Here is a 72,089-nt window from a genome sequence, read left to right as displayed (position 1 = left end):
CATCTTCGCCTTATTCCTTCTATTATTCGGTCCATGAATGAACGCTCTGTAGGAAGAACGATCTTGTGCAAGTCTAGACGGGCTCACCAGGGTCTTCCCTGCTGTTTTCTTGATAGTATCAAGCCATCGAGTTGCTGAATTTCCTTGTTCCTTATTTTCTTCCGACCATGATGTTTTTCTCCAGTGATTGCCTTCTTCATATGATGTGTTCAAAGTAGACAAGTCGTAGCTTGGTGATTCTTGCTTCGAGAGACATGTCTGACTTGATTTGTTCAAAAATTGATTTGTTTATTCTTCTTGCCATCCAAGGTATTGATAAACTACTTCTCCAGCACCAACTTTCGAAGTATTAATAACAGTCATGTAAATGGCGCTTAGCACTGCCTTACGCCATGTCAGCAGGACTACTGCTCATCAAGAGTGGTATTAAATCCTGGTCCAATGTGAAATTACGTGACGTGGAAGAGTGGATGCAATGATGTTCTGCTACATGGGAAGGGTGACCTTGGTTAATATAAAGATGGGAAGTGGGTTGACATGTCATGTAATCTTCGAGGCACATCCTGGACAATGTGGAGCATTATGGGAATTAATGAAACCCTATTGTCTGGGTCTAAGTAATAGAAAGTAGCAAACTTCTTGTAGGGTCAGCTGATTCCATTTTTAGAGGGTAGAAAGATAGATGGGAAGGGTTCTCACATGACAAGGGCTAGTATAGATCACCAGCTTTGTGTTTGCCAATCTGGCTCTTACTCCCACAGCCTTTTGGTCTGAGTTTTGGAACCTGTCCTGTTTCGTAGACCCTATATTCTCACTACGCAAAAACCAGTCAAGGCTGTGGCGGTCCGGTCAATAGGAATGTATTGTTTCACCCATTGAGATTGACTCAGCATGACATCAGAGCAACTATTTGACTATTCATCATTGTCATGTGGCAATTTACCGACCAATCATGGAGAAGTGAACGGCATTGTGACTCAACTAAAAAATAGCAAAAACTGCCCTTCTATGGAGAAAAGTTGCATTTCCTCCACTTTTACATGTAGAAAAGTAATATTACAAGTCGCTAAATTATAAGGGGCACCTATTACGTCCCCCAGGCCTCCAAAAATGATGTTAAGTCTGTGAACTCCTAGATGGTAGTTACTTTGCACTCTTACACAACTCTTATTTTCATCCTCGGCATTTACTAAGTATTTTGGACTAGCCCTGGGGGACTAGTCATCATTTTCTCCGAGGATGACTATAAGAGTTGTGTAGGTGTACCAAGGGACTACCATCTAGTTGTTCAAAGATTTGATTGGGCTGTAAATGGTTTTCGGGCGGATTGTAAACTTTTGGGTACCCAGACAGGTTCCCTTTAATGGGAAATGTGTTGTAAGGAAGCATCTGATATTATTTCTACTGAGTAATGTCTACGTAACAAGTATCTTCAGATAATGGACGGTGTTGGAATCAGTTACTCAGGATGGAGGAAATGTTTGTGTCAGTGCCCGGCTTAAGGGAAAACATTGATTGCAGAGAAGTAAATGGATGTTTACATGATATAAACATCATCCCGGAGGGACGGAATCAGCAACATTTCTATTACTGCACCTCTTAGCTCATCCGCAGTAAGGGCTGATCTGACTATGTCATGCAATGGCGGAGATATTTTTGAACCTTGTTAACAAGTGGATTGTTTTCAACATATATTTAGGACAAACTTTAATAAGAACATGGCGTAGATGAGTAAATTAGCAGGCGGACACCTATGGTGAAATTAAATGATCACCCATCTTTGCATAACTCGATAGTACAAGCAACTATATGAAACTTTGTAATATATCTTATCAGAGAAATCTGCTTCTTTCTCCACTTATGAGCCACTTCGTTCCCTCTTTATTGCCTCCTTATTAGACCATCCGCTCAAATCGGCCTTTGTTAAGATAAAAGAGACTGCCAGCTCACTGAGAGATCAGATTACAGCTGTCTATTAAAATCTATAGACAAGGGAAAAGAAAGAAGGAGAAGAGAGAGGAAGACACACCGAGATCATGCGGCATATTTCTGGTGTTTTGCCTCACCACCGTGCAGGTTTCACAGCTACACAGCTCAGTACTGCTGTATAATGTCCTCTATGTGGCTGCAACTTCTGTCTGATAGAGAGAATGAAGTGCAGGAATCCCTCATGTCTGTGTGTGCATCGTATATAACATGTCATAGAAGACAAATATACCCACTAGCTCAGAAGCAACTCAAAATTGGAGATATAGCCAGCAGAGGAAAAAACTGGTGAAAAATACAAGAAACAAATCATGTAATAAACAGAAATAGTAACAGCTTCTTCTGAAACGTCACCTGATACTAAAGGTACACTTTATCTTTAAAACCCCTCACTGACATCGGACGGGATTGTATGTCCCCTGCTTTGATGCAGGGCTCCGGCGGTAAGCCCACCTCAACGCCGGGACATGTCAGCTGTTTTGAACAGCTGACATGTGCGCGCAATACCCGCGGGTGGAATCACGATCCGCTCGCAGCTATTAACTAGTTAAATGCCGCTGTCAAACGCTGTCAAACAGTAGCATTTACCATGCGCTTCCGGCCATCCGGCCGTAAATACGCTCACCGGTGGCCCCGTCACATGATCTGGGGTCATCGGTGCATCATCATGACAATCAGTGGTCTCCATGAGACCTCTATGGTTGTTGAGGCCGGATTGCTGTGAGCGCCACCCTGTTGAAAAGCGATAAAGGTTGCACCATTAGTTACCAAGAATGACTACTCTAGAACAATGAAAATGCATTACTGCCATAGAAAATAGGAAAAAAGCGCTATATAATGTACACATGAAATATTTATCTGCAAAAATTGCTATGAAAAAAGGAAGGTACTTCGCGCATAAATTGGCCAATTGCCACGTCAAGGGGTTCTTCGTAATTGGGTCCCTGTCCTGTTTTGTCACCTCTCCTGGGCAAAAAAGCCTACAATTTATGGGTCAGGAGTGGACCAGCTAACTACGGTACTTAAAATCACCTGTGGCTATTGGGAGTGGGAGTGCACATGTCCAAAAAGGCTTAGTACAAATAAAGAACAAGACCGGTGCCACCCTGTTGTCGGCCCTCATAGCAAGTCTGCAATTCAGCTACATAGAGGCGATATGACCATCCCCTCTATGTAGCAGAGCTGATCAAGTTGTGGCAGCTTCTAACCTCCCATAGAGACTATTGAAGCATGCCAAAATTAAAAAAAGAATGTTTTTAAAAATTTGAAACAAAAAACATAAAAGTTCAAATCACTCCCCTTCGCCCCATGCAAAATAAAAAAATAAAAATAAAATCAAACGTACACATATTTGGTATCGCCGCATTCAGAATCGCCCGATCTATCAATAAAAATAAGGACTAACCTGATCGCTAAATGATGTAACGAGAAAAAAAATCAAAACACCAGAATTACGTTATTTTGGTCGCCTCGGCATTGCATTAAAATGAAATAATGGGCAATCAAAATATCGTATCTGCACAACAATGGTATAATTAAAAACGTCAGCTTGGCACGCGAAAAATAAGCCCTCACCCAACTTGAGATCACAAAAAATGGAGACGCTACAGGTATTGGAAAATGGCACAATTTTTTTTTTTTTTTTTAGCAAAGTTTGGAATTTTTTTTCACCACTTAGATAAAAAAGAACCTAGACATGTTTGGTGTCTGTGAACTCGTAAGCACCTGGAGAATCATAATGGCCGGTCAGTTTAAGCATTTAGTGAACCTAGCAAAAAAACAAGGAAAAAACAAGTGGGGGATTGCACTTTTTTTTCCATGTGAGTATGTGCAAGTTTTGTGTGAGGCAACTTTTGCATGTGTTGCAACTTTTGTGCATATGGCAATTTTTCCGCGTGTGCAAGTTTTGCGTGTGGCGAGTTTTCCATGAGGTGAGTTTTGCACTTGTGGCGAGTTTTGCGTGAGCCTAATTTTTGCATGTGGCGAGTTTTGCGCATGGCGAGTTTTGAGCGGCGACTTTTGTGTTTCGACTTTTATTTGGCGAGGTTGGTGTATGTGTGGTGAAATGTGTGCTGAGGGTGGTATATGTGTTCAAGCACGTGGTAGTGTGTGGCCCATTTTGTTCACAGGTCCTGCGCGCCTGTGCGAGAAGGACCTGCCGTGATGTCACGGTCATGTGACCGTGACGTCATCACAGGTCCTGCGCGCCTGCGCGAGAAGGACCTGCCATGATGTCACGGTCAGGTGACCGCGACTTCATCACAGGTCCTGCGCGCCTGCGCGAGAAGGACCTGCCATAACGTCACGGTCATGTGACCGCGACGTCATCACAGGTCCTGCGCTCATAGTCATACCAACCCTGGGACCGGAAGCTGCCGCGTGCACCGTACACAGGAGCCAGGACTAAGGTGAGTATATGTTTATTTTTTATTTTATGTCACTGGCCATACTACATTACTGGGCAATATACTACGTGGCTGACCAATATACTACATACTACGTGGCTGGGCAATATACTACATTGCTGGGAAATATACTACGTGGCTGGGCAATATACTACATGAATGGGCAATATACTACGTAGCTGACCAATATACTACATACTATATGACTGGGCAATATACTACGTGGCTGGGCAATATACTACATGACTGGGCAATATACTACGTAGCTGACCAATATACTACATACTACGAGGCTGTGCAATATACTACGTTACTGGGCAATATACTACGTGACTGGGCAATATACTACGTGGACATGCATATTCTAGAATACTCGATGCGTTAGAATCGGGCCACCATCTAGGAGATAGTAAATATCTGTGGTTAGTTATAGCACCTCACTTCTCTTATTTTCCCATCATGCCTCTCATTTTCCCAATCACATCTTTCATTTTCCCCCTCACATCTCTCATTTTCTCCCTCACACCTCTCATTTTCTCCCTCACTCCTCTCATTTTCTCCCTCACTCCTCTCATTCCCCACTAACACTTGTCATTTCGACCTCACATCTGTCATTTTCCGATCACTGCACTATTTTCCCTCACTCCTCTCATTTTGCACTCACACCTTTTCATTTTCACCTCACACCTCTCATTTTCACCTCAGTATATACATGTTTGTCATCTCCCTTTCTCCCTTATATATAGTATACACCTGTATGTCATCTCCTGTATATAGTATATACCTGTATGTCATCTCCCCTGTATATAGTATGTACCTGCTGTGTGTCGTCTCCCCTGTATATAGTATATACCTGTATGTCATCTCCTTCTATATATAGTATATACCTGTATGTCATCTCCTTCTATATATAGTATATACCTGTATGTCATCTCCTCCTGTATATAGTATATACCTGTGTGTCATCTCCCCTGTATATAGTATATATCTGTGTGTCAACTCCTCCTGTATATAGTATATACCTGTATGTCATCTCACCTGTATATAGTATATACCTGCTGTGTGTCATCTCCCCTGTATATAGTATATACCTGTATGTCATCATCTCCTATATATAGTATATACCTGTATGTCATCTCCTTCTATATATAGTATATACCTGTATGTCATCTCCTCCTGTATATAGTATATACCTGTGTGTCATCTCCCCTGTATATAGTATATATCTGTGTGTAATCTCCTCCTGTATATAGTATATACCTGTATGTCATCTTCTATATATAACATATACCTGTATGTCATCTCTCCTGTATATAGTATATATATGTGTGTCATCTCCCCTGTATATAGTATATACCTGTGTGTCATCTCCTCCTGTATTAGACCTCGTTCACACGTTATTTGCTCAGTATTTTTACCTCAGTATTTTTAAGCTGAATTGGCAGCCTGATAAATCCCCAGCCAACAGGAAGCCCTCCCCCTGGCAGTATATATTAGCTCACACATACACATAATAGACAGGTTATGTGACTGACAGCTGCCGTATTTCCTATATGGTACATTTGTTGCTCTTGTAGTTTGTCTAATTATTAATCAGATTTTTGTTTTTGAAGGATAATACCAGACTTGTGTGTGTTTTAGGGCGAGTTTCGTTTGTCAAGTTGTGTGTGTTGAGTTGCGTGTGGCGACATGCATGTAGCGACTTTTGTGAGATGAGTTTTGTGTGGGGACATGCGTGTAGCAACTTTTTGTGTGTCGAGTTGCATGTGACAGGTTAGTGTAGCAAGTTGTGTGCAGCAAGTTTTGCGCATGCCAAGTTTTGCGTGTGGCGAGTTTTATGTGTGGTGCCTTTTGAGTATGTGCAAGTTTTGTGTGAGGCAACTTTTGCATGTGTTGCAACTTTTGTGCATGTGGCAATTTTTCCGCGTGTGCAAGTTTTGTGTGTGGCGAGTTTTCCATGAGGTGAGTTTTGCACTTGTGGCGAGTTTTGCGTGAGCCTAGTTTTTGCATGTGGCGAGTTTTGCGCGTGGCGAGTTTTGAACGGTGACTTTTGTGTTTTGACTTTTATGTGGCGACGTTGGTGTATGTGTGGTGAAATGTGTTGTGAGGGTAATATGTGTTCAAGCACGTGGTAGTGTGTGGCGCATTTTGTGTGTGTTCATATCTCCGTGTGTGGTGAGTATCCCATGTCGGGGCTCCACCTTAGCAACTGTACGGTATATACTCTTTGGCGCCATCGCTCTAATTCTTTAAGTCCCCTTTGTTCACATGTGGCAGCTGTCAATTTGCCTCCAACACTTTTCCTTTCACTTTTCCCCATTATGTAGATAGGGGCAAAATTGTTTGGTGAATTGGAAAGCGCGGGGTTAAAATTTCACCTCACAACATAGCCTATGACGCTCTCGGGGTCCAGACGTGTGACTGTGCAAAATTTTGTGGCTGTAGCTGCGACGGTGTAGATGGCAATCCCAGACATACACACACACATACATACACACACACACACACACACACACACACACACACACATTCAGCTTTATATATTAGATGTAGAGTCTGAATCCATCTGTTGCCATTAATATCCAATGCCCAACAGGAAATTAGATTCTTAAATTAGGACCAGTGTGAAATTTGCAATTTTTTCACATAAATACCGATATAAAACGTAAAATGAATTATGTATTTTTTTAATAAATGCATTTTAAATAAAAACTTGATTTAAACAATAGATCTTCTGATGACACATTGAGAAAGCCTCATCCTGCCACCTGCTGGTAGAATTGTTCATTCCAGTTTCTTTAGACTATAAAACATTCCTGCAAAAAGATTAAAAAGGAGATAATGATCTAATCCCAGGCTGAAGCCTCAACCTCCTGGATAAATCCCCCAATGTTTTCCCCATCGAGATCTGAAGTGGAGAATGATCAGTAAGTGACATTTCTACATTTATCCACATCAAGAGGTGAAGAAACGATTTGTATCTGCAGCAAATGAACGTTCCGTTGTGTAAACAGAAGCGCCGGAATGATAAATGTGCGCGGAAAACATGTCTGGATCTGCCTACGAGATGCTCCGCTCTTCACACACCATTGCTAACCCGTGATGTGCGCTTCACACGTATATATCACAAACTCGGCAGTCTGAAATCCAGCCAACACTACGCATTTCAGGTCACCGCACTGCTCCTACTACAGTACACGGGGACATGGTGTTCCTATGTATGCTCTTCACTCAGCAGCCTATGGCGCCATCTCAAAAGCAATCTCATTATAAATAAGGGGCCCAGGCAGCTCTCTGGCACGGCCGGGATGTCATTCACTTAAATCAGAAATTCAGATACTAGGGTAAACCTGTTTAATTACACCACTTTTCCTTGTTATAACTAGAGTCTGATGGGCCTCATTGCAAAATTTGGACCTGGGCTTCCACCTGCATGTTGGTTGGACTTATGGGCCCTTGTAGTGTTCTCCCCCCATGTAATAATGACCCCGTCCTGACGACTTCCTGTAACAGTGTCCCCCATCCGAGGCACCTTCCAGTAATAATATCCTCATCCTGACCCCTTCCAATAATAATGCCTCCCATCCTGGTATAATGTTCCCATTCTAGTATAATGCCCCCATTCTTGTATAATTATCAAATTCTGGTATAATGTCCCCATTCTGGTATAATGCCCACATTTTTGTATAACTATCCCATTCTGGTATAATGTTCCCATTCTGGTATAATGCCCCCATTTTTGTATAATTATCCCATTCTGGTATAATGTTACCATTCTGGTATAATGCCCCCATTCTTGTATAATTATCCCATTCTGGTATAATGTTACCATTCTAGTATAATACCCCCATTCTTGTATAATTATTCCATTCTGGTATAATGTCCCCATTCTGGTATAATGCCCCCATTTTTGTATAATGATCCCATTCTGGTATAATGCCCCCATTCTTGTATAATTATCCCATTCTGGTATAATGTTACCATTCTAGTATAATACCCCCATTCTTGTATAATTATTCCATTCTGGTATAATGTCCCCATTCTGGTATAATGCCCCCATTTTTGTATAATTATCCCATTCTGGTATAATGTTCCCATTTTGATATAATGTCCCCATCCTGGTATAATGTTCCCATTCTGGTTTAATGTCCCCAATACTGGCTGGTGTAATGTCCCCCATACTGGTACAATGCACCCATCCTGGTATCATGCACCCATCCTGGTATAATGTCCCCCAATTTGGTATAATGTATCCCATTCTGGTATAAAGTCCCTATTCTAGTATAATGTCCCCATCCTGGTATAATGCCCCCATCCTGGTATAATGCCCCCATCCTGATACAATGGGCCCATCTTGGTATAATGTCCCCATCATGATTTAATGGCCCCATCTTGGTATAATGTCCCCATCATGATATAATGTCCCCATCCTGCTATAATGTCCCCATCCTGCTATAATGTCCCCATCCTGGTATAATGCCCCCATTTTGGTATAATGTCCCCATCCTGCTATAATGTCCCCATTCTGGTATAATGTACCCATTTTGGTATAATGTCTAAATTGTGATATAATGTCCCCATTTTGGTATAATGTCCCAATCCTGGTATACAGTCTCCATTCTGGTATAATGTCTCCTTCCTGGTATACAGGACAGCTTCATCTTCTGTACTGCCATGCAAAGGGCGTCACTGGCAAGCTGACGTCTGCTGCTGGCCTCTGAATGACTGGCAGCGAGTGTTTCAGGGCAGGAAGCCGGAAGGTCGCTGAGCCTCAATACATTTCTGCTGAGTGGGCATCCAAGGACACACATCCAGGTGAATTGACGTCCTTGGGTCCCCTTTCCACAAGTTTAGGTTACACCCTCTGCGGTCGCAATCATTACATCAAGGAATTGCATAATGTTGCGTCCAACTTTCCAACCAATTATATTAATTTATCTCAATATAAATTCAATACATGCAAGTAAACCCTGGACACAGTGCAAATCACATCACAACTACTAGGTGGCCACATATAGCATAAACATCTCCCAACAGAGTAACTAAAAAAATTTTTTTTCACAATTAGTCATCCCATGCCATTTATCTTGGGATATGTGTAAAACTAAGGAAGTAAATAAAGGCACAGATGATTGGCCTCGGGGAGACCAAAACATCCAACACCGCGGAGACACCATCACGTGTTTCTCAACGCAGTGATTCCAGAACACTGCCCCCATCCCTTATGGGAAATATGCAGATGCATGTAAAGAAGCTGCGGAGACACCATCACGTGTTTCTCGACGCAAGCAGTGAATAGCCAGGCCTTTCCCCGGGAAGGAACAACCACGGGAAGGGCAGCATCCTATGAAGGAAAGCCACCTATGCCAAGCATGGTATCCATCCACAGACAGCTGTTTCGGGGTTTTTGCCCCTCATCAGTGTGGAGTAGGAATCTGGCTATTAGGAGCAGTGCCTAGTAAATAGGCAATAAAGGCACAGATGATTGGCCTCGGGGAGACCAAAACATCCAACACCGCGGAGACACCATCACGTGTTTCTCAACGCAGTGATTCCAGAACACTGCCCCCATCCCTTATGGGAAATATGCAGATGCATGTAAAGAAGCTGCGGAGACACCATCACGTGTTTCTCGACGCAAGCAGTGAATAGCCAGGCCTTTCCCCGGGAAGGAACAACCACGGGAAGGGCAGCATCCTATGAAGGAAAGCCACCTATGCCAAGCATGGTATCCATCCACAGACAGCTGTTTCGGGGTTTTTGCCCCTCATCAGTGTGGAGTAGGAATCTGGCTATTAGGAGCAGTGCCTAGTAAATAGGCAATAAAGGCACAGATGATTGGCCTCGGGGAGACCAAAACATCCAACACCGCGGAGACACCATCACGTGTTTCTCAACGCAGTGATTCCAGAACACTGCCCCCATCCCTTATGGGAAATATGCAGATGCATGTAAAGAAGCTGCGGAGACACCATCACGTGTTTCTCGACGCAAACAGTGAATAGCCAGGGCTTTCCCCGGGAAGGAACAACCACGGGAAGGGCAGCATCCTATGAAGGAGCAGTGCCTAGGCCAATCATCTGTGCCTTTATTGCCTATTTACTAGGCACTGCTCCTAATAGCCAGATTCCTACTCCACACTGATGAGGGGCAAAAACCCCGAAACAGCTGTCTGTGGATGGATACCATGCTTGGCATAGGTGGCTTTCCTTCATAGGATGCTGCCCTTCCCGTGGTTGTTCCTTCCCGGGGAAAGCCCTGGCTATTCACTGTTTGCGTCGAGAAACACGTGATGGTGTCTCCGCAGCTTCTTTACATGCATCTGCATATTTCCCATAAGGGATGGGGGCAGTGTTCTGGAATCACTGCGTTGAGAAACACGTGATGGTGTCTCCGCGGTGTTGGATGTTTTGGTCTCCCCGAGGCCAATCATCTGTGCCTTTATTGCCTATTTACTAGGCACTGCTCCTAATAGCCAGATTCCTACTCCACACTGATGAGGGGCAAAAACCCCGAAACAGCTGTCTGTGGATGGATACCATGCTTGGCATAGGTGGCTTTCCTTCATAGGATGCTGCCCTTCCCGTGGTTGTTCCTTCCCGGGGAAAGGCCTGGCTATTCACTGCTTGCGTCGAGAAACACGTGATGGTGTCTCCGCAGCTTCTTTACATGCATCTGCATATTTCCCATAAGGGATGGGGGCAGTGTTCTGGAATCACTGCGTTGAGAAACACGTGATGGTGTCTCCGCGGTGTTGGATGTTTTGGTCTCCCCGAGGCCAATCATCTGTGCCTTTATTGCCTATTTACTAGGCACTGCTCCTAATAGCCAGATTCCTACTCCACACTGATGAGGGGCAAAAACCCCGAAACAGCTGTCTGTGGATGGATACCATGCTTGGCATAGGTGGCTTTCCTTCATAGGATGCTGCCCTTCCCGTGGTTGTTCCTTCCCGGGGAAAGGCCTGGCTATTCACTGCTTGCGTCGAGAAACACGTGATGGTGTCTCCGCAGCTTCTTTACATGCATCTGCATATTTCCCATAAGGGATGGGGGCAGTGTTCTGGAATCACTGCGTTGAGAAACACGTGATGGTGTCTCCGCGGTGTTGGATGTTTTGGTCTCCCCGAGGCCAATCATCTGTGCCTTTATTGCCTATTTGCTAGGCACTGCTCCTAATAGCCAGATTCCTACTCCACACTGATGAGGGGCAAAAACCCCGAAACAGCTGTCTGTGGATGGATACCATGCTTGGCATAGGTGGCTTTCCTTCATAGGATGCTGCCCTTCCCGTGGTTGTTCCTTCCCGGGGAAAGGCCTGGCTATTCACTGCTTGCGTCGAGAAACACGTGATGGTGTCTCTGCAGCTTCTTTACATGTAAAACTAAGGAAGGACACATCTATATCCAGCTGTTACTTTATATTTCTTCAATTAAACTTGGTTCATCTAAGGAACATGATATAAGCCTCCTCCAAAAAGGCTGCATCCGATGCTCATAGACTAATGGTAAAACGCCAATGGAAATTCCAACGAGACCACCCTAAATAATGGGTCAACATAAAAAGGAAAAGAAAAGATTACATTCTTTACTTGAAACCTTGTAATAGTTCATAGGTGGGAGGTCAAGAACAAATTACAACTTCCCAGTTGCAAAATCAAAGCCAACCAGGACTGGGCCCCTTCTTTTCAGGGCCTCTCTGATACATTTGGTAATGAAAATATCTGCCTAAATCAGATCGGTGTCTTTTTGATGGAGCTTGGAGTTTAGAGTTTGTCCTTGTGCAGCCACCTAAGGGCAGCTACTGGGAGAAAATGAACTTTATATCTCCCGGGACCCGCCGGCTTTCAGTTATAGAGGAGTGGCTACTGTTGGATCTTCAAGGTGTATTTTTTTATGAAGCAAAATTGGAAATAACCTCAAGAGACAGAATTTGGTGAAGTGCTCTGGATCCGATAAAGCACTTTAAGGCTTATTTGATCTTGCTGCCAGATCCCCTTTACAGTGAAGGAAAAGCCTAGTGATGACTCCAGGTTAATAAGAAGGATGGCGGCACTGAGTACATGGCTGGCCAGTACAATGACTGATAACACCTCTATATACAGTAGATAACACAGGATCCACCATTCACAATAGGTGATGTCACAGCTCACCTCCTCCTCCTGTACAATGACTGATAACACCTCTATATACAGTAGATAACACAGGATCCACCATTCACAATAGCTGATGTCACAGCACATCTCCTCCTCCTGAATAAATAACTGATAACACCTCTATTTACAGTAGATAAAGGATCCACCATTCACAATAGGTGATGTCACAGCTCATCACCTCCTCCTCCTGTACAATGACTGCTAACATCTCTATATACAGTAGATAACACAGGATCTACCATTCACAATAGGTGATATCACAGCTCACCTCCTCCTCCTGTACAATGACTGATAACACCTCTATACACAGTAGATAACACAGGATCTACCATTCACAATAGGTGATATCACAGCTCACCTCCTCCGCCTGTAAAATGACTGATAGCACCTCTATATACAGTAGATAACACAGGATCCACCATTCACAATAGGTGATGTCACAGCTCACCTCCTCCTCCTGTACAATGACTGATAACACCTCTATACACAGTAGATAACACAGGAGCCACCATTCACAATATATTATGTCACAGCTCACCTCATCCTCCTGTACAATGACTGATATCACCTCTATATACAGTAGATAACACAGGATCTATCATTCACAATAGGTGATGTCACAGCTCACCTCCTCCTCCTGTACAAGGACTGATAGCACCTCTATATACAGTAGATAACACAGGAGCCACCATTCACAATAGGTGATGTCACAGCTCTCCTCCTCCTCCTGTATAATGACTGATAACACCTCTATATATAGTAGATAACACAGGACCCACCATTCACAATAGGTGATGTCACAGCTCACCTCCTCCTCCTGTACAATGACTGATAACACCTCTATACACAGTAGATAACACAGGATCCACCATCCACAATAGGTGATGTCACAGCTCACCTCCTCCTCCTGTACAATGACTGATAACACCTCTATATACAGTAGATAACACAGGAGCCACCATTCACAATATGTGATGTCACAGCTCACCTCATCCTCCTGTACAATGACTGATAACACCTCTATATACAGTAGATAACACAGGAGCCACCATTCACAATATGTGATGTCACAGCTCACCTCATCCTCCTGTACAATGACTGATAACACCTCTATATACAGTAGATAACACAGGAGCCACCATTCACAATATGTGATGTCACAGCTCACCTCATCCTCCTGTACAATGACTGATATCACCTCTTTATACAGTAGATAACACAGGATCTACCATTCACAATAGGTGATGTCACAGCTCACCTCCTCCTCCTGTACAAGGACTGATAACACCTCTATACACAGTAGATAACACAGGAGCCACCATTCACAATATGTTATGTCACAGCTCACCTCATCCTCCTGTACAATGACTGATATCACCTCTATATACAGTAGATAACACAGGATCTACCATTCACAATAGGTGATGTCACAGCTCACCTCCTCCTCCTGTACAGGGACTGATAGCACCTCTATATACAGTAGATAACACAGGAGCCACCATTCACAATAGGTGATGTCACAGCTCTCCTCCTCCTCCTGTATAATGACTGATAACACCTCTATATACAGTAGATAACACAGGAGCCACCATTCACAATAGGTGATGTCACAGCTCTCCTCCTCCTCCTGTATAATGACTGATAACACCTCTAGGTATAGTAGATAACACAGGATCCACCATTCACAATAGGTGATGTCACAGCTCACCTCCTCCTCCTGTACAATGACTGATAACACCTCTATACACAGTAGATAACACAGGATCCACCATTCACAATAGGTGATGTCACAGCTCACCTCCTCTTCCTCCTGTACAATGACTGATAACACCTCTATATACAGTAGATAACACAGAATCCACCTTTCATTATATGTGATGTCACAGCTCACCTCCTCCTCTCATATTGACTGATTTTGTCCAGAATAGAGCATGCTCAGATGATGCATGTATAGAAACAAATAGGGTATTAGACTGTCTATTGCTGCTAATGTATATGTCAAAAACAAGAAGCAGGAGTCTAATAATTGGCCTAGTATTAGTGTAAAAACTGCACAATTGTTTTTAAATATTTTAATTGGAGGTGATCGAGCACTAAGTGTGAGAATATTAAAAAAAATACTTTAAAAAAAAAAAACTATGAATTTAGCATAAAAAGTAGATTTAAACAACGGGTCATTATGTAAAGAACTTACACAGACAGGAAAAGAGTGAACGCGAAGGCTATAAAGAGTCGCAGACGTCCTCATACACAGGCGCTGCTCCTTCCATCCCCTCCCCCACACGAGACTCGTTTTTGGATTGGAGGCATCTTCATATTTTGAATTTTGATTGTGTTTTTGAACTACGGTTTTATTCATTTGTTATAAATAAACTTATACTTTTGAACTGAACATTCTGTGGCCTGCCTAATGTTTGGGGGGGGGCTCTTGTGGGGAATCATTAGTATTGAATGTGTTCTTTGAAAATTGGTTAATGGACTAATATGTATAAGCTGCTCCTTACATATTGTAATGTATGTTTTTTGGAAGCTTTTAATTAACCTCTGTTTTTGGACAATATTAGATCATAAATTCTGCTGAAGCTTTAGGAGCATTAAAAATTAATGAAAATGCATAATATTCCAGTTTTATTGAATATTCATGAATTGTGGTCAGACCAACCTCATTTACATTATTGCCAAGACTTTTCTTATTTCTTATGCCTTCTCGCCCTCTGCTGGCTACTGTAGATTATAGCAATGTAAAATGTTCCTATTGAGTACATACATTTCCTTTAAAATCGCCCCTAGATGATATTTTAAGGCATTAGTCAATGGCCAAGTGGTAATGATGACCTTAAGGCAGAAAGCTGCTTTGGAGACCCATCCGCATCCTCAAATGTCGCCCACGCATTTGAATAAGTGATGCTTCATTTCAGCAGTTTCCTCCTTAAAAGTCCCACCGATAGATCCAAGCCAAGTACATACTCGTAGGGTGATCTACTATATGATATTGGGTTGTCTAATCTGATCCATCCCTCATCTGTGAAATACTAGCTTGATATACTTGTACATTTTCTCTAAAGCCTCGTAAACAAGCAATGTAAATCACCACCAAAAAAATGGGGGCATCTCGATTTTTTTTTTCCTGTAGGGCCTCCTGTTAAGGTGCCCTCTGATAATACACAGTTTAACTCATTCCTTTGAGTTCTCCACAGTCTTCAGACACTCATTATCTTCTTTGACCCCTCTGAACATCTAGACTGAACCGAAGGATTCATTTTTGCTTCTTCATGAGTGTTATACATTTTTGTTTTATGGAGAACTATAATGTATATCTGATGTGGGCATTGATGAACTTTTATTTTTACGAAGTTCAACCAAATCCTTATAAAAACATATTAAGATATCCTTCATTACATGGACAGAGAGCAACAGAAGTCTTCAAAGTCTCTGATGGAAGTTCTAGATTAAAGAGTCAAATATAAATCTCACACATACATTACCAACATGTGGTTGGTCTATACATTTTTTGGTGTATCCCTCCATTTTTGGTTGGACATCCATTCTTTGATTGCTCCATCCCTTCTATGGATGGTCCATTCATTCTTTGGTTGGTCCATTCATTCTTCGGTTGGTCCATTCATTCTATAGTTGGTCCATTCATTCTTTGCTTGGTCCATTCATTCTATGGTTGGTCCATTTATTCTATGCTTGGTCCATTCAGTCTTTGATTGGTCCATTCATTCTTTGGTTGGACCAAGCATTCCTTGGTTGGTCCATCCATTCTTTCCTTCTGTCTTCCCTATAAACGTCTTGTTGGCCAGCTTGGATTTGGGGGTCTACTAATGATATCTTGAGCCTGCAATTTTGGTCTTCGAGTGGGCAGTGCTGGTCTATTATTACCAGGAAAGAATGACCGTCTAGATGTAGAAGGAAGAGATGGTGCACTAGGTAAGACCCGTGTAAACAGGTGGTGAGTTGAGGTACTTGGGATATCCGGAGGTGGTGGTAATGGTCGGTTTCTAATCCAGTCTACCTCCTCTTCATCGACAATGTTGTCAGCGCATGCACCCCATACATTTGAGGCAGCGTTCTGCTGGCACAAGATAACGTCATGGTTATAAAGTCACCTTGGAACAGACAAACATGGAGAGTCTTCTAGGAGGTCAGACAACACGAGAAAGCACTGCAGAGACGACAAGACAGACAGAGATAGCCATACAACCGACTGGAGCCACAGGGTTCTTTACTCACATCATGGTTTGGCTGGGCTGAGGTGCTCGTCGGATTTGTTGTCTACAACACAATAAAATACAAGGAAAGAAGCAGAGATGAGCTTTATAAGAAAGACAGGCAAACATTTATGTATTTTCTTATCTAGGAAAACCCAAAATTGACCATGTTCATGTTCACTGAAGACAAGAGGTCAAGAACTTCAAGTGCCCATAATCATAAAAGTTGGCTGAACCCACCAAATTTGGAGGACTATCGTATTTGTATAAGGTTGTGCTGACTCTTTCATGGTAGATGATGTCAGATACATTTCCACATAGTCAACCCTTTTGTTCTAAGGGAAGCGAGGCTACCACTGGAAGTGTCTAGCATGCGTATGAGGGTATCACGACGATTAGTTTTGGGCTAAAAGCTATTGAAGATGTGTGTCTATCTATACGTATAACCCATACTCAGTGGTGGTGGTAGTGTCAGTAAGCACTGTGCCCAGCCCCTGAAGACGAAAGTACTGCCATGTTTGTTTTAATGGACCATGTTGATCCAATATCACCTGCCATCACCCAGTTTATGGTGACCTATTGGGTAACGATAAATAAAGTTGTGTCCCCTATAATCCCATATAAAAGTGCCTGATGATACCAACCTGTCCTACGTCTGAAACTGCAGCAATGTGAACCTCCTCTCTGCCTGTAATTGTCGTGCGGCAGAATGGACACGTGTTTTCTGATTTCTACAGGAAAGAAAGTCAAGACTATTCAGTAAAAGACAAGTTATTAAGATGTCACCGACCCACTGCAACATCACTATAACTATTCATTATTTGTATCTAACTGACGCTTTCCTATTCTCCCAAAAACATCCATGCGCTTCTCAGAAAAATGTTTGACCTCTCGGATTCTCAAAAAAGTTGGCCAATGGAGAGGCCATTAGAGCTGAGCTCGCTCCATACACTGTAGGTACCAACAATCTTATACAACATATATGCAATAAATATATATCCTAAAGGCTACCTGGACAAAATAAGTGCACCCTGGTGTCTTACCTGCCATGAAGTCAGACACGCGTCGCACAGTAAGTGTCCACAGGGCTGTATCCGAGTATTCTTCTCATTGTCCGTGCAGATCTTGCACAACTGAAATGTGGAATCCATATCTGAATACAATTCCCATTGTTCCTACATGGAAAGAAAAATAATAAAGAACAATATATCAGACGAATAGATAAAAGATAGAACAGAACTATACAGTAAAAGAGTCTGGTATCTTGGCTGCCAACAGTGATCAAGATGACATGACAAGTAATTGTATTGTGAACAGTCAGAATAGGCGGCTTCACATAACTGCCACCTGAAGAAGACAGAACTATTCCGTTGAAACGCGTTTTGGGACTATTAAATGAAAACTTTTTAATACCAACTGAACTGTGTCGCTTGCGCTCCATATGACGGGTCCATTTTTACTTTATCAAGTAATTGTATTCGGCTGTGAGAAGTCACTGTGGAAGGTGGCATTTGTGGTAGGTGGAATTTGTGGCACGTGGCAGGTTTCATTTACAATAGGTGGCATTTGTAGTAGGTGTCATATGCAGTCGGTATCATATGCAGTAGGTGTCATTTGCCCTAGGTGTCATTTGCAGTAGATGTCATTTGCAGTAGGTGTCATTTGCAGTAGGTGTCATTTGCAGTAGGTGTCAATTGCAGTAGGTGTCATTTGCCCTAGGTGTCATTTGCAGTAGGTGTCATTTGCAGTAGGTGTCATTTGCCCTAGGTGTCATTTGCAGTAGGTGTCATTTGCAGTAGGTGTCATTTGCAGTAGGTGTCATTTGCCCTAGGTGTCATTTGCAGTAGGTGTCATATGCCCTAGGTGTCATTTGCCCTAAGTGTCATTTGCAGGAGGTGTCATTAGCAGTAGGTGTCAATTGCAGTAGGTGTCATTTGCAGTAGGTGTCATTTGCAGTAGGTGTCATTTGCCCTAGGTGTCATTAGCAGTAGGTGTCAATTGCAACAGGTGTCATTTGCAGTAGGTGTCATATGCAGTAGATGGCATTTGCAGTAGGTGGCATTTACAGTAGGTGGCATTTGCAGTAGACGCTCGTGGTGCCACATTATGATAAGGGCCATAATATTCTATCAAGCAATACTGCAATTTCTTCTATGAAAATGAGTATGGTCCCATAAAAGAGAGATTTGTATGATGTATCTGTGTATGTATTCTGTTGTGAATTCTGTGGCCAAGCTCCCTCCTGTGGTCGTGAGTGGTACTGCGGCTGGTTCTGTCTATAAGCTTCCTTTGGTGGATGAGAGTGGTACTGCGGCTTCTGAGTTTCCTTCCTCAGGTGATAAGGTTAAGTCGTTAGGTGCTGCTCTATTTAACTCCACCTGGTGCTTTGAGCCTGGCCTCCAGTCAATGTTCTAGTATTGGTCTTGCTTCCTCCTGGATCGTTCCTGTGGCTTTTCTATCCTGCATAAGCTAAGTTCTGCTTGTGTTACTTTTCTTTGCTATATTTTCTGTCCAGCTTGCTATTTTGGTTTTTCTTGCTTGCTGGAAGCTCTGAGACGCAGAGGGAGCACCTCCGTACCGTTAGTCGGTGCGGAGGGTCTATTTGCCCCTCTGCGTGGTTGTTTGTAGGTTTTTGTGTTGACCGCAAAGCTATCTTTACTATCCTCGGTCTATTCAGTAAGTCGGGCCTCACTTTGCTAAATCTATTTCATCTCTGTGTTTGTATTTTCATCTTACTCACAGTCATTATATGTGGGGGGCTGCCTTTTCCTTTGGGGAATTTCTCTGAGGCAAGGTAGGCTTATTTTTCTATCTTCAGGCTAGCTAGTTTCTCAGGCTGTGCCGAGTTGCATAGGGAGCGTTAGGCGCAATCCACGGCTACCTCTAGTGTGGTGTGATAGGATTAGGGATTGCGGTCAGCAGAGTTCCCACGTCTCAGAGCTCGTCCTATGTTTTTGGTAAATGTCAGGTCACTTTGTGTGCTCTCAACTTCAAGGTCCATTGTGGTTCTGAATTACTTGTTCATAACAGTATTCACATTTTTAGAAATTCCCAACACACAGTCTATACTGCACTTTCTATACTTTTCAGAAAATTAATAGGTTTTCACCACTAGAGGGAGCTCATGGATAAACCATTGTTGATACTGCCCCCTGGTGTTCATAGACTGCTATTCCTTCTTCATACATGCCATTGTGCATCACTTACCTGTGACACCTGAATCACTGTGTTTGGGGCTGGGTCGGTGAGTGCTGATAAATCCGGGTTAGCGCTCAAACCATTCGGATAGAGATACCTGCGGTCACAGCACAAATGCACAGTCAGGGGTGTAGGTACAGGGGTCACAAAGGGAGCACTGGTGACGGACAAGCCCGAAAGCCCTTCACTTGCTGCAGGTTGTGTAATGTATTGCAGCTCAACCCCACTCGCTATAATAAAGGTGAGCTGCAGTACCGTGTTCAGCCTATGGACAGGTATGGCGCTGTTTTGGGAATAAAGCAGCCATGGTTTTCACATCCTTTACAACCCAGCTCTCCTACAAGGCCCATCCACAGCCCATGTCCCCTCACCCCACTCACAGGCCTTCTCTCTCTCCTTCCTTCAGAGCTTCGTGTAATGACTTGTTATGTGGGATGGTCTGTAGGATGTTGCCCCCGGATGTCACGTAGCCGATTGCCCACTGTCCGAGATGTGTGCAGCTCAACCGGAAGATATAGCTGTGGAAAGAGAAGAGATAATTCGGCATATTAACGTGGATACAAACACGGAGTCTTGGTCTTACTGCTATAAGGATAATTTAATTAGTACAGTTGTATGGGCACCGTGACTGGCACTGTTATTGGGGAGCTGTGGTTAGCACTATGAGATGGGCACTATGGCTGACACTGTTATTGGGGAGCTGTGATCAGCACTATGAGATGGGCACTATGGCTGGCACTGTTATTGGGGAGCTGTGGTTAGCACTATCAGATGGGCACTATGGCTGACACTGTTATTGGGGAGCTGTGGTTAGCACTATCAGATGGGCACTATGGCTGACACTGTTATTGGGGAGCTGTGGTTAGCACTATCAGATGAGCACTATGGCTGACACTGTTATTGGGGAGCTGTCGTTAGCACTATGAGATGGGCACTATGGCTGGCACTGTTATTAGGGAGCTGTGGTTAGCTCTATGAGATGGGCACTATGGCTGGCACTGTTATTGGGGAGCTGTGGTTAGCACTATGAGATGGGCACTATGGCTGACACTGTTATTGGGGAGCTGTGGTTAGCACTATGAGATGGGCACTATGGCTGGCACTGTTATTGGGGAGCTGTGGTTAGCACTATGAGATGGGCACTATGGCTGACACTGTTATTGGGGAGCTGTGATCAGCACTATCAGATGGGCACTATGGCTGACACTGTTATTGGGGAGCTGTGGTTAGCTCTATGAGATGGGCACTATGGCTGGCACTGTCATTGGGGAGCTGTAGTTAGCTCTATGAGATGGGCACTATGGCTGACACTGTTATTGGGAAGCTGTGGTTAGCACTATCAGATGGGCACTATGGCTGACACTGTTATTGGGAAGCTGTAGTTAGCACTATGAGACGGGCACTATGGCTGACACTTATTGGGGAGCTGTGGTTAGCACTATGAGATGGGCACTATGGCTGACACTTATTGGGGAGCTGTGGTTAGCACTATGAGACGGGCACTATGGCTGACACTTATTGGGGAGCTGTGGTTAGCACTATCAGACGGGCACAATGGCTGGCACTGTTATTGGGGAGCTGTGGATAGCTCTATGAGACGGGCACTATGGCTGACACTTATTGCGGAGCTGTGGCTAGCACTATCAGACGGGCACAATGGCTGGCACTGTTATTGGGGAGCTGTGGTTAGCTCTATGAGATGGGCACTATGGCTGACACTGTTATTGGGGAGTTGTGCCTAGCACTATCAGACGGGCACTATGGCTGACACTATTATTGGGGAGCTGTGGTTAGCACTATGAGATGGGCACTATGGCTGACACTGTTATTGGGGAGCTGTGGTTAGCTCTATGAGATGGGCACTATGGCTGGCACTGTTATTGGGGAGTTGTGCCTAGCGCTATCAGACGAGCACTATGGCTGACACTGTTATTGGGGAGCTGTGGTTAGCTCTATGAGATGGGCACTATGGCTGACACTGTTATTGGGGAGTTGTGCCTAGCACTATCAGACGGGCACTATGGCTGGCACTGTTATTGGGGAGCTATGCCTAGCACTATCAGACGGGCACTATGGCTGGCACTGTTATTGGGGAGCTATGCCTAGCACTATCAGACGGGCACTATGGCTGGCACTGTTATTGGGGAGCTGTGGTTAGCACTATCAGACGGGCACTATGGCTGGCACTGTTATTGGGGAGCTGTGGTTAGCACTATGAGATGGGCACTATGGCTGACACTGTAATTGGGAAGCTGTAGTTAGCACTATCAGACGGGCACTATGGCTGGCACTGTTATTGGGGAGCTGTGGTTAGCACTATCAGATGGGCACTATGGCTGACACTGTTATTGGGGAGCTGTAGTTAGCACTATGAGATGGGCCACTATGGCTGACACTGTTATTGGGGAGCTGTAGTTAGCACTATGAGATGGGCACTATGGCTGGCACTATTATTAGGGAGCTGTAGTTAGCACTATGAGATGGGCACTATGGCTGACACTGTTATTGGGGAGCTGTGGTTAGCACTATGAGATGGGCACTATGGCTGACACTGTTATTGGGGAGCTGTGGTTAGCTCTATGAGATGGGCAATATGGCTGGCACTGTTATTGGGGAGTTGTGCCTAGCACTATCAGACGGGCACTATGGCTGGCACTGTTATTGGGGAGCTGTGGTTAGCTCTATGAGATGGGCACTATGGCTGGCACTGTTATTGGGGAGTTGTGCCTAGCACCATCAGACGGGCACTATGGCTGACACTGTTATTGGGGAGCTGTGGTTAGCACTATGAGATGGGCACTATGGCTGGCACTGTTATTGGGGAGCTGTGGTTAGCACTATCAGACGGGCACTATGGCTGGCACTGTAATTGGGGAGCTGTGGTTAGCACTATGAGATGGGCACTATGGCTGACACTGTTATTGGGGAGCTGTGGCTAGCTCTATGAGACGGGCACTATGGCTGACACTGTTATTGGGGAGCTGTGGCTAGCACTATCAGACGGGCACTATGGCTGGCACTGTTATTAGGGAGCTGTGGTTAGCACTATCAGACGGGCACTATGGCTGACACTTATTGGGGAGCTGTGATCAGCACTATGAGATGGCCACTATGGCTGGCACTGTTATTGGAGAGCTGTGGTTAGCACTATGAGATGGGCACTATGGCTGGCACTGTTATTGGGGAGCTGTAGTTAGCACTATCAGATGGGCCCTATGGCTGGCACTGTTATTGGGGAGCTGTGGTTAGCACTATGAGACGGGCACTATGGCTGGCACTGTTATTGGGGAGCTGTGGTTAGCACTATGAGATGGGCACTATGGCTGACACTGTTATTGGGGAGCTGTAGTTAGCACTATCAGACGGGCACTATGGCTGACACTTATTGGGGAGCTGTGGTTAGCACTATGAGATGGGCACTATGGCTGGCACTGTTATTGGGGAGCTGTAGTTAGCACTATCAGACGGGCCCTATGGCTGGCACTGTTATTCGGGAGCTGTGGTTAGCACTATGAGACGGGCACTATTGCTGGCACTGTTATTGGGGAGCTGTGGTTAGCACTATGAGATGGGCACTATGGCTGGCACTGTTATTGGGGAGCTGTAGTTAGCACTATCAGACGGGCACTATGGCTGACACTTATTGGGGAGCTGTGGTTAGCACTATCAGATGGGCACTATGGCTGGCACTGTTATTGGGGAGCTGTGGTTAGCACTATGAGATGGGCACTATGGCTGGCACTGTTATTGGGGAGCTGTAGTTAGCACTATGAGACGGGCATTATGGCTGACACTGTTATTGGGGAGCTGTGGTTAGCTCTATGAGATGGGCAATATGGCTGGCACTGTTATTGGGGAGTTGTGCCTAGCACTATCAGACGGGCACTATGGCTGGCACTGTTATTGGGGAGCTGTGGTTAGCTCTATGAGATGGGCACTATGGCTGGCACTGTTATTGGGGAGTTGTGCCTAGCACTATCAGACGGGCACTATGGCTGGCACTGTTATTGGGGAGCTGTGGTTAGCACTATCAGACGGGCACTATGGCTGGCACTGTAATTGGGGAGCTGTGGTTAGCACTATGAGATGGGCACTATGGCTGACACTGTTATTGGGGAGCTGTGGCAAGCTCTATGAGACAGGCACTATGGCTGACACTGTTATTGGGGAGCTGTGGCTAGCACTATGAGATGGGCACTATGGCTGGCACTGTTATTAGAGAGCTGTGGTTAGCACTATGAGATGGGCACTATGGCTGGCACTGTTATTAGGGAGCTGTGGTTAGCACTATCAGACGGGCACTATGGCTGACACTTATTGGGGAGCTGTGATCAGCACTATGAGATGGGCACTATGGCTGGCAATGTTATTGGGGAGCTGTGGTTAGCACTATGAGATGGGCACTATGGCTGGCACTGTTATTGGGGAGCTGTAGTTAGCACTATGAGACGGGCACTATGGCTGGCACTGTTATTGGGGAGCTGTGGTTAGCACTATGAGACGGGCACTATTGCTGGCACTGTTATTGGGGAGCTGTGGTTAGCACTATGAGATGGGCACTATGGCTGGCACTGTTATTGGGGAGCTGTAGTTAGCACTATGAGATGGGCACTATGGCTGGCACTGTTATTGGGGAGCTGTGGTTAGCACTATCAGATGGGCACTATGGCTGGCACTGTTATTGGGGAGCTGTGGCTAGCACTACGAGACGGGCACTATGGCTGACACTTATTGGGGAGCTGTGGCTAGCACTTTGAGATGGGCACTATGGCTGGCACTGTTATTGGGGAGCTGTGGTTAGCACTATTTGATGGGCACTATGGCTGGCACTGTTATTGGGGAGCTGTAGTTAGCACTATCAGATGGGCACTATGGCTTATACTATTATTGGGGAGCTGTGGTTAGCACTATGAGATGGGCACTATGGCTGGCACTGTTATTGGGGAGCTGTAGTTAGCACTATCAGACGGGCACTATGGCTGGCACTGTTATTGGGGAGCTGTGGTTAGCACTATGAGACGGGCAATATGGCTGGCACTGTTATTGGGGAGCTGTGGTTAGCACTATGAGACGGGCACTATGGCTGGCACTGTTATTGGGGAGCTGTGGTTAGCACTATGAGATGGGCACTATGGCTGGCACTGTTATTGGGGAGCTGTGGTTAGCACTATCAGACGGGCACTATGGCTGACACTATTATTATTGTGGAGCTGTGGTTAGCACTATCAGACGGGCACTATGGCCGACACTAATTGGGGAGCTGTGATCAGCACTATGAGATGGGCACTATGGCTGGCACTGTTATTGGGGAGCTGTGGTTAGCACTATGAGATGGGCACTATGGCTGACACTTATTGGGGAGCTGTGGTTAGCACTATGAGATGGGCACTATGGCTGGCATTGTTATTGGGGAGCTGTGGTTAGCACTATGAGATGGGCACTATGGCTGGCACTGTAATTGGGGAGCTGTAGTTAGCACTATCAGACGAGCATTATGGCTGACACTTATTGGGGAGCTGTGATCAGCACTATGAGATGGGCACTATGGCTGGCACTGTTATTGGGGAGCTGTGGTTAGCACTATGAGATGGGCACTATTGCTGACACTGTTATTGGGGAGCTGTGGTTAGCTCTATGAGATGGGCACTATGGCTGACACTGTTATTGGGGAGTTGTGCCTAGCACTATCAGACGGGCACTATGGCTGACACTGTTATTGGGGAGCTGTGGTTAGCACTATCAGATGGGCACTATGGCTGACACTGTTATTGGGAAGCTGTGGTTAGCACTATGAGATGGGCACTATGGCTGACACTCTTATTGGGGAGCTGTGGCTAGCACTATCAGACGGGCACTATGGCTGGCACTGTTATTGGGGAGCTGTGGTTAGCACTATGAGATGGGCACTATGGCTGGCACTGTTATTGGGGAGCTGTGGTTAGCACTATTAGACGGGCACTATGGCTGGCACTGTTATTGGGGAGCTGTGGTTAGCACTATCAGATGGGCCCTATGGCTGGCACTGTTATTGGGGAGCTGTGGTTAGCACTATCAGATGGGCACTATGGCTGGCACTGTTATTGGGGAGCTGTAGTTAGCACTATCAGATGGGCCCTATGGCTGGCACTGTTATTGGGGAGCTGTGGTGACCACTATCAGACGGGCACTATGGCTGGCACTGTTATTGGGGAGCTGTGGTTAGCACTATCAGACGGGCTCTATGGCTGACACTTATTGGGGAGCTGTGATCAGCACTATGAGATGGGCACTATGGCTGGCACTGTTGTTGGGGAGCTGTAGTTTGCACTATCAGACGGGCAATATGGCTGACACTTATTGGGGAGCTGTGGTTAGCACTATGAGATGGGCACTATGGCTGGCACTGTTATTGGGGAGCTGTAGTTAGCACTATCAGACGGGCAATATGGCTGACACTTATTGGGGAGCTGTGGTTAGCACTATGAGATGGGCACTATGGCTGGCACTGTTATTGGGGAGCTGTAGTTAGCACTATCAGATGGGCACTATGGCTGGCACTGTTATTGGGGAGCTGTGATTAGCACTATCAGATGGGCACTATGGCTGGCACTGTTATTGGGGAGCTGTGGTTAGCACTATGAGATGGGCACTATGGCTGACACTTATTGGGGAGCTGTGGTTAGCACTATCAGATGGGCACTATGGCTGACACTATTATTGGGGAGCTGTGGTTAGCACTATGAGACGGGCACTATGGCTGACACTATTATTGGGGAGCTGTGGTTAGCACTATCAGATGGGCACTATGGCTGGCACTGTTATTGGGGAGCTGTGGTTAGCACTATGAGACGGGCACTATGGCTGGCACTGTTATTGGGGAGCTGTGGTTAGCACTATGAGATGGGCACTATGGCTGGCACTGTTATTGGGGAGCTGTGGTGACCACTATCAGACAGGCACTATGGCTGACACTGTTATTGGGGAGCTGTGGTTAGCACTATCAGACGGGCACTATGGCTGACACTATTGTTGGGGAGCTGTGGTTAGCACTATGAGATGGGCACTATGGCTGGCACTGTTATTGGGGAGCTGTGGATAGCACTATGAGACGGGCACTATGGCTGGCACTGTTATTGGGGAGCTGTGGTTAGCACTATGAGATGGGCACTATGGCTGGCACTGTTGTTGGGGAGCTGTGGTTAGCACTATGAGACGGGCACTATGGCTGACACTGTTATTGGAGAGCTGTGGCTAGCACTATGAGATGGGCACTATGGCTGGCACTGTTATTGGGGAGCTGTAGTTAGCACTATCAGACGGGCACTATGGCTGACACTTATTAGGGAGCTGTGGTTAGCACTATCAGATAGGCACTATGGCTTATACTATTATTGGGGAGCTGTGGTTAGCACTATGAGACGGGCACTATGGCTGGCACTGTTATTGGGGAGCTGTGGTTAGCACTATCAGACGGGCACTATGGCTGACACTTATTGGGGAGCTGTGATCAGCACTATGAGATGGGCACTATGGCTGGCACTGTTATTGGGGCGCTGAAGTTAGCACTATCAGACGAGCACTATGGCTGACACTTATTGGGGAGCTGTGGTTAGCACTATCAGATGGGCACTATGGCTGGCACTGTTATTGGGGAGCTGTGGTTAGCACTATGAGACGGGCACTATGGCTGGCACTGTTATTGGGGAGCTGTGGTTAGCACTATGAGACGGGCACTATGGCTGGCACTGTTATTGGGGAGCTGTGGTTAGCACTATGAGACGGGCACTATGGCTGGCACTGTTATTGGGGAGCTGTGGTTAGCACTATGAGATGGGCACTATGGCTGGCACTGTTATTGGGGAGCTGTGGTGACCACTATCAGACAGGCACTATGGCTGACACTGTTATTGGGGAGCTGTGGTTAGCACTATCAGACGGGCACTATGGCTGACACTATTGTTGGGGAGCTGTGGTTAGCACTATGAGATGGGCACTATGGCTGGCACTGTTATTGGGGAGCTGTGGTTAGCACTATGAGACGGGCACTATGGCTGGCACTGTTATTGGGGAGCTGTGGTTAGCACTATGAGATGGGCACTATGGCTGGCACTGTTATTGGGGAGCTGTGGTTAGCACTATGAGACGGGCACTATGGCTGACACTGTTATTGGGGAGCTGTGGTTAGCACTATCAGATGGGCACTATGGCTGACACTTATTGGGGAGCTGTGATCAGCACTATGAGATGGGCACTATGGCTGGCACTGTTATTGGGGAGCTGTGGTTAGCACTATGAGATGGGCACTATGGCTGACACTGTTATTGGGGAGCTGTGGTTAGCTCTATGAGATGGGCACTATGACTGGCACTGTTATTGGGGAGCTGTGGTTAGCACTATGAGATGGGCACTATGGCTGGCACTGTTATTGGGGAGCTGTGGTTAGCACTATGAGATGGGCATTATGGCTGACACTGTTATTGGGGAGCTGTGGTTAGCACTATGAGATGGGCACTATGGCTGGCACTGTTATTGGGGAGCTGTAGTTAGCACTATCAGACGGGCACTATGGCTGACACTTATTGGGGAGCTGTGGTTAGCACTATGAGATGGGCACTTTGGCTGGCACTGTTATTGGGGAGCTGTGGTTAGCACTATGAGATGGGCACTATTTCTGGCACTGTTATTGGGGAGCTGTAGTTAGCACTATCAGACGGGCACTATGGCTGACACTTATTGGGGAGCTGTGGTTAGCACTATCAGATGGGCACTATGGCTGACACTATTATTGGGGAGCTGTGGTTAGCACTATGAGATGGGCACTATGGCTGGCATTGTTATTAGGGAGCTGTGGTTAGCACTATCAGATGGGCACTATGGCTGGCACTGTTATTGGGGAGCCGTGGTTAGAACCTTGAGATGGGCACTATAGCTGACACTGTTATTGGGGAGCTGTGGTTAGCACTATGAGACGGGCACTATGTCTGACACTTATTGGGGAGCTGTGGTTAGCACTATCAGATGGGCACTATGGCTGACACTGTTATTGGGGAGCTGTGATCAGCACTATGAGATGGGCACTATGGCTGGCACTGTTATTGGGGAGCTGTGGTTAGCACTATGAGATGGGCACTATAGCTGGCACTGTTATTGGGGAGCTGTGGTTAGCACTATCAGATGGGCACTATGGCTGGCACTGTTATTGGGGAGCTGTGGTTAGCACTATCAGACGGGCTCTATGGCTGACACTTATTGGGGAGCTGTGATCAGCACTATGAGATGGGCACTATGGCTGGCACTGTTATTGCGGAGCTGTGGTTAGCACTATCAGACGGGCTCTATGGCTGACACTTATTGGGGAGCTGTGATCAGCACTATGAGATGGGCACTATGGCTGGCACTGTTATTGGGGAGCTGTAGTTAGCACTATCAGACGGGAACTATGGCTGACACTTATTGGGGAGCTGTGGTTAGCACTATGAGATGGGCACTATGGCTGGCACTGTTATTGGGGAGCTGTAGTTAGCACTATCAGACGGGCAATATGGCTGACACTTATTGGGGAGCTGTGGTTAGCACTATGAGATGGGCACTATGGCTGGCACTGTTATTGGGGAGCTGTAGTTAGCACTATCAGACGGGCAATATGGCTGACACTTATTGGGGAGCTGTGGTTAGCACTATGAGATGGGCACTATGGCTGGCACTGTTATTGGGGAGCTGTGGTTAGCACTATGAGATGGGCACTATGGCTGACACCTATTGGGGAGCTGTGGTTAGCACTATCAGATGGGCACTATGGCTGACACTATTATTGGGGAGCTGTGGTTAGCACTATGAGACGGGCACTATGGCTGACACTATTATTGGGGAGCTGTGGTTAGCACTTTCAGATGGGCACTATGGCTGGCACTGTTATTGGGGAGCTGTGATTAGCACTATCAGATGGGCACTATGGCTGGCACTGTTATTGGGGAGCTGTGGTTAGCACTATGAGATGGGCACTATGGCTGACACTTATTGGGGAGCTGTGGTTAGCACTATCAGATGGGCACTATGGCTGACACTATTATTGGGGAGCTGTGGTTAGCACTATCAGATGGGCACTATGGCTGGCACTGTTATTGGGGAGCTGTGGCTAGCACTATCAGACGGGCACTATGGCTGACACTTATTGGGGAGCTGTGATCAGCACTATGAGATGGGCACTATGGCTGGCACTGTTATTGGGGAGCTGTGGTTAGCACTATGAGATGGGCACTATGGCTGACACTGTTATTGGAGAGCTGTAGTTAGCACTATGAGATGGGCACTATGGCTGGCACTGTTATTGGGGAGCTGTAGTTAGCACTATCAGACGGGCACTATGGCTGACACTTATTAGGGAGCTGTGGTTAGCACTATCAGATGGGCACTATGGCTTATACTATTATTGGGGAGCTGTGGTTAGCACTATGAGACGGGCACTATGGCTGGCACTGTTATTGGGGAGCTGTGGTTAGCGCTATCAGATGGGCACTATGGCTGACACTGTTATTGGGGAGCTGTGATCAGCACTATGAGATGGGCACTATGGCTGGCACTGTTATTGGGGAGCTGTGGTTAGCACTATGAGATGGGCATTATGGCTGACACTGTTATTGGGGAGCTGTGGTTAGCACTATGAGATGGGCACTATGGCTGGCACGGTTATTGGGGAGCTGTGGTTAGCACTATCAGACGGGCACTATGGCTGACACTTATTGGGGAGCTGTGGTTAGCACTATGAGATGGGCACTATGGCTGACACTTATTGGGGAGCTGTGATCAGCACTATGAGATGGGCACTATGGCTGGCACTGTTATTGGAGAGCTGTAGTTAGCACTATGAGATGGGCACTATGGCTGGCACTGTTATTGGGGAGCTGTAGTTAGCACTATCAGACGGGCACTATGGCTGACACTTATTAGGGAGCTGTGGTTAGCACTATCAGATGGGCACTATGGCTTATACTATTATTGGGGAGCTGTGGTTAGCACTATGAGACGGGCACTATGGCTGGCACTGTTATTGGGGAGCTGTGGTTAGCGCTATCAGATGGGCACTATGGCTGACACTGTTATTGGGGAGCTGTGATCAGCACTATGAGATGGGCACTATGGCTGGCACTGTTATTGGGGAGCTGTGGTTAGCACTATGAGATGGGCATTATGGCTGACACTGTTATTGGGGAGCTGTGGTTAGCACTATGAGATGGGCACTATGGCTGGCACTGTTATTGGGGAGCTGTGGTTAGCACTTTCAGACGGGCACTATGGCTGACACTTATTGGGGAGCTGTGGTTAGCACTATGAGATGGGCACTATGGCTGACACTTATTGGGGAGCTGTGATCAGCACTATGAGATGGGCATTATGGCTGACACTGTTATTGTGGAGCTGTGGTTAGCTCTATGAGATGGGCATTATGGCTGACACTGTTATTGGGGAGCTGTGGTTAGCACTATGAGACGGGCACTATGGCTGGCACTGTTATTGGGGAGCTGTAGTTAGCACTATCAGACGAGCACTATGGCTCACACTTATTGGGGAGCTGTGGTTAGCACTATCAGATGGGCACTATGGCTGGCACTGTTATTGGGGAGCTGTGGTTAGCACTATGAGACGGGCACTATGGCTGGCACTGTTATTGGGGAGCTGTGGTTAGCACTATGAGACGGGCACTATGGCTGGCACTGTTATTGGGGAGCTGTGGTTAGCACTATGAGATGGGCACTATGGCTGGCACTGTTATCGGGGAGCTGTGGTTAGCACTATGAGACGGGCACTATGGCTGACACTGTTATTGGGGAGCTGTGGTTAGCACTATCAGATGGGCACTATGGCTGACACTTATTGGGGAGCTGTGATCAGCACTATGAGATGGGCACTATGGCTGGCACTGTTATTGGGGAGCTGTGGTTAGCACTATGAGATGGGCACTATGGCTGACACTGTTATTGGGGAGCTGTGGTTAGCACTATGAGATGGGCACTATGGCTGACACTGTTATTGGGGAGCTGTGATCAGCACTATGAGATGGGCACTATGGCTGGCACTGTTATTGGGGAGCTGTGGTTAGCACTATCAGACGGGCACTATGGCTGACACTTATTGGGGAGCTGTGGTTAGCACTATCAGATGGGCACTATGGCTGGCACTGTTATTGGGGAGCTGTGATCAGCACTATGAGATGGGCACTATGGCTGACACTTATTGGGGAGCTGTGGTTAGCACTATCAGACGGGCACTATGGCTGACACTTATTGGGGAGCTGTGGTTAGCACTATCAGATGGGCACTATGGCTGGCACTGTTATTGGGGAGCTGTGATCAGCACTATGAGACGGGCACTATGGCTGACACTTATTGGGGAGCTGTGGTTAGCACTATCAGACGGGCACTATGGCTGACACTGTTATTGGGGAGCTGTGACTAGCACTATGAGACGGGCACTATGGCTGGCACTGTTATTGGGGAGCTATGATCAGCACTATCAGAAGGGCACTATGGCTGACACTGTTATTGGGGAGCTGTGACTAGCACTATGAGACGGGCACTATGGCTGGCACTGTTATTGGGGAGCTGTGGTTAGCACTATCAGATGGGCACTATGGCTGGCACTGTTATTGGGGAGCTGTGGTTAGCACTATCAGATGGGCACTATGGCTGACACTGTTATTGGGGAGCTGTGGTTAGCACTATGAGACGGGCACTATGGCTGACACTGTTATTGGGGAGCTGTGGTTAGCACTATGAGACGGGCACTATGGCTGACACTGTTATTGGGGAGCTACAGATCTGAATTACTAAGGATGATATCTGTTGTGAAAATCATAACTTCATCTGACATTCTGCGATGATCACTAACAGTTTTCATCTTTTGCAATTCCAAGGGTAAAATCCTCAGTGGATTCACTCTCAGACATCCAATCTCCTGTGGATTTACCCTTAGTCTCTGCTCACATCTCATTAAGGGTATACATCATAGCTATTCCCCTACATACACATATACATATTCCCCTACTGCAATACATCGGGGGGCTTGATGCATCAGTAAAATCTATGGAATGCCCCATGCCCATCTTCGAACACGGGGAATTGTGAATTTTGCAGGAAATGATGTTACACATTGTCTAATTCCGCTAAACGCAAAGAGAAGGTAAACTATTAATCAGGAAATGAGAAAAATAAGGGTGTAAAGTCCACGGGGTCAGGAATTATATTGTGGGATTTTTCCACATATTGCATGGTGATTATGTTAGTTCGGCATTAACAGCAAGTTATTCATATTAACATGACAGGCAGCCATCAGCTTTCCATTAACTTCTTGATTTAAAGGAATTGTACAGGATTAGACAAGCATGGCTGCTTTATTGCCACGTCCATTACAGATGAACAAATCAATTTGCAGGACTTGCCTGCGCTTTTGGTTAAACATCATTTTTTTCAATTGCGTTTCATTATAAAAGTTGATCCGTTTCTCTTCTACAGCCTCTATGTATCACTGTACATAGAAGGCTGCAGAATGAGTTACCGGTAAATCCATCGGTGATCTCCTCTGATTTTAGAATATGTAACACTTATTTCTCTTCAGAACTTTCTTTTAAACTGATTTATGATTACATTAAACATTTATAGTGAAAGTTGATTTGGTCATAAATCTGAGTCAAAGAATTGATATAAGGGTTCATTCACACATTCACCAGAGTGTGGTCTGAGTGTCCTATGTTTTTATCATACCGTGAAAAATGTAAAAAAAAAAAATCGACTTGCATTGACGATTTTGATCACACCCTTGGACCAAATCGGACAGGTCTCTAATATTTTCTATGGACCACTCGGCGTGGGGACTCGAAAATATTTTTCGAGCATGCCGAGGACACTTGGTTAGCACCCAAGCATGCTCCGATAACACATTATCTAAGCACAACCACTCTCTCATCATTACTGGTAACTTATTGTTCAGTCTGCTATGGACTGTGATAACTAAAGGCTGTAGAAACTAAATGATTCAACATTTTTAATAAAACACTACCGCAATAATGCTTTTAGCCAAGAATATAGGCATTTTAAGTGAAAAAATAAATGCTTAGAATTTGTCAATATCTTCGTTTCAATACCACATCTCGGCCATTTGGAGCCAAAAAAAGCCTCACTCACGGCGGCAGATATCATGTGGTTTGTTTAGCTATAGTTGTTTGTTTCTGAGTATCAGCAAAATACTCAGAATTACATTAATGAGTTTGTTCCTCTATCCTCATGAAACGTGATGTGTAATGTGGTCACTGCGGCATAATGTGTGTGGTCTAGAAAATCAACTGATCACACAGAATATATTGCCCAATTGTCTGTCTGGGACCTAATTTACGACTTGTCTTACTGCAATCATCTCCTCTAAATGCCGGAAATTAACACATTGCGTACTTGATATAAATTTTTCCTGCGGCGCATCTGCAACTTAGTCTACAGCAACATTTGCATGCAGAGTTTGCTGAAGATTTGCTGCAGTTTTCAGAAACACACCCAACTTGTATGGAGCAGGTTTTGTTCTGGAGATGTATGGTAAATATATTCAGAGGAACACTCATACTTCGCTATTATGTTAGACTCCCCAACATGTTTCGCCATGACTGGCATCATCAGGGGTAAAAAGGCTTCACTTTACCCCTGATGATGCCGGTCATGGCGAAACATAAGAGGAGGGCTAACATTTAGATTTTAATAGCAGAGTCTGTTCCTATGATGATTTCAATATCCATTTCACTGCAGTCTGCCCCTACTTACACTCACTCTTTCTTGGAAAAATAAAACCTTTTTGTGATCCTTGAAAACCCTTTAAGGGTGTTCTTTTAAAATTTTTGTTTCAGTCCCACAATGCAAAGGTTGCAGGGCCGGCCCCAGGTTTTTGTGCACCCCAGTTGAAAGAGCCTCAGTGGGCCCCATTATGCACAAATAAGAAATATAGGTATAGTACAATGCCAAAGATTTCTTACATTTTTTGAGTGATATCTATTATAAATCCTACAATAGCTCAGAAACCGACAAATCCCTGCAGTGCACAGCACACTGAGTGACTGCAGACTTTTCATTTTAGACCAGAAAATATAGTCGAACTTTCAGTATTATGGGACTCATACAGTATTATGAGCTCCACATAGTCCTTCATACAGCATTATGGGCACCACATAGTCCTCCATACAGTATTATGGGCACCACATAGTGCTCCATACAGTATTATGGGCACCACATAGTGCTCCATACAGTATTATGGGCACCACATAGTCCTTCATACAGCATTATGGGCACCACATAGTCCTCCATACAGTATTATGGGCACCACATAGTGCTTCATACAGTATTATGGGTACCACATAGTCCTCCATACAGTGTTATGGGCACCGCATAGTGCTCCATACAGTATTATGGGCCCCATGCAGTCCTCATACAGCATTATGGGCACCACATAGTCCTCCATACAGTATTATGGGCCCCATACAGTCCTCATACAGTATTATGGGCACCACATAGTCCTTTATACAGTATTATGGGCACCACATAGTGCTCCATACAGTATTATGGGCACCACATAGTGCTCCATACAGTATTATGGGCACCACATAGTCCTCTATTCAGTATTATGGGCACCACATAGCCCTCCATACAGTATTATGGGCACCACATAGTCCTCCATTCAGTATTATGGGCACCACATAGCCCTCCATACAGTATTATGGGCACCACATAGTCCTCCATTCAGTATTATGAGCACCACATAGTCCTCCATACAGTATTATGAGCAACACATAGTCTTCCATACAGTATTATGGGCACCACATAGTCCTCCATTCAGTATTATGGGCACCACATAGTCCTCCCTACAGTATTATGAGCACCATATAGTGCTCCATACAGTATTATGGGCACCACATCATGCTCCATACAGTATTATGGGCACCACATAGTGCTCCATACAGTATTATAGGCACCACATAGTGCTCCATACAGCACTATGGGCACCACATAGTCCTCCATACAGTATTATTGGCAGTACATAGTCCTCCATACAGTATTATGAGCACCACATAGTGCTCCATACAGTATTATGGGCACCACATAGTCCTCCATACAGTAGAATGGTGTTGCCTCACCTGCCGGGTTTGTGGATGTGACCCTTTAGAAGATCCTTGACTTCATCGTAAGTTAGGAACGCCATGTACCCAGGATGCGTGACGGCCAGCAACATCCAGTTCTGAAGTAAAGTTTCCCATGGCTAGGGGGACAATGAAAAAAAGGCATTTTTGGGAAGTATGCAGAGTCAACAAAACCACAGATCAGAAAAGATACAAAAGCCAATGGATTCCAATTATTGTTAAAGAGGTTTTGAATATTTTGTAGAAAGCTCACATTTATTTCCAAAACAGTGCCACCCTCATCTACGGGCTATGTGTGGTATTGCATTTCAGCATGCAATGTAATTGGGATGGGTTGCATTACTGGCCCAATGACTAGGGTGGATCTGTTTCTCTAAAAAGAAGACTATTTCCAGCTATATTCTTCAAGATGTATCTTACCTGAAATAGACGAGAGAAGATGTCAAACTCAAAGACTGAAATGTAATCACTACATGTAAGATCTATCGTAGTGCGAAGGGCCGACTCCAGTGGTCCCTCTCCGATGGGATGTACAGAATGAAGCCCATCCCTGAATTCCTCCCATCTCACAAAACACCTGGAAAATATATGCATTCTATTGTGTGCAAAAGTAGATCATTTTCAACAAAATATTGTGTAACCAATCCAATGATTGATCGTGCCTCACTAATTTCACCACTTTTAGGCCTTGCTCCTACTTGTAGAAATGTTATACTTGACGGTTTGTTTTTCCCCATATACTTCTATAGGGAGCTTGAAAAAAACATGTAAAATCACAATTGTGTTTTTAAAGGGAAAAAAGTATTCAGAAAGTGAGCTATTGTTTAAAACAGGCTTTTGTGTTAATTGTATTTTTGAAAAATGTTGGCAATGTTTTTTTTCCCCCCATATCACAAGTTAAAATAATAATAAAAAAAAATCTTGCACTTTTCCCACTAGCCATTGGTTTTTTTTTCCTGTTGTTCCAGGAAATATACATATACATTAGCAGCAATGATCCAATCTTGTGTATTGAAGCATCTAATGTGCGTGTGCAAATGTCCTTGTGAAGGGAGGGGAAGCAGTCTGAGCTGTGACATTGCCTATGTTATCAGCTGTTTACATAGATGTCACTTGTCATTGTAATCCTGCCTCTGATAAGGAATAGATTGTAAATTCTTTTAAAAAAATACAGGAGTCTAGAACAGCCAGTGGCCAATGTTAAAATTGCAAGATAACAAATTTATTTTTATTTTTAATAAAGATTGTTATATGAAAAAAAAACATTGCTAATTATTTTTTTTTAAATACATGCAACACAAAAACCTGATTTTTTTTTAAATCAAACATTCCCATTGAATGTAGAATAACAGCACTTCTGCACTAAAATAGTGCATTAAATCTGCATGGGAAACACTTACAAAAGCAACAAAAATATAATAAAGTAAACCTTGTCATCCAGCAGAGCGGACCTCAACCCCATTCACTCGAATGGGGGGGCCAAAAATACAGTGTTTGACGTGCTGTATTATGACTTTGACCACTAAAACATATTCACTAAAAGAAACTGTGGCACGCACACTTTATGGGGCAGACAGTCATAGTTAAATGTTTAGATTTTGGGGAATTGCCATTTGTATATTTTAAAAAATATCAATTTCTCCTTTCCCACTTCACAAAAAAGGATTGCACAAGAGATAAAAAAATCTCTGTACAGTCACTAGTGACAAGCATGCACACCATCTGACACTGATTTCAGATTATTTTTCTACAAAAAATATTGTGCTGCCTTGCTTCTGCTTTCTAGTGCATTAAAAATGAAGAAAAAAAAGTGCAACTGTAAATCAAGTCTAGTAGGACAGATGCCAGCTATCATTAATCAATGACACTGAGTCTGACACTGTTGTTGGAACCTCTGCTAACTCCCTCCTTTATCAATTGATTATCTGCATTATTCACAGACAACTACACTCATCATCTTCACTGCTGCAGTTGCACAAGACATTACTGTTTGGCATACGTGCCCAATGCTTTAGGGCTTTATCTTCTTACCTCTGTTGTTGAGCTGTAAGATTTGACGTCCTCTCACTATCCTAAAATCACCCTAAATGGCTGCTGCATTCCCTGCTTCTGCTTTTATACAGGCTATGATACTCCCTACTCATTGGCTTTGCTATACCACGTGATGTGATAACTACAAGGCATCAAAGGAAATCCCACGCGTTCCTGCTGGAGGTCTTGTGACCTTTTTCTGGCTGATACCTTGAAACCTTGATATCTTACAGAAGATTGTATCAAACATTTTTTGGGCAATTTGCACAAATTGATCTGCAAATTGTTCAAAACCATGCAAACCTGTAAACTTTTTAAAAAATTGACACTAATTTGATACACATTGAATCGATTTGGTCATCTCTAGTGATATGCGTTAATTGTGGGTAAATCCCTTTATTGTCCAGTGGTGCTGAAATAGTGATAAATATACCAAATATGTTACCTTTTTGCATAATTGGCTGATCTAATAAGGTAAAAAGTTTAAAAAGTTTCACGTAAAAAGGTTACCTTGCCCCAAATGTTTGTCCCCAGAATTTAGATGCCTCAAGTTTTGTTATCCGATACGAATTTCCTTGAAAGCGGCCTCCGGGGAATAAAGCTCGAAGCTCACACAGAATGTGACTAAAGATTAGTGACAACTTTGTGAGGTTCCTTCTGTAAGAAAAAAAAAAGCATTGCATTGTGAACTAAAGAGTAAAGTGGGGCAACAAAATAAAGAAATGGCCACATGATAGAAGTATCAGAGAACGAAGTGAAACAGGTTAAATCTGCTCTGCCGGTGAATAGAGTCAGGGATCCAGAAATGTATTATATTTGTAAAAATGTTTTGCAGAGGCAAGCTTCATCAGGAGCCAACACTGTGGTTTGTCCTGATGAAGTGTGGCACTTCGAAACACGTTGACAAAAAAACTGCGTTCCTTGATTTCTGACTCTTTTATGATCGCAGTTTAACCCATTTCACTCCATTTTCTGATATTATCCAAGTTGTGAGTTTGCAACAACCTTGAGCCTTTTTTAGCACACAGCCCTACCAGGTGAGCACCATTGCCACCATCTCTCCATTTTACTCAGGTAAGAAGCTCTTGCGCTTCTTAACCTTCTATCCCTCTACCACATGATGGAGGTCCTCACTCCTGACAGTAGTACCCCTATGAATATCTCCATATTTGGTTCGGATTGGTACATTGTGTCACATTACAAGGAAATGTAGCATATGAATGTAAAAAAAGTGATATCTGCTCAATGTCAAGTTCCATCATTGCATACCAGTTGCTATTTGGTCTTTACGTAACACTTAAATGATTGCCAACAGTCCACTTGCTGCCAAAGAGTGCAAAGATAACATTGGAAAAACTACTGTAATAACATGACTGAAGGTTCAACAAATGTTCTAGTCATAGGGTGAAACCAGATAAATCAGGAAGATCACATTTTCCGCAGTTTGACACATTCTTCCTATAGGTATACTGATTTAGACACCTGTCTAGTCTCTGTACACAGGTCAGCTATACATTATAACTACCTGCCTAACATTATATCGTTTCCCCATGTGTCCCTAAAAAGCTCGATCCATCAAGGTATGGACACCACAAGACTATCAACAAGACACTAGAAGCAGATCCCTTAAAGGTTTATTGTTGACGCGTTTCAGAGTCCACCAACTGCTTCCTCAGGACAACCATACAAAATTAGCCAATTTTTGTATGGTTATCCTGAGGAAGGAGACCGTGGTGTAAAATGTGTCGACAATACGGTTAATATTTTTGATATGGAAGCCGCTGCATCTGGTTTTTAGGCTCTATTAAGTGTTGTGTCTCACACAACCTTACAAGGTGAGCTGTTTCACCTTTCAATCATCAAACTTTTAACCTGGATTAGACCCTAGTGCGCTCTTGCATTTCTTAAAAGAAATGTATTTTTTAAAATGCGATGTCCAAAACTGGACACAGGAGGCCAGACCAAGGAGGAGTAGAGGGGGATAACTACTTCATGTGATCTAGACTCTATGTTTCTCTTAATACAACATAGAACTGTATTTGTCTTTTTTTGCTGCTGCATCACACTGTTGACTCATGTGTTGTATGTGATGTATTAGAATACCCAAGTCTTTTTCACATGTGCTGCTGCTTAGTTCTATTCCTTCCATTCTGTAGATGTAATTTTTGTTTTTCTTGCCCAGATGTAGAATCTTGCATTTCTCCCTGTTAAATGCCATTCTATTAGTCACTGCTCATTGTTCAAGCTTATATAGATCCTTCTGAATTCTTTCTCTGTCTTCTCTAGTGTTAGCTATCCCTCCTAGCTTTGCATTGTTTGAAAATTTGATTAGTTTACTTTCAGTTCCTTTATTTAGATCATTTATCAAGGTCCAACTTGGTGCTCTGGTGAAGCCCATTTATACACTGTATGAGCTAAGCTTCATAAGATACCATGATTTTTACTGTATGCTGCAATACTGAAATATATAGTGCAAACAAATGATTTTAGGTTACAGTGCCTTAGATGGACTAAAAATTACAGAATGAGATTGTATTAGTAATAGGTATAGGAGTCAGCTTGCAGATTTCAGGGCATGCTGGGAGTTGTACTTTTGTGACAGCTGTGTAGCCGCAGGTTAGGGACCGCGTCTTCCTTTTTTTCCAGCGCCTGCAACGTTTTACAATGACTTTCATCAATGCGCTAGAAAGGTCATGTAATGCATTCCACACTAACTAGTAGAATATTCGCCACCTACACTTCTACAGATTGGTTTCGCCACCCAAACCCCCCAATAAACACTACAACTATGTATAGAAAATGATTTCATGTCCTACAAAATGTCCATAGAGGACCGTGTTTGATAAACTCATCAATAGTGATGAGCGAATCTACTCGTTACTCAAGATTTCCCGAGCACGCTCGGGTGTCCTCTGAGTATTTTTTAGTGCTCGGAGATTTAGTTTTCATCGCCTCAGCTGAATGATTTACAGCTATTAGCCAGGCTGAATACATGTGGGGGTTGCCTGGTTGCTAGGGAATCCCAACATGTAATCAAGCAGGCTAATAGCTGTAAATCATTCAGCTGAGGCGAAGAAAACTAAATCTCCGAGCACTAAAAAATACTCGGAGGTCACCCGAGCGTGCACGGGAAATCTTGAGTAACGAGTATATTCGCTCATTACTACTCATCAACAATAACGCCCCTTTCCCCTGCTGGTGGGATAAAGTAGTGCGCTGTGAAAATCCTTACAATAATGCACTATAAAATAAAGACTATGCCACCATTTTAATAGACAGCATACCCATAAAACAGCCATTATGCCCCCATATTAAAGTCAGCTAAAACTACAATAGTGCCGGCTACAGATTTGTGCGATCACTTGGCGGACATTCGGTTGATAGAGTTGTATCAATGCTTATACAAGCTATAGATTTTATTGCTAACATTTTGAGGTCCAAAAGACTTTTTGATCTCTTTTTATTTACTTTCTTTGGGAGGCAAAATAACCATGAAGCATCAATTCTTTTTGTTTTACCCGTGTTGGGTAAATATTATGTTACATTTTATTAATTCAGTCAATCACACCGCAATACCAAATATGTTTTTATTTTTTAGATTTTATTTGGGTTTTGGGAAAAGGTGACATGAATTTTACATTTGTATTATGTTGTTTTTGGTTTTTTTTTTTACATTTTTTCATTGTTCCCTGTAATTGTAATATTGCAGTATATTATAAAATTACGAGTCTGTGACTTTGGCCTTTAAAAGTGTACAAACATGGCAGACACGGAGGCCTTTAATAGGGCCTGCCATGACAATGCCATCGTCGCCATGCAATCCTGTTGCTGAAGTCAATGGGTATTGGGTGGGACGCCATCTCCACCATTTCCAGCCTGTTAAAGGTACACAACTGACAGCAGCATCTAAAAGAATAAATTGGAGCAAACAGAGCTGGATAACATGAATTAGTCAACAATTTTGAGCAAAAAGAAGCATAATCACAGTGCCCCCCAAACAGTGCCGACCCAAGTGTCCCTATAGGCTAGAAAAATGGGCCTATTTTATCAAAAATGTCCAACAAATGAATAGCATTTGTTTCCAATAGCAACCAATCAGAGGTCAGCTTTCATGTCATAAACAGCTCTGGCAAAATAAAAGCTGAGCTCTGATTGGTTGCTATTGGTAACCAAGACAGGTTTTTGTTTTGAGGCCTAGCAGGCCCAGATCATGACAGTGACAACCAATAGTTCTTATTACATTATCAGTCCCATTAAGATAGCTTTGCCCTCACAGCAAGAAGACAGCCGAAGTGCTCACATCACAGTGACAACCCTAAGGCGACTGTTGCCCCAGACACTTTTTTCGGTTCTGTCCCCAAGTGTGTTATATCCTTCCATAATCACCATTTGGAATAATAAATCTAGCTAATAAAATCAGGGAATGGAAAATTCGCCATCTGTTTAATACATTTACAGCAATGTTTTTGCTGTTTTCCCTTTTGTATTTTGTGTTTACTCTCTACATAATAGAAAACAAATGCTACCTGGAAACTGTCAGCAAGCAGGATAGTTGCTTGGACTCATTCTATTAGATTTTTATTTTTTTTAATTTGTTATGGCTTTTGTTCCATAATTAACAATGGAAACATATAAAAGTATTGAGACAATCAGAGTCACAGACTATTCCCGGCAGGTCGCTGGTAACCACTCAATGTATAAAGTAAAGTAGCAGTCAAAAGTTTGGAGGCACCTGTTAATGTAATGTTCTTGTTTTTATTGGGATGTGCACATTGTAGATGCAAACTAAAGTTAAAACCACAAAGAAACAAATATGGAAACAGGAAGAAAAGAAACGTGTGAAACAATCCAAAATATGGGTTACACCTTAGATTCCTCGCAGTACCCTTCTTCTACTCTGATGCCAGGTGTACACCCCTTTCTCTCCAGCAACTTCATCAGGTCGTTATCTGGAATGGCTTCCCCCAGTCTTGAAGGTGCTGAGGACTTGTTGGCTGCTTTGCCTTCACTCTGTATCCAACTCATCCAGAAGCATCTCAATTGACTTGAGGTTTGATGATTGTGGAGGCCATGTCATCTCATGCAGTCTCTATCGCTCTCCTTCTTGGTCACATAACCCTTACAGAACCTAGAGGTGTTTTGGGTCATTGTCCCATTGCAACACAAATGATGATCTCACTAAGTCTACACCAAATGTGGCGGCACTCATCACAGAATTTTTTGGTGGCCATGCTGGGTAAGTATGCCATGAATGTAGAATAAATCACCAACAGTGTCACCAGCAAAGCACCGCTACACCATCACACTTCCTACACGCTTCACGGTGGGCATCAGACATGTAGAAGCCATTTGCTCACCTTTGGACATGTTAATTTGTATAAATTATATGTATGTTGATACATTCTGACTCATCAGACCTCAGCTCAGATTTCCACTGATCTCATCTCCAGTCTTTGTATTGCCTGGCCCAACCAAGACTTCTTGTTTGTGGTCTTCAGTGGTGGCTTTGTTGCAACAAATCAACCAAGAGTGCTAGCTCTTCGCGTTATCCTATGAAAAGGTGATGTTGAGACTGCAACTTGATGTATGACCATCATTTCTGCTGCCTGAGGGGTTTGAAATTTCCTGTTTGTGAGTCTGATTACTTTGATGAACTTATCCTCTGCAGCAGAGGTTATTTTTTGGATTTCTTTCCTGGAGACATCTTCATCAGAGGTAGTTTCATCATAGCATTTAATGATTTTCATGATTACACTTGAGGATATCTTCAATGTTCTAGCAATTTTCAAGATTAATTGATCCTCATATCTTAAAGAAATGATGGACTCACATTTCTCTTTACTTAGTTGAATGGGTTTTACCATATTTTGACTTACAACAGTTGTTCCAGCCTTGCCTCTGCAAAACACAGCCAAGGGTTGTAAACACTTTCTGATGGCTGGTGATTCTTTAAATGATCTCTTTACTTGGTGACCTGTTCATTCATTAATTCCTTCGTGATTTTGCTGTCTTCAGTCAATGTATAATGTGCACATTCTAAAAAGAACAAGGAATACCATTGCATGTTCAGATGTCTCCAAATTTTTGTTCAATACTGTTTGTATACAGAAAACAAAGCGTCAGTCAACAGCAACTTGTTGATGGTTTCCAACTGGTAGTTGTTTACTTTACACACAATAAAACAATTCTCATTCATCATAATTCAAATGTAAATGTACCTGTCTTGCGTCATTGTTACCATCCCATGAGTTCACGTCTGGTCATCTAGTGTATTAATATAGAAAGTTATGTCATGGGGACATTGTCATTCTCATTGTCATTGTGGTTGGACTTTGATAATTAGGTGAGGTTCACATATGAAGGTTTATGCCCTTTAATTACATTACTTCAAATGGTCTCATTCACCCTTAGGACAGTGAGCAAATACTACAGCAAAACATGAGAAAGCACTGAAGAGGAATGCTAGGTATGTAGCACAGCGAGTAGGCAACTATAGCAAACACTGGAAAATCTGGAAAGTCAAGATGATCGAGCCAGGATTTAGAACGAATGTATGCCGGTGAGAAAATAGATCCAATACATTTTAACCCCTTGTTCGTTGCGCCAATTTTTTTTTTGTTCTTTTGCTCCCATTTTTTTCTTTCCATTCTCTTAAGAATCGCTAATTTATCTACCATAAAAGCTTGTATTTTGCAAGATGAGTCTCAGTTTTAAACACGTAATGTTAACTAAAAGAAATCCAAGTGAAATGAAATGGTAAAAAAAAAAAAAACAACTCAGTCCTAAAATTGTTTTTTGCTTTTTGTTTTTACGGCATTAATCGTGCAGTAAAAATGACCCACCAATGCGATTCCTCAGTTCAGTATGATTATGGGGATGCCAAACTTGCACAGATTATTTTTGATTGGTGAAAAATAATTCTAAAAGTTTGTTTAAAAAAAAAAAAAAAAGAAAAATTTGGCTTGTGGCCCCATAATCTGAGACTTGTACTTTTTTTTCTTAGCTTGTCTTGCCATTTTCTGAAATGTGTCATTTTTTTGCTGAGTGACGGCTTGGTTTTTTTCTTTTTTTTTTTTGCACATCGAGCTGACATTTTTATTGATAAACATTTTGGAATACATATGACATTTTCATCACTTTTAATTTTGGGATAGGTGATGAGCATGAAAAAAAAAGGCAATTCTGTATTTTTTTTCCCTCTTTACAGCCTTTACTATATGGTATAAATTTTATATTTTCATAGCTGGGACATGTTACGGATGTCATAATATCAAGAGATATATTTAATTTTCATTTCTTTACTTTTAACTGGTAGATGGAAGGGGTGACTTAATTTTTAAAAATATTTTTGTACGCTTTTACTTTCTTTTTTTTTTAGTTCCCTTAGGGAACTTCAAACTGCAATTGCGTCACAGGGGAGACTAGAGATGTTGGGTGGGGATGGTTGCCACAAAGGTCACATCATGGAATCGTTCCACGTAAATGCCACAGTTAGGCCGGCGTCACACTTGCGAGATTTATGGACGTAAGAGAGCAGAAACTACGTCCGTAAAACTCGCCAAACATACGGCACAATGATTCTCAATGGGTCTCGTCCTATCAGGCGTATATTACGGATCCGTAATATACGTCGTTCTACGGCCGTACAAAATCGCAGCATGCAGCGTTTGTCAGCGTATTGCGCAAAAAATGCGCCAATGCAAGTCTATGGGAGAGCGTATAATACGGAATGCATACGGACCATGCGTGTGTCTTGCGAGAAATACGCTACTCACTGGCAGATGTCCTGAACTGGCCAAAGCCCTCAATCAGGCCGGTGAGACATGCAAATTAGCTGAAAAAGCCAGACAGTGAACCCGGAAGTCTGCTGCACGCCTCCACGGAGTGAGAGATTCAGCATGGCCCGCATAATTAATGTAGACATGCTGATCATTTTGATACAGGAGAGGCCAGAAATATGGGACCAAAGAGACCCCAACTACGCCAACAGGGCAGTCAAACAAGCAGCATGGAGGAGCGTGTGTGGGTCCCTCTTCCCACAGTATGACCAGCAGCCACGTGCGGCCCAGCGACAAATAAGTAAGTACACCCATGTTTGCAATGTAATTTTCTTTGTAAACAGCAGGCCCTTACTACTTTGAATTGCTAAACCTTAATTTATTAATTTATCCTGAAAGTATTAGAAATCCCAGCAGTAAATACATGGTGCTGGACATGATAAATGTATTTCATGAAGTTTTTGACCAGGTGTGCCCTTACTAACATTGTTTTCCAGTAATTGTGTTTTTTCTGGGATAGAGGGTAGCTGTCCTTGTGGCCTTGCTTCATAATTTTTTTTTTTAGTTAAATTTCTTGCTTAATGTGAGCCACAAATGCCTCTTTCTATGCTACCCGTAAATCTGTGTCCTCCATTACACCTTGTGTCAGCACTCTGCATATAATGGTCTAAGCAATGTGTGTATTTTTGTTGTTTCAGTGGATGATGTTACAACAAGGTGGCGGAGTATACGTGACCAATACAGGAGGGAGAGGCAGCAGCGGGAGAAAAGTGGAGCAGGGGCACCTCCAAAAAAGAAGAAATATATTTATTTTGACCGCCTAACGTTTCTCAACCCCAGCATGGACCTCAGGCCGTAAGTTAAAAAAATATCAAACTGGGTTAATTTTTTAATGGGGAGAGATGATTACAAAAAACATATTAAATGTAAAAATTTATCTTTTGCAGAACTCAGTCTAACCTCACTGACAGGGAGACAGGGTCTGACTCAGAACAGGTCATTGACCCAGTTGGAGACGGTGAAGAGGTGGCTGGTCCATCTGCTGCTCCCTCAATACCTCCAGGATGTTCCTCATCGGGCCACCCAGCTCCAGCTGCAGCAGAAGAAAACACAGAGGCCCCACAGTTCTCATCTTCAGCAGCAGCACCAGCACCTAGCCAGGATGACCGTGGAAATAGCAGCAGCCCAACTGTTGCCCTTGACCGATCCCCACAGGCTGCAGTCAGACCACAGCGTGCACGACGCAGGAGAGAGCTTCTCCAAAGCAGGAGAAACGTGGATGCTGGGGTCATGAACTATTTGGCCCGGGTTCGAGAGGATGATGGGGAGGAGGGATTTACACGTAGCCTTGCACAGTATTTACGCTCCATAGAGCGGGAGTTGAGGCTGCAGTTTGAGAGGGTGTTTTCAGATCCTTATTGACGCATGCACCCCCCCAAATAACCCATACAATCTGTTGCAGATGATTGAACAGTGGCAGATGTCACCTGAAAATATTCTGCGGCCTCAGAGATTACAAGGCCTGCATGCGCAACAAGGATCTGAAGCACCCCCTCCACGTCAGCCAACACCTCCACCCCAACCCACAAATAACCAACAATGGCAACCTCAGCACCATATTGCAGGATATCAGCACCCATCCCAATATGGCCACTTGTCCACACCCAGTGCTGGAGGCTGGACCCAACCTGGGTTTGGACAATATGGTCATTTTGGTTTGGGGTATGATTCCCGCACATATGGGCAGCAACATCTGGGTTATCTCCCAAATCCTGGCCCCACTCATCAAAGTGGCCAGCATCAGAGCAGGCAGAATTTCCCTCAGGCCACTATAACATCCACACAGGCTGCTGGACAATTGGGCCTACAAAGGCCACCTGATGCAGACCCAGACCAATCCACTTCTCCACTTCCTACCTACCAGGACTTGTAATTTGTTTGGCTACATTTGGTTTTATTTTGGTTTTCCAAAATTAGGTTTTGATTGTGCTGAAAAAGCAAGCTGTAATGTTTATTTTTGTGTTTGTTTGATTTCCAAAAAAAAAGGGGCACTTAATTTGTCCAGATTTGTTATGCTAAAAAATAACTAAATCTACAAACAAGTTTCAAAAGTAAATTTGCCGTTAGTAAGAAACAAACTCTGGATGCACTCTGTTCATTCTTATTAACTCACACACACATGATATGATCATAAACATATGTGAACAAGTTAAAATCAGCAGACATATTGTCACATTTGGTAATGCAAAAATTTATAAAAAAAAAAAAACATTACACATGCAAAATTGCATAGTCTTGCCAGGGAGTGGCACCCTGAGGACTCAAAAAATAATTGGTGAACACATCACGAACTTTGAGGCCAGAAAGGGGACGTCGCGGAGGAGGGACATATGGGGTAGGCCTACTATGATTGGTCATGACGTGATCTTCCAAATTTGTAGACGAACAATCATGTATTCTGGTAAAATTATGTAGAATTACACAGGCTTTGATAACTTCATTGATTGAAGCCTCACTCAGCTGAATGGCAGACTGAAGAACCCGCCATTTGGCTACAAGAATACCAAAGGCGCACTCAACCAGTCTCCGTGCCCTGGAAAGTCTCAAATTAAAGACCCTACGCCGGTGGTCAAGGTTGCGCCTGGGGTAAGGCCTCATGACGTGCCTCGTCAGTTGGAAGGCCTCATCTCCAACCAAAACAAAAGGCACTGCTTCCGCATTGGAGCCTGGGAGTTGTTGTGGTGGTGGGAGGTTCAACTGGTTGTCACGTAGTCGCCGACCCATTATGGACGAATTGAAGACCCTAGAGTCTCCAGTTCGCCCATAGGCCCCAATGTCTACAATTATAAACCTGTAGTTGCTGTCAGCAACTGCTAACAGAACTACAGAGAAAAACTGCTTATAATTGTAGAATTGGGAACCAGAGTTCGGCGGCTTACGCACCCTGATATGTTTCCCATCAACAGCTCCAATGCAGTTAGGGAAGTCACAATTATTTTGGAAACCAGTGGCGATTTTGAGCCAATCCTCCATTTTTGGCTCAGGCATCACAACTTCATTAAGTTGCAGCCATATTTGGGAACAGGTTGTCCTAACAATGCATGAAATTGTCGAACGCCCAATGAGAAACTCCAGGTGTAGACCCGCATAGGACAAGCCTGTGGACAGGAAGCTGCAAAACAAGAACAAAAAGCACAAACAAAACATGAGGAATATGAAAACAGGAATAAGCACAAGTGTCTATTTAATTTTCTCAGTCATTATTGACTAAGCAAAAAGGGTCATTTCACATTATTTTACGATACTCTAATATGACCCCCATTTTTAGAACGGTGCTTGTGGCTTCATGCCCAAGTAAAGTACCTGAAACATATTAGGACAAAACACATTTGCAAACCAAAAAAAATATAAAAGGTAAAAAAACATACCGTAATGTTAGGAGCAGACGCTCCTCAGCAGAGATGGCTTTTCTCATCCAGGTGTCCTGATAGGTGAGCCCAGGACGTAACATCTCCATCAACATGTCAAAAGTCCTGATGGACATGCGAGTATACAGGTAAAATTTGTCTGGATGGGCCCTCAAAGCTGAATATAGTCTCTGGAAATGTCCTTTACTCTGGCGTTGGGTCAATAGAGGATGCACCCACAATCTTCGTCTCCTCCTTCGCGGATCTACATTGACCGGATATGGCTGGCCAAAGCGACGAGACAACACCCAGTGAAGCAACACCCGCTGAGTTGTGCTTAAATACACATGGTCAGACATGTTTGTAAGGTCAAAGTAACACAGCCAAAATATGCTAGAGAACATATAGGGCAGATGGGAGGGGTACACCTGTTGTCGAGGGCTTAAATAGGGTTGTTAATGATGGTTTAAATGATTTGCAGGCCTGAAAACCGTTAAATGTCCATTTTGTGATGGTGCGTGTCAAAAACGCAATACGGATCACATACGGATTACACACGGACCAGTACATGCGCAAAATACGCGACCACACCTAGGCTACGCAAGAACTACGGAAAGAGATTACGGAGACATTTTGGCGTATTACGCGCGTATTACGGACGTATAATACGTTCCGTAATGTCTTACGCCGAGTGTGACGCCGGCCTTAGAATTTGACTTCTGCATTTAAAGGTCCCCGTTCACTGGATTTTAAAAAATAATTAGACTAGTACCTCCTCCATTTGCCACTCCTACATTGGTTCTGGATCAGTTTTTCTTTTTCTTCTGTGCCCCTCTGTTACAAAGTTATGCTCACTTCAAATAAAATTTTCTTTTCAACCAACTGGACTTCTCTGTGGGCGTTTGCTTTTGTTCCTTGGAGGCTGGTCAATCAAAATGGCCACGTCCATGAATATTTTCATCATTATTACCAGGGGGTATAACTTTGGAATGGAGGGGCACAGAAGAAAAAGAAAAACTGATCCAGATTCAGTGGAGCAGCACTTGGCTATGGTGTGGGAGCAGCTCCTATGCCCCCGTTCACTGGCCTTTGGTACCCGCAGCTACACTTCCAGTTTTGGCACAGGAGAGAGCATGTATGTTGACATGTTATAAAAAGGGCTGTGTAACTGCCTATTTCACTGGCCAAGCCAGCCCCTTTCCCCTGACACAGACGATGTACAGACAGAGAAGGGGGCTGGCTTTGCTAGTGAAATGAGCAGTTAGCCAGCTCCTTTATCATGTGGACACACACGAGGAGACTGGTCTATAAAGTTTCTGCATTAAACCATTATTAAGTTACAGATGTAGCAGAGATGACATGGAGAAGAGATGAGATTGTCACTTGGCAGGATTCATGGCGATATAACAATGTGTTTGTTATCTCAGTCCTTGTGACAGTCCTATGTAAAAAAAAGCAGATAACATATCTGGGTTTTTTTTACGTAGGACTGCCACATGGACTGAGTACACTTCTACAGGCCTTGACATTCCATTAACTCGTAATAAAGGGGTATACAATATGTTCTGTATAGGTTCTGTATTAAACACGCATAGGCTGCTGCGGAACCTCTTTTCCAACAATTATGGGAAGAGATTCGTATCCACTGTTCAACTGAAACTCTTTCATCCTTCTCACTAAGAAGGGACATAGAAATAGATGAGACCTGCTGCAGCTGCTGAAGAAGCTCTTCTTACAGAGAGAGAGCACCGCAAAAGTGATTTGTGAGTGCATGAGATAAACAGCGCATGCAATTTGCGGCACTGCAGATTGTGGCAATAAATGTAAAGTTTCTACTCATTATTATCAATGGGAAACGATCATTTTGCGCAGACTGATATGTGACCCCCCCGGAGGGTTCTCACCCAGTGACCAACTATGTAGCTCAAAGGGTTAAATTACAATTCTTTCTACATTGGAATGAATTTGTCGCAGATGGGGAACTAAAGTGGACACTTATAATAATAATTATAATAATAATTTTTATTTATATAGCGCCAACATATTCCGCAGCGCTTTACAAATTATAGAGGGGACTTGTACAGACAATAGACATTACAGCATAACAGAAATCACAGTTCAAAACAGATACCAGGAGGAGTGAGGGCCCTGCTCGCAAGCTACAAACTATGGGGAAAAGGGGAGACACGAGAGGTGGATGGTAACAATTGCTTTAGTTATTCGGACCAGCTATAGTGTAAGGCTCAGGTGTTCATGTAAAGCTGCAAGAACCAGTTACCTGCCTAAGTATGTAGCAGTACAGACACAGAGGGCTATTAACTGCATAAAGTGTATGAGAACATGATGCGAGGAACTTTTTTTTTTTATTTTTTTTTTTTAATTATAAATAGGCCACACAGGGATCGTTAGGTTAATGCATTGAGGCGGTAGGCCAGTCTGAACAAATGAGTTTTTAGGGTACGCTTAAAACTGTGGGGATTGGGGATTAATCGTATTAACCTAGGTAGTGCATTCCAAAGAATCGGCGCAGCACGTGTAAAGTCTTGGAGACGGGAGTGGGAGGTTCTGATTATTGAGGATGCTAACCTGAGGTCATTAGCGGAGCGGAGGGCACGGGTAGGGTGGTAGACTGATACCAGGGAGGAGATGTAGGGTGGTGCTGAGCCATGGAGTGCTTTGTGGATGAGGGTAGTAGTTTTGTACTGGATTCTGGAGTGGATGGGTAGCCAGTGTAATGACTGGCACAGGGTAGAGGCATCGGTGTAACGGTTGGTGAGGAATATGATCCTGGCTGCAGCATTCAGGACAGATTGGAGCGGGGAGAGTTTTGCAAGAGGGAGGCCGATTAGTAGAGAGTTACAATAGTCCAGACGAGAATGAATAAGTGAAACAGTAAGAGTTTTTGCAGAGTCGAAAGTAAGAAAAGGGCGAATTCTAGAAATGTTTTTGAGATGCAGGTAAGAAGAGCGAGCCAGTGATCGGATGTAGGGGGTGAATGAAAGGTCAGAATCAAGGATGACCCCAAGGCAGCGGGCATGTTGCTTTGGAGTAATGGTGGAACCGCACACGGAGATGGCAATGTCTGGCAAAGGTAGGTTAGTAGAGGGAGAGAACACGAGGAGTTCAGTTTTTGACAGGTTTAGTTTCAGATAGAGGGAGGACATGATGTTAGAGACAGCGGTAAGACAATCACTGGTGTTTTCTAAAAAGGTCGGTGTGATATCAGGAGAAGAAGTGTATAATTGGGTGTCATCAGCATAGAGATGGTACTGGAAACCAAATCTACTGATTGTTTGTCCAATAGGGGCAGTATACAACGAGAAGAGTAGGGGGCCTAGGACTGATCCTTGAGGAACCCCAACAGTAAGGGGAAGGTGAGAGGAGGAGGAACCAGCAAAACATACAGTGAAGGATCGGTCAGAGAGATAGGAGGAGAACCAGGAGAGAACTGTGTCCTTGAGGCCGATGGAGCGGAGCATAGTGAGGAGGAGCTGATGATCCACAGTGTCGAATGCTGCAGAGAGATCCAAGAGAATTAGCATGGAGTAGTGACCATTAGATTTAGCTGTTAGTAGGTCATTAGAGACTTTAGTGAGGGCAGTTTCAGTAGAGTGTAAAGAGCGGAAGCCAGATTGAAGAGGGTCGAGAAGAGAGTTATCTGAGAGATAGCGGGTAAGACGGGAGTGGACCAGGCGTTCGAGGAGTTTAGAGATGAAGGGAAGATTAGAGACAGGTCTATAATTAGCGGCACAGTTTTGATCGAGGGATGGTTTTTTAAGTAATGGATGTATGATGGCATGCTTAAATGAGGAGGGAAAAATACCGGAAGTGAGGGAAAGGTTGAATATTTTTGTTAAGTGAGAGGTGACAGCCGGGGAAAGGGACTGGAGGAGATGTGACGGAATGGGGTCACTGGTGCAAGTGGTCGGGCGAGAAGATGCAAGGAGCCTGCTTACTTCTTCTTCTGTAACTGCTTCAAAGTCAGAGAGTGAACTAGATGCAGTGGGGGAGGGAGGACAGTGCATGGTATGAAGAGATTGGGAGATGATTTCCTGTCGAATGTGGTCAATTTTTTCTTTGAAGTAATTGGCCAGATCGTCAGCACGGAGATCAGTGGTTGGGGCCTGCTCTCTTGGGTTGAGTAGGGACTGGAACGTGTCAAAGAGACGTTTAGGGTTATTGGACAGGGAGGTGATGAGGGTGTTGAAGTAGGTTTGTTTGGAGAGGTGAAGGGCAGAATTGTATGTCTTTAGCATGAACTTATAATGGATGAAATCTTCGGGTAGATTAGATTTTCTCCACAGACGTTCTGCGCACCTGGAGCACCGCTGCAGGAAACGTGTTTGCAGCGTGTGCCACGGTTGTTGCCGTCTGTGCCGAGTTGTTTTATGTATAGGAGGAGCAGCTTCATCCAGAGCACTTTGCAGGGTTTCATTGTAATGCTTCAATGCAGAATCAGGACATGAGATGGAGGAGATAGGGGCCAATGAGGACTGCAAGTTCTTCATAAGTTTCTGGGTGTTAATGGCCTGTATGTTTCTATAAGTGTGGAAAGTGGGGGTGACCTGAGCAGGATGGCAGTTCTTGATAGAGAATGAAAGAAGGTTGTGGTCAGAGAGCGGGAGAGGGGAGTTTGTGAAATCATCCACTGAGCAAAGTCGGGAGAAGACCAAGTCAAGGGAGTTTCCATCTTCATGTGTTGGAGAGTTAGTATGCTGCGAGAGGCCAAAAGAGGAGGATAGAGATAAAAGGTGAGAAGCAGATGGGGAGAGGGGAGAGGCAATGGGGATGTTGAAATCACCCATGATAAGGGTGGGGGTGTCACAGGAGAGAAAGTGTGGAAGCCAGGTGGCAAAGTGATCCAGGAACTGATGAGAGGGGCCGGGAGGACGATACACCACCGCCACTCGCATGGAGAAGGGGACGTAGAGTCCGACCACATGGACCTCAAAGGAAGGGAAGACAAGTGAGGGTACTTGGGTCATAACTTGGAAAGTACATTTGGGTGAAAGGAGCAGGCCAACGCCTCCACCTGCTCTGTTGTCTGATCTTGGGGTATGAGAAAAGTGTAGTCCACCATATGAAAGAGCAGCAGCAGCAGTGGTGTCTGACTGCTGGATCCAGGTTTCAGTAAGAGCCAGGAGATTAAGAGAATTAGAAAGGAAGAAGTCATGAATGAAGGAGAGTTTATTACACACAGAGCGAGAATTCCAAAGGGCACAATTGAAAGAGACAGCAGGCATGCAGGGAATATTAATAAGGTTAGAGGGGTTTCTGGGTGTAGCAATTGGGAGGTTTGACTGGCTATAACATGGGGGGCCGGGGTTTGGAGATATGTCTCCAGCGACTAGGAGAAGGAGGATTGAAAGAGTGAGCAGATGGTTAAGTGATTTGTGAGAGCGTCTCTTGTGTTGGATGGTGGGACTGAATGGATCTGTGCTGTTGAGCAATGTGAACAGAGCATGAGTGCTATACATAGGAGAGGCAAGGACAGAGGGGCCGATATGGATGGAGTGTAGAGAGTTAATGCGAGGGCGGTGAATGTGAGTGAATGCAGCAGCCAGAATATAGATTATACAAATAAATATGGTGAGTATTTGTGCTGTTTCAAGTGAATATGGATTAGATTTAGTTTTCTGTCTAACTGCCATGTTATAACTGCCGAGTACTTAGAAAAAAAAGTACTTTGAATAAAAAATACACGAATAACAGTGCACGAATGCACCCCTGCACGAATGCATCCCCAAGCTAAATCTACATTTATAGAAGGCTAGCCCTTAGATCTCTTTTTTTTTTTTTTTTTGTGTTAAAGCTCGTTAGCAATCAATCTAACTCAGTTGAGACAACAGGACACAATAAATGTAGTGATCAGATAAACAAATGTCCAGGTCTACATGGATCATAAACCACTTTGAAACAGTTATGTGATCTCTCTGAGTAAGGGCATGCAAAAGTGAGTTAAATATCTATAAACACAAACAAATGCATAATAGGATGACTAACAAATATAGATATATGCAGGATTCAATGCCGAAGATAGAATGACTCAGATACCATCCAAGCTGCTTGCTGTCAGGGACTGGAGCAATAGACATGCAGGATATTTCAGCTCAGAGAATGAATGATATGTTTATGACACTTCATCATGAAGTGCCATAAGAAAAGTTTTCAAGACCTAAAGTATGTCGAGAACAGAAACGGAAAAAAAAAAGCGAGATACAAATGTGGTGAGACTAAATGAAACATGGTAACTCCACCTGCATTGGAGAAGATCAGATGGATCATTTGGAAATCCAATCATTATATAATGCTGTTTTTTCGGTCGCCATACCTCCTCCAAAAAACAATCTAAATGTCAGATATACCTCTAAATTGTACCAGTAAAAGCTAAAGGTCACCAGGCTAAAAAACAAAACAGCTTCATTGACAGAAAAATAAAAAAGCTTTTTTTGAAGATTTCAGAATTTTTTTAAGCTGCTAAAATAATAATGATGAAACAAACAAAACAAAAAATAAAATAAAAATAAATAAAAATAAAATAAATAAAAATAATAATATAACAAACAAAATAAAATAAAACAAAAATAAATAAATAAAAATAATAAAACAAAATAAAATGAATGCAAATAAATGCAAATAATAAAACAAACAAAACAAAATAAAGTAAAATAAATGCAAATAATAATAATAATAATAATAATAATAGTAATAGTAATAATAATAAAACAACCGGTACAAATCTGGCATCGCTGTCATCGTACCGACCCCGTGAATCATTATTGCCCGATAGTTTTTAGTGCATTACTAACACTTTAAAAACGAACCCAAAGAAACAATATTGGAATTGCTTTTATTAACCGTTTCATCTAACATGGAATTGTATTCCTGTCTTTCCAAACATTATATGGTAAAAAGGATGGTATCTTACAAAACTGCAACACGTCCAGCAAAAAACAAACCCTTAGGCTGTGTGCACACGTTGCTGTTTTTTCGCGTTTTTTCCCGATAAAAATGCTATAAAACCACAAAAAAAAGCATACAATAAGCATCCCATCATTTAGAATGAATTCCGCATGTTTTGTGCACATGATGCGTTTTATTTCCGCGAAAAAAACGCATCACGGTAAAAAACGCAGCATGTTCATTAATTTTGCGGTTTGCGAAATGTCCGGAAAAAAACGCATCAAAAACGTGGCAAAAACGCAGCAAAAACGCAGCAAAAACGCATGCAGATTTCTTGCAGAAAATGTCAGGTTTTTCTCAGGAATTTTCTGCAAGAAATCCTGAACGTGTGCACATAGCTTAAAAGAGCTGTCCTGAAGGAAAAATAAAAAAAAAATGTATGGCTCTCAGACGAAAAGGAGGAAAAAAATGAAAGTGCAATAGAAAAAAATGACGGCATCCTTAAGGCTATGTGCACACGCTGCGGAAAGGTGTGCGGATTTTTCTGCATTGATTTTGGTAAATCCGCAGGAAAATCGCACTGCGGATTTACTGCGGAATTACCGCGGATTTACCACGTATTTTCCACGTTTTTTGTGTGGATTCCACCTGCGGTTTTACACCTGCGGATTCCTATTGATGAGCAGATGCAAACCGCTGCGGAATCCACACAAAGAATTGACATGTTGCGAATAAACAACGATACGTTTCCACTCGTTTTTTTTCCGCACCGTGGGCACAGCAGATTTGGTTTTCCATAGGTTTACATGTACTGTAAACTCATGGAAAACTGCTGCAAATCCACAGTGGTCAATCCGCTGCGGATCAGCAGCAAAATTCACAACGTGTGCACAGACCCTTAGGAGTAACCGTCATTTTAATGTTTATTTTTATGAAAGTAACTTATTAGACACTTTGTAATATATCCTATCAGAGAAATATGATCAAAGGATTTTGAGAAAAGTTTCTTCTTATGTTCTGCCTTTGGGGGATTGTTCCAAAATCTGGATCAATGCTCTGAGAGAACAGGTTCGGCCGGATTGACTTCTGCGTTATGTTGTGCCTTTTGGATCACTGTTATAGAGATCTGTGATATAATACCCAGATGATCATTTTGTTCTCTGCGCGTCTCACATTTTATAACAATTTTTTTCTTCTAATAGATTCATATGGAATTTGAATCAGATATAGTGATGAGCGAATATACTCGTTACTCGAGATTTCTCGAGCGCGCTCGGGGGTCCTCCGAGTATTTTTTAGTGCTCGGAGATTTAGTTTTTCTTGCCGCAGCTGAATGATTTACATCTGTTAGCCAGCATAAGTACAAAGTACATGTGGGGATTCCCTAGCAACCAGGCAACCCCCACATGTACTTATGCTGGCTAACACATGTAAATCATTGAGCTGCGGCAAGAAAAACTAAATCTCCGAGCACTAAAAAATACTCGGAGGACCCCCGAGCGTGCTCGAGAAATCTCGAGTAACGAGTATATTCGCTCATCACTAATCTGATACTATCAGCAGGAAGTAACCTCCAGCCGTTCCATGCTTCTTCATTGTTGACTTTGTACTTGTCTATTCAGAAGGTTTTTCAGCGGCAATAAGGAAGTATTTTTCTAACCTTTGTATATTTCTTTGTTGATAACGCTGCCTACTTTTGACAAACTCAGACTCATCCGATAACTACCAGATAGAGAAGTGCGATCCGCCAATGTACAGAACACATTCACTCCAGAGTTCATTGGTGGCGACTTTACACCACTCTATCTGATGTTTGTCATTGTGCATGGTGATGTACGGCTGAATATTCTATACAGGAGGATGTGTAGACAAATTTTATACACCGGGGTAAGAGGGGTCAGATGCTATATACCAGATGTTGAGGGGCTGGATGTTATATACTGGGGCAATTAAGGAAAAAACTGAATTTTATCATTAAAGGGGTTAGCAAACTTTTGGGGCATTTTTTTTTAAATTTAAATGGATATATTTTGGGCTAAGAATTGTTTTTGCATTTTGGGTTCTTTACACATTTTGCCCTGTTTGGCTTTTACAGGCTTTTTGCTTTCCAACACAACAAACTTTAATATGACCTGTGGTCATAAATGAGCTGAAAGGAGCTCAGAAAAAGACAGATAAAATAGTTTCAAACGTCCAATGTCAGAACGAGCTCACTGACTGATTCTCTGTTGAGTGTTATGCCCCAATACTTCCACAAATAGTGTATGTCTGTATCTGTAGAGGGAAGTGAGACACTTCTTCTACATCCTCCTTTTCTCATATTTTTTATAAGTAGTGATTAGTTATTTTTATAACAGTAAATGTAGTTTAGAAGTGTCCATAAATCAATTAAGTCTTCTTCTTTAGGGCTCATTCAGATGTCCGATTTTCACGTACGAGTGTCATCCAATCAAATCAAAAGATTTTTTTTTGCTCAAAATATTGCTTTAATTGAAAAATAGAGGAGTTTGTCATTTGGCACAGTGCATCATTCTACCACCTTGTGTTACCTGCTATTTTAGAGTGGATTGTTGACAAGTCCACTGAGATATCATGGGGCACTACAAACAAGTTCAGCTCTGCTACATCTGAAGCGTATTGGTAGTCGTTCATATTTCACTTTAAAATTCAATTCTCGCCCACATTAGCGTATAAAGCAGACCATTGAGAAAACATTGCGTTGCGCTCTGACCAATGTTATTCAATGAGTCAGTGCTGATCTGCACATATTTCCTCAGCTCTAATCGGACTATGGAAAAAAATCGCTGCATGCTGGGAGTGGATGCGAGATTTGCACTCGCCAATGCAAGTCAATGGGTGCAAGAAAGAAATCGGACGGCACACAGACCATGCGTAGGACAGTGTCACAACTCTTTTATCGGGTGTCCCTTGACCACGGGCTCCTTCCCTGTCCATAACGCTATGGACGCCCTAGCTTGCCCTGCTCCCCGGATTACTTCTCATGGTGAAGATTCCAGGGCCACATACCTTGTCTTATCTCCTAAATCCACCCTCAGTCTGTACCCTTCCCCGATCCAGGGAAGAGCGGAGTAGTAGTGTACCATACTACATCAACCAGACTAACAAAGTAATATGAACAGAGATATTTGAAAATACCAATCATACAAATATACTCACAGAAACAACAGAGGTAAACACCGGGGAGTGGAGGATTGGGTTAAATCAAAGTAGAAGAAGAAAGGGAATTATCACACACTCAAAACCTAGCAACAGTCACCGATAAATCCACCAAACGTCTTCTCCAATAGCAACTACCAACAACCTCCAGTCTTGCAGCATAAGCTATCTCTGACAATGAGTGCTAGCCAGGACCCAGATTATATAGGAGATGCGAGTGGCTAACAGTGCACAGCTGAGAGCCTTAAAGCTCCAGTAGCTCTCAACAGAGCAGATTAACCCCTTCACTGCCAAAAGAAATTTGAAGGTGAAGTGCTTCTATTCACTGCAGGAGTAGGAGAAATCTAATGCTGTGGTCTTCTTGCACCTCTATGTCGCAGTAACCCCATGACAGCTATGTGTGGGCTCAAGCTGTGTATGGGAGGTTATGTGGGGCTCAGGCTTTATAAAGGGGGCAATGTGGGGGCTCACACTGTATGTAGGAGGCTATGTGGGGGCTCATGCTGTATATAGGAGGCAATGTGGCGACACATACTGTGTATAAAGGGGCTGTGTGCAGGTTCATACTGTGTATAGGGGTTGTGTGAGGGCTCTTACGGTATATAGGGGTGCTGTGTATGGTCTCATACGGTGTATAGGGGATGTCAGCGTACTTAATTCTGATCAATATTAAGTGATACAATTAATATAAATATAAAATTATTATAATTAACATGTTAATATTAATATTAAGCCAAATTAATTTCAGCCTATTAGTTTGGATCTACACAACAGCTATGGTGTTGCATGTGACCCCTTGGAAAAATTAATTGCTCACCCCTGTCCTAAACACATAAAAGGCACTAAAGGGTGCAAGTTTATTATATGTAGGGGGCTTGTGAAATTATATATCTACAGGACATCTATGTATTCTACATATTCTATGTATTTATCAATACTATTCTATATATCTATCATCTATCTCTCTATTCTGTGGGTTCTAGCTGTGAATTTACTGTACTTGGCTGATGAAATGTCGGGTTTCTTTTGAGATGTATGAGTAAAAATTGGATAGCATACATATAGTCGGCGTGCCGTCCAATTTTTTTCTTTCTGCACCTATTGACTTGTATTGGCAAGTGCGATCTGATTCTCGCATCCACTCACAGCATGCTTCGATTTTTTTCCTAAGCCCGAGTCCAGCTGAGGGAAAACTCAGATCTGCACTGACTCGCTGAATAACATTGGTCAGAGTGCAATGTGACATTTTCTCGCATTACACTCGTTTGATTTATACACTCCTGTGAGCAAGCCCTTATAATATAATACTGAAGTGTCATCTACAGGTCTGGAATTCAGATTGTTATTCACAGCCATAATGACTCAGTCTCTCACTACTGAAGATGAGCGGAAATTTTGAAATTCAAAATTTTCAAAATGTCCTCAATACATGTAGGGAGAGAGAGAGAGGACCCGCTGATCATAGGAGCTTACACTCTACAGGAGAGAGAGGGCACCGCTGACCATAAGAGCTTACACTATACAGGAGAGAGAGGACCCCACTGACCATAAGAACTTACACTCTACAGGAGAGAGAGAGAGGACCCCACTGACCATAAGAGCTTACACTCTACAGGAGAGAGAGGACCCCGCTGACCATAAGAGCTTACACTATACAGGAGAGAGAGGACCCCACTGACCATAAGAACTTACACTCTACAGGAGAGAGAGGACTCCACTGACCATAAGAGCTTACACTCTACAGGAGAGAGAGGACCCCACTGACCATAAGAGCTTACACTCTACAGGAGAGAGAGGACCCCCACTGACCATAAGAGCTTACACTCTACAGGAGAGAGAGGACCCCACTGACCATAAGAACTTACACTCTACAGGAGAGAGAGAGAGGACCCCACTGACCATAAGAGCTTACACTCTACAGGAGAGAGAGGACCCCGCTGACCATAAGAGCTTACACTATACAGGAGAGAGAGGACCCCACTGACCATAAGAACTTACACTCTACAGGAGAGAGAGGACCCCACTGACCATAAGAGCTTACACTCTACAGGAGAGAGAGAACCCCCACTGACCATAAGAGCTTACACTCTACAGGAGAGAGAGGACCCCACTGACCATAAGATCTTACACTCTACAGGAGAGAGAGAGGACCCCGCTGACCATAAGAGCTTACACTCTACAGGAGAGAGAGAGAGGACCCCACTGACCATAAGAGCTTACACTCTACTGGAGAGAGAGAGAGGACTCCACTGACCATAAGAGCTAATACTCTACAGGAGATAGAGGACCCCACTGACCATAAGAGCTTACACTCTACAGGAGAGAGAGAGGACCCCACTGACCATAAGAGCTTACACTCTACAGGAGAGAGAGAGGACCCCACTGATCATAAGAGCTTACACTCTACAGGAGAGAGAGGACCCCACTGACCATAAGAGCTTACACTCTACAGGAGAGAGAGGACCCCACTGACCATAAAAGCTTACACTCTACAGGAGAGAGAGAGGACCCCACTGATCATAAGAGCTTACACTCTACAGGAGAGAGAGGACCCCACTGACCGTAAGAGCTTACACTCTACAGGAGAGAGAGGACCCCGCTGACCATAAGGGCTTACACTCTACAGGAGAGAGAGGACCCCACTGACCATAAGAGCTTACACTCTACAGGAGAGAGAGGACCCCACTGACCATAAGAGCTTACACTCTACAGGAGAGAGAGGACCCCGCTGACCATAAGAGCTTACACTCTACAGGAGAGAGAGGACCCCGCTGATCATAAGAGCTTACACTCTACAGGAGAGAGAGGACTCCGCTGACCATAAGAGCTTACACTCTACAGGAGAGAGAGAGGACCCCACTGATTATAAGAGCTTACACTCTACAGGAGAGAGAGAGGACCCCACTGACCATAAGAGATTACACTCTACAGGAGTGAGAGGGCCCCACTGACCATAAGAGCTTACACTCTACAGGAGAGAGAGAACCCCACTGACCATTTGAGCTTACACTCTACAGGAGAGAGAGGACCCCACTGACCATAAGAGCTTGCACGCTACAAGAGAGAGAGGACCCTGCTGATCATAAGAGCTTACACTCTACAGGAGAGAGAGGACTCCGCTGACCATAGGAGCTTACACTCTACAGGAGAGAGAGGACCCCACTGACCATAGGAGCTTGCACTCTACAAGAGAGAGAGGACCCTGCTGACCATAAGAGCTTACACTCTACAGGAGATAGAGAGAGAGGACCCCACTGACCTTAAGAGCTTACACTCTACAGGAGAGAGAGAGAGAGAGAGAGAGAGAGAGGACCCCACTGACCATAAGAGCTAACACTCTACAGGAGAGAGAGAGAGAGGACCCCACTGACCATTGGAGGTTACACTCTACGGGAGAGAGAGGACCCTGTTGACCATAAGAGCTTACACTCTACAGGAGAGAGAGAGGACCCCACTGACCATAAGAGCTTACACTCTACGAGAGAGAGAGGACCCCGCTGACCATAAGAGCTTACACTCTACAGGAGAGAGAGGACCCCGCTGACCATAAGAGCTTACACTCTACAGGAGAGAGAGGACCCCGCTGACCATAAGAGCTTACACTCTACGGGAGAGAGAGGACCCCGCTGACCATAAAAGCTTACACTCTACAGGAGAGAGAGGACTCCACTGACCATAAGAGCTTACACTATACAGGAGAGAGAGGACCCCACTGACCATAAGAGCTTACACTCTACAGGAGAGAGAGGACTCCACTGACCATAAGAGCTTACACTCTACAGGAGAGAGAGGACCCCACTGACCATAAGAGCTTACACTTTACAGGAGAGAAAGGACCCCACTGACCATAAGAGCTTGCACTCTACAGGAGAGAGAATTACTCAGTGACTGGAGATGGAGATTGACTCTGCCTTATAGACTGTGCTCCACTGGGAGCCGCTGGTCTGTGATGGCACACGGTACCACTGACCACCACTGTGCAAAGTGTGATAATCCGCTATATGTCATAGGTGCTTGGCGTTATGGGGAGGCCCTGCGACTCTGCAAAATGACATGAGCCTGCTCTCTGATACTTCAGCAGTGTGGGAAATGGTGCTGGGCAAGTTTTTGTGTGTGAACCAAATCACACCAAATGTCAGTATTTGCATGAAATCGAAAATTTCATGAAATTCAACTCAAACTCGATCCTTTGAGGATCGAGTCGCTCATCTCTACTCACTAATTTTCGGTTAGACGGCGGCAACCTCGGCATTCCCTGTGGCTGTATACCTTTCATATTTTGCAAATTTATGAATATGTTTTGGATTTGTGGGGTCTCCAGCACCTGGTCTTTTGCACCAAGCTCCTGGTGTCAAAGACCACATTGGATGACACATGCGTGTTCCACCTTTATCAGTGCCCTATGTACAACATACAGTTATGTCTTTGTAAACAATATATATATATATATATATATATATATATATATATATATATATAGCAAGGTGGAGATTGCCAGTTGTCACAAAATAAAGTAATATTAAGATCTATGAATCTCATTCCAATTGAGATACCACAATTGATCAAATTGTCAATGGCAATGATAACTCCAGCTCTGCTGACCATATATTCGGCTTTGCACTTACCTGGCCATTCTGCCTTCCATATTCACCATTTCCGAGCATTGTGCTGTCTTGGCCAGTAGACTGTTCACTGTCACCTGCAGGTACGGGTTCTGACCCAGATCCGGGGTCTTATCTAGAATTTGCCGCAGATGCTCCTTTGTGTCCCGTGTAATGTCTGGAAGGTAGGGGTGACTCCTTTGCAATTGGGGGACCCCATTAAGCCTTGATAATCCATCCAGCCCCTGTATGAGCTTCTCCATCGTCTTTCTGTCCAGGTTGCCGTTGTGCCTTCCATGTAATGTGTGCATGGGTATATAAGGGGGCCAAAAGAATTAGGATCAATAGTAGGGGAAACCTCAGATATAAAAGAGGCTTAGGTCTGCGGAGCAAAAGGAGTCCCACGATGAAGAAGATCAGGGCAGGCACAAAGCGTCGAGTCGGAGAAGAGGAAGTAAAGGAATGAGGCGCAGAAGTAGATGTTGGGAGTTACAGTTATGGGAAAGTGAAAATGAGTCAAGGGGAGTAGGAAGAGGCTGAAAATCAATGTGAAAAGTTATGGGTGTAAAGTTCTATATAGTCAGTGACCTGAAAGCAGAGAGTGACAGATCCACAGCGCAGGATCTCTTCCTGTTTGTGTGAGTGTCACACCCACTCCACGTGAGCACAGGTGCTCCTGCGATGGGTGGCACTTCACTGATACTGTATCACACATGATGAATGCAGGAAGCACTCGCTTTCATACACAGAAGACATTATGGTTTCATACAGTGACACAAAACCGCTCTTGTCAATAGCAATTATCATAGACTGAAACCCTTCAGTGATGAGTAAGACCTTACCTACATGAAGCCATGGAGGGTGCTGACATTCCAAATGCAAAGTGTAAGCGAATACTCCTCTCCCCTCCATCAAACTTAAAGGATCTATCCAGGACTTTTTTTATATAGTGGTTAGTACTTATTGGCAGGTAGTTGTTAGCTACCGGTCTGTTCTACAGTGCGTTGATCACTCCAAACTCAAAGCAGTCATGGACATCTCCTGCTTACAGTGACATCAACAAAGCGGCTCCTTCTATCCTCTATGCTCTGTCAATGGGGCGTCATTGGGAACGTCATGTTGATTGACATCACTGCCTAACTGCGGGGAGCCGACTGTCAGTCAACATGATGCCGACAATGATGCTCCATCGACACAGCAGAGTGGAAGAGAAGAATCTGCTCTGTTGACGTTACGTCAATGGAAGCAGATGAATCGTCGGTAGGAATTGTCCAACACCACTTTGAACTTGGAAGGATTTTCAAGTGGCAGAACAACCAGGTAGCTAACAACTACCTGCCCTATAGCATTAAAAAAAGGTCCTGGATAACCCCTTTAAATTTTTTTACTTGTCGAAGACATGAAAAATGGAAAAGAAAGTCCAGTTTTCTAATGGTACATAAAAAGGTAGATGGTCTATTGGCTGCTTATGTTTTGTCTTAGAGCTATAAGCATGTATCCTTGAATATTTCTCACTCAGCCAACCACAACACCGCATTATACTGATGAGGGGCAAGAACCCAGAAACAGTTGTTTAAAGATGGGTGTCTCTTCATTTTGATTAAATTGTAGTTCTTCTTTAAAGGTACAGTCAGATGGCTGTGACTCTGAGTCACTACTCAAGCCATGAGCCAGGGTGGTAAGGAGGTCTGAGGTCAAATACAGGGAGGGCTCATTGTACGAAGGGGCGGTACAAAAGTGTGGTCATGTAAAGGCCTGGGTCCAAATGCCAGGAGGGTATGACAAGATAAAGGGATAAGACAATGGATAGTCAGCTGCCAAGTCCGGGGTCTGGTACCTGAGGTCAGGGAGCGTCAAGAGCAAAAGAGAAAACATATATGAGTAGTCACAATGAATCCTAGGCCCGGTAACAAGATCAGGAAGTCAGAAACAAAGCACATACCTCACAGAACAAAGCTACAACTGACAGAGACAAGAGGCAGACAGCCAGCTAAAAAGCCTGGAATAGTTCTGAACAGGAGACTTTTGTAGGAAGCCCAGCATGCCCAGGCCCTGATTGGCTGACTGGACTATCACTCATCATACTGACATTCCAGCATGCCCAAGCCCCAGATTGGATGGCTGAGCTGTATATCACGATACTGACACTTCGGCATGCCGCTGCAGCAGGTTGGATGACTGAGCTGCCACTTACCACACTGGGAGGCGAAATCATGACATTGGCCATATACATCTGACCAAGATTTGACTGCAATGCATGGACTGACCAGTGGCTCTTCTGACTCAAGTGCGACAGCTTCATATACTGTATTTCTATGTGATGCTCAGGTTGGGAGAGCCATGGCCAATCCGAGCATTGCGGTCCGATCTCGGTCAGATTTATACAGCTGTCTGTGCCCTTAAGCTCTTTAATGGGTTGCTGCCTCTAAAAGGTAGCACTGGAGATACAGTTTTCTTCATCCTGGTAGAAACCTAATTTGTCTTAATGTTTCCCCAAAGCATTGAATGTTAGACTTCCCGTGCCAGTTGGTGATCTGAGCAAGGAGAAAGAAGCAATACCCCTACTACTCACTAGTCCTGTTATTAGCATTCATCTCTGTTTCCTTCTATGATCGCCCCCAGTGCTGTAGTCCACACTTCTCAAATAACCTGATATTATCATCCAAAGTCTTTTAAGACCGACTCAGACAGCTATGCACTGTCTGAGTATTTATTATTAATATTATTATTATTATTATTAAAGCACCATTAATTCCAGGATGCTGTACATATGAAAAGGGTTACATACATATAACATATGCAAGATTAAATAATCTGACAGACTGGTAGAAAGTGGAAGAAAACCCTGTCCTCTCAGGCTTATAATATAAAGGGTAATGGGTTGGAGTCAGCAGGTAAACATAATATTAATTTCCATGTTGACCCCTGGAATTTGCCTCACCATCCATATCTCTCAGCTGACTATTTCTCTCCTGCTTATTTATCATCTATCTGCAATCATTTCCTAGATTTCCTAGCTTAGATCTGAGGTTAACCATTCACCTGCTGTAAGTAGATGAACTCTACTATACTGATGCTATTCACACTATAACTCTGCTGTAACAGTATTATTATTATTTATTGTTATAGCGCCATTTATTCCATGGCGCTTTACATGTGAGGAGGGGTATACATAATAAAAACAAGTACAATAATCTTAAACAATACAAGTCATAACTGGTACAGGAGGAGTGAGGACCCTGCCCGCGAAGGCTCACAATCTACAAGGGATGGGTGAGAATACAGTAGGCGAGGATAGAGCTGGTCATGCAGCGGTTTGGTCGATCGGTGGTTACTGCAGGTTGTGGGCTTGTCATAAGAGGTGGGTCTTCAGGCTAGAGTCTGATGTGTTGTTGTAGAGAGTTCCAGAGTAGGGGTGATACGCGAGAGAAATCTTGTATACGATTGTGGGAAGAGGAGATAAGAGCGGAGTAGAGAAGGAGATCTTGTGAGGAGCGGAGGTTGTGTGTAGATAAGTACCGGGAGGTCACAGATGTATGGAGGAGACAGGTTGTGGATGGCTTTGTACGTCATGGTTAGGGTTTTGTACTGGAGTCTCTGGGCAATGGGGAGCCAGTGAAGGGATTAACAGAGGGGAGAGGCCGGGGAATAGCGGGGGCACAGGTGGATTAGTCGGGCAGCAGAGTTTAGAATAGATTGGAGGGGTGCGAGAGTGTTAGAGGGGAGGCCACAGACCAGGAGGTTGCAGTAGTCAAGGCGAGAGATGATGAGGGCATGCACTAGGGTTTTTGCAAATTCATGGTTGAGGTATGTAAGGATTCATGAAATATTTTTGAGTTGAAGTTGGCAGGAAGTGGAAAGGGCTTGGATATGTGGTTTGAAGGAGAGACCAGCGTCAAGGATTATCCCGAGGCAGCGAGCTTGTGGGACTGGGGAGAGTGGGCAACCATTTACTGTAATGGATAGGTTCGTTGGGGTGGTCGCGTGAGATGGGGGAAAGATGATGAATTCTGGGGAAGAAGAAGGATGAAATAGTGGACAGACATTGAGGGATTCTGGTTAGTAGGGAGGTGATATCTGGTCCAGAGATGTAGATCTGTGTGTCATCAGCATAGAGGTGATACTGAAAGCCATGAGATTCTATGAGCTGTCCCAGGCCAAAGGTGTAAATGGAGAAGAACAGGGGCCCTAGGACTGAACCTTGTGGGACTCCGACAGATAGTGGGCGAGGTGAGGAGGTGGTGTGTGAGTGGGAGATGCTGAATGTCCGGTCTGTAAGGTATGATGAGATCCAGGATAGGGCGAAATCTGTGATGCCAAGGGATGAGAGGGTCTGTAATAATAGGGAATGGTCTACTGTGTCAAAGGCAGCTGACAGGTCGAGGAGGAGGAGGACAGAGTAGTGTAGCTTGCTCTTGGCAGTTAAGAGGTCATTGGTGACCTTAGTTAGGGCAGTTTCAGTGGAATGGTGTGACTGGAAGCCAGATTGTAAGCGGTCAAAGAGGGAGCAAGAAGAGAGATGGGAGGACAGTTCAAGGTAGACGTGTTGTTCCAGTAGTTTGGAGGCATATGGGAGAAGTGATATAGGGCAATAGCTAGATACAGAGGATGGGTCAAGAGAAGGCTTTTTGAGGATAGGTGTGATGGAGGCATGTTTAAAGCTTGAGAGGAAAACACCATTTGTTACTGAGAGGTTGAAGAGATGGGTTGGGGTTGGGATGAAGACTGTGGTGTGGTTTGGGATAAAGTGGGATGGGAGCGGGTCAAGTGCACAGGTGGTGAGATCCGATCTTGAGAGTAGAGTGGAGAGGTGATCTTCTGTAATGGTGGAGAAGTTGGTTTTGGAGCTAGAGGGCTGGGAAGTCGGGAGGAAGGGCTCTGGGGGTTGTTGATCAAAACTGTCTTTGATCTTATCAATCTTCTGCTTGAAAAATGAGGCAAAGTCTTCAGCTGAGATAATTGGGGAGGGAGGAGGTGCTGGGGGACAGAGGAGAGAATTGAAGGTGTTGAATAACTGTTTAGGGTTGTGAGACAGGGAGGATATGTGAGATGAGAAGTAAGTTTGTTTAGCTGTGGCGAGTGTGGTCTTGAAAGTAGTGAGGGACTGTTGGAATGCGATGAAGTGCTCGTTGGAGTGGGATCTTTTCCATCTGCGCTCAGCAGCCCTGGAAGCTCGCCTCTGTTCTTTGGTCAGGCTGGTATGCCAGGGCTGTCTGTTGATTTTGTGAGCTTTGGTATGTGTAAGTGGGGCAGCAGATTCCAAAGCTACAGCTATTGTGGTGTTATATGGAGCGGCAGCGTCATCTGCGTTGTGTAAGGAACTTATATCTGTGAGAGGGAGGAGGGATTCAGAGAATGAATGTAGGTCAAGATGTTTAAGATTTCTGCGAGGGTGTGAAAGTTTGTGGGGTGGGGATTGTAGACATGGAGTGGAGAGGGAAGAGAATGTGAGAAGGTTGTGGTCAGAGAGAGGAAGAGGTGGGTTAGATAGGGAGCAGAGGCAGGTGAAGATGAGGTCCAGTGTGTGACATCTTTGTGAGTGGCTGTAGAAGACCATTGAGTGAGGTCGAAGGAGGAAGTGAGAGCTAGAAGTTTAGTGGCAGCTGAGAGGGAAGTGTCAATGGGGATGTTGAAGTCGCCCATGATGATAGTGGGGATGTCCGCGGAAAGGAAATGAAGTAGCCAGGTGGTGAAGTGGTCAAAGAAGGTGGTGGCTGGCCCTGGGGGGGCAAAAAATGACTGCCAGTTGGAGGTTGGAGGGGGAGTAGATGCACACAGAGTGCACCTCAAATGAAGGGAGGGTAACAGAGGGTGCCAGTGGGATTGGGGTGAAGGAGTAGTTATCTGACAGGAGAAAACCAACTCCTCCGCCATGTTTGCTGCTGGGGCGGGGTGTGTGAGAAAGGTGGAAGCCACTGTAAGAGAGTGCAGCAGGGGAGGCTGTGTCAGAAGGGGTGAGCCAGGTTTCAGTGATGGCAAGGAAGGAAAGTTTGGTTGTAACAAAAAGATGATGGATGTACATTGATTACATAACAGTATGTAATATTTACTATACTGTTAATCACTTCTGTCTTCTGTTAACTATTTGTTTTCTGAGAGTCTACATTTCTGCTATTAGTTTTCTGTCATGCCTATAGCACACAACTAAACCATTAACCATTTGTTAGCTGAAAGTTATGGACTGACTATACAGCTACAGTTCCTGTGGATATTCACATTGCTGGCTCTGTGTCTTCCAGTGATTCCTGTTCCATTTGTCTGCCATCCTGCACACCCTGGTATCCTGGTACTGACTGATCAAGCAAATCCAGCTAGCTGTGCTATCACCTTTGCTTTGTGTTGCTCACCATCACCTATGGCTTAAAGAATCCAAGTATCCAGGTGAGCTTGTAACAATCCCTAAGTGATCATGTGGCACCCCAGGAGTCCGTACGCCACAGTGGCAATGCCTCTCTCACAGGGGGTGATGTCATGCCTAGAAGAAAGAAGGGATTTCCTTAGCAGGTACATCAGCATGCAACACTTTCCTGACTCCAGACCAGAAGGGGGAGCTCTAAACACGGTTTCAGAGGAGTTTCCCTGATAAGTTCTGTTCTGGAGGCAGGGTTAGTCAGTCAGCGCTAGTCTGAGGAAGAGGAAGCAAGTGAGGAGAGCCTGGGATTGGAGCTGCGACTGAGCTCACCCCAGGACTGAGCACCAAAGATCGGACACTGGAGTCTGGTTATTTTTGAACTGCAGTCCCAGCAACTAAAACCGGAGGACCGGAGATTGCAGGTCTCCTGGTCCCATCTGACAACTGAATGCACAGCAGTAGATCAGAGCCCGGAGTCACCATGAGGGAGTGACACCTGAACAGGCTCAGGCTGCCTGTTATTCGGGTAGTGTACCATTTAATGGACTGAGAGTAAGAGAGACTTGAATAGAGCATAAAGCATCAGGAAGCCAGAGAACAGCGCAGCAGGGAGGCTTCTATCCCCACCTGACTAGGGGAATTCCGAATTGCTTCAAGGCCACCCGGATCTCCAACACCACCTGTTACATGTGCTCTGGACTGCACCTTTGACCAGGAATTAAAGGTAAAGGAAACTGCAGCCCTTGCGTCCTGTACTCATTTTTCCCGCACCCTCAGTCCTGCACCCCAACATCCACCATCCCTCATAAACTATACCGAGAGCCCTGGGGCCCCACTCCGCCTGTGGGGAACAGAACCATCCCAGCTGTATCTCCATTGGCCCCAGCGGACTCTAAGTATCGTCGGCCATTTATAGCTGAATACCACAGGTGGCGTCATGAACAATCCCCTACAAACATTCCCTCATCCCTTTTATTGAGCACTCAGGGCCACAGACAAGGTCACCGCTGCCGTGACCACCCCTTTAAGAGCCATGCGACCCCGTTCTGAGTACCCCATGGCCCTTGCGCGTGTTGCAATCAGTTGAACTAATATTTATGGAGGAGTTTTTATAGGGCCACACACAATTAAGCAAGAGCAAAGGCATAGTTATAGAGGATGCAGTCACAACCAGAACAGTAAATTAAAGAGACACATATAGTACTAGTGAACCCCATTGCCACAGTGTTATATCAGGGTGGAATAAACTGCAGGATTTAACAGTGGCCAATAAACAAGCTTTATTAGGCCTCTTTCACACCGGTTTTTTACAATCAGTCACAATCCGTCAAAATGTTGAAAAGATGGATCCTGTGCAGATTGTAAAAAACTGATGAACTGGATCTGTTTTTTTGACGGATCCATTGAGGCAGTTCCCTGAATTTAAGCTATGTGCACACGTTGAGTTGTGTATGCATTTTCGCTGCGAAAACGCATACATAACACAGCCCATTGAATTCAATGGAAAAGATGCTCAGTATTATGTGTGACCTCCACGTGCCTGTATGACCTCCCTACTGTACAACGCCTGGGCATGCTCCTGATAAGGCGGCGGATGGTATCCTGAGGGATCTCCTCCCAGACCTGGACTAAAGCATCCACCAACTCCTGGACAGCCTGTGGTGCAACGTGATGTTGGTGGATGGAGCGAGACATGATGTCCCAGATGTGCTCAATTGGATTCAGGTCTGGGAAAC

General features: G+C 44.2%; 2 protein-coding genes across 2 annotated transcripts; one reads left to right on the top strand and one right to left on the bottom strand.

Annotated features, from left to right (window-relative positions):
- Window positions 1–15,160: 15,160 nt before the first annotated feature.
- Window positions 15,161–64,645, bottom strand: CBLC (Cbl proto-oncogene C). Its single transcript, XM_069742547.1, has 10 exons — window positions 64,026–64,645; window positions 38,646–38,792; window positions 36,525–36,681; window positions 36,102–36,223; window positions 20,338–20,475; window positions 19,967–20,054; window positions 17,803–17,934; window positions 17,404–17,490; window positions 16,782–16,823; window positions 15,161–16,620 (listed from the first exon to the last, which is right to left on the bottom strand). Exons 1-10 carry the CDS (start codon window positions 64,310–64,312, stop codon window positions 16,330–16,332), a joined length of 1,491 nt encoding a protein of 496 aa, XP_069598648.1. The 5' UTR covers window positions 64,313–64,645; the 3' UTR covers window positions 15,161–16,329.
- On the top strand, window positions 46,058–47,973 carry LOC138651540 (uncharacterized). Its single transcript, XM_069741833.1, has 3 exons — window positions 46,058–46,214; window positions 46,612–46,768; window positions 46,861–47,973. Exons 1-3 carry the CDS (start codon window positions 46,058–46,060, stop codon window positions 47,333–47,335), a joined length of 789 nt encoding a protein of 262 aa, XP_069597934.1. The 3' UTR covers window positions 47,336–47,973.
- Window positions 64,646–72,089: the final 7,444 nt, after the last annotated feature.

The sequence above is a fragment of the Ranitomeya imitator genome, chromosome 10 (genome assembly GCF_032444005.1).
Source record: "Ranitomeya imitator isolate aRanImi1 chromosome 10, aRanImi1.pri, whole genome shotgun sequence".
Classification (NCBI taxonomy): Eukaryota; Metazoa; Chordata; class Amphibia; order Anura; family Dendrobatidae; genus Ranitomeya; species Ranitomeya imitator.
Note: the sequence above shows the minus strand (reverse complement) of the source record. Positions and strands in the feature narration are given on the sequence as shown.

Coding starts and splice junctions, on each gene's coding strand:
- LOC138651540 (XM_069741833.1), top strand. CDS start 46,058: ATGCTGATCATTTTGATACAGGAGAGGCCAGAAATATGGGACCAAAGA. Junction 46,215..46,611: donor TGCGGCCCAGCGACAAATAA/GTAAGTACACCC, acceptor TTGTTGTTTCAG/TGGATGATGTTACAACAAGG. Junction 46,769..46,860: donor CCCAGCATGGACCTCAGGCC/GTAAGTTAAAAA, acceptor TATCTTTTGCAG/AACTCAGTCTAACCTCACTG.
- CBLC (XM_069742547.1), bottom strand. CDS start 64,312: ATGCACACATTACATGGAAGGCACAACGGCAACCTGGACAGAAAGACG. Junction 36,224..36,524: donor TCTTCTCTCGTCTATTTCAG/GTAAGATACATC, acceptor TTGTCCCCCTAG/CCATGGGAAACTTTACTTCA. Junction 17,491..17,802: donor CGTGTCTGACTTCATGGCAG/GTAAGACACCAG, acceptor TCTTTCCTGTAG/AAATCAGAAAACACGTGTCC.